This window comes from Diceros bicornis, chromosome 19, assembly GCF_020826845.1.
Source record: "Diceros bicornis minor isolate mBicDic1 chromosome 19, mDicBic1.mat.cur, whole genome shotgun sequence".
NCBI lineage: Eukaryota > Metazoa > Chordata > Mammalia > Perissodactyla > Rhinocerotidae > Diceros > Diceros bicornis.
Window position 1 is genome coordinate 22,212,429 of NC_080758.1, and position 62,096 is coordinate 22,274,524.

The following is a 62,096-nucleotide window of genomic DNA, read 5'->3' on the forward strand; positions in this document are numbered from 1 at the left end:
GAGCCTTCAGGACAGGGCCTGGGTACCCCCTGTAGGAACTACCCCCTCCAGGTCTCATGTTTCTCAACCAACCCCCAGCCCTACCCCCGAGGCTGCCACCACCAGCTGTGCCCTGAGGTCAGCACAGCTTGGCTTTGGCTTCCATGTAAAAATCACAGCAATATTAATAGGAGCCAGAATTTCCTAAGTGCCTCCCGTGTGCCTGGTGTGGGCGCTGTGCCGTAGTCGGGAGATCCCATTCTTTCAACAGCTTTATTGAGATGCAATTCACATACCATACAATTCACTCATGTAAAGGGTACAATACTGAAAATTCGATGGTTTCTAGTATATTTAGAGTTGTGTATCCATCACCACAATCAATTTTAGAGCATTTTCATCCCACCAAAGAGAACCCCGTACCCATCAGCAGTCACCCCCACCTCCTCTCCCCCAGCCCTGGCAACCACCAGTCTGCTTTCTGTCTGCATGGATTTTCCTATTCTGGACATTTCATATAAATAGAATCATACAATATGTGACCTTTTGTATCCGGCTGCTTTCACTTAGAATAATGTTTCCAAGGTTCATCCATGGTGTAGCATGTGTCAGTACTTCGTTCCTTTTTATTGCCAAACAATATTCCATTGCCTGGATTTTAGTCATCTATTCATCAGTTGATGGTTATTTGAGTCTTTTCCACTTTTTGGCTATTATAAATAATGCAGCTATGGGTATTCATGCACAAGTTTTTGTGTGGACATAGGTTTTCAGTTCTCTTGGGTATATACCTAGGAGTAGAATTGATGAGTCATATGGTAACTCTATGTTTGACATTCTGAGAAACTTTCAGACTGTTTTCCCAAGTGGCTGCATCATTTTATAATCCTACCAGCAGTGTATGAGGGTTCCAATTTCTCCACATCTTTGCCAATGCTTGTTATTCTCTGTCTTTTTGATTCTCGCCATCTTAGTGTGTGTGCAGTGGAATCTCATTATGATTTTGATTTGCATTTCCCTGGGAGCATCCCCATTTACAGAAAAGGAAACTGAGGCTCAGAGAGGTGAAGAGCCTTGTCCGAGGTCCTGAAGCAAAGATGAGCAGAGGCAGGATTCTAACCCAGGCACTGTCCTCTCCCCTGAGCTACATTCCCAATAGAGTGAGAAAAATCCCTCCAAGGAGGTGAGGACCCCTCTAAAGGGGGAGGGGACCGAAGATGGGACACAGGCCCTTGGGAGGGTGAAACGAGATCCTGTGGAAAACTCTTCACTAGTCCCTGGTGTGTGGTAGGTGCTCAGGACCTGGGAATATGGTTATCACTCTAGCACGAGCCAGACCTTCCCAGAGAGACCTGGGCTTTTCAGGGCCTGCCTTGCACTTGGGCATTTCTGGAAGGGACCATGTGCCTTGACTAAAGGCTGGCTGCTGGCCTGAGAGGACCACAGGTCATAGACCATCCAGCCCAGGGATACCTGGATTCTGCAACAGCGCCAGAGCCCTGCCTGCTTCATAGCCCGGTTTATTCACGTCCTCAGCCAACCAGCCATCCTCCAACCCACCCTTCTCTGGATTTGAGTTTCCTCATTTGAAGACTGAGGATACCTGCCTCCCTTTGGGGCTGCCGTGGCCTCAGCACAGGGCCTGGGGCACAATTAGTGCTCAACCAACATCGGTCATCATTTCAGCAGTTCCCAGTCCATGCCCTTGAGGGAGGCTCGTTCAGACCAGCTGGCAGGGGAGCTCAGGGACAGGCAGATGTCCCATGCTCAGTGTGGGTGGTGTCCATGGTTTCTGCAGGTGCACAGAGGAGGGACCAGCTGGCCACGCTGGCTATGAGGGCTTGTCCTGAGAGCCCCACACTGACATGCCCTCTGGCAGATTCTCAGCAGGACCGTGGTGGGTGGGACCCTTGGCTGCCATGAACCAAGGGAAGTCCAGAGCCCAGGGCATGATGAGAGAGGTGTGTGTGTGTGTTGGGAATGCAGGGGTCCAGGCCCAGCAAAGCAGAGTTCAACAACTGTGTGGGTAGCTACTTAACCTCTCTGAGCCTGTTTCCTCAACTGTAGTAAGGGGATGGCAATACCTCACTGGAGAAAATGAGGTCCCTAAAGCGCAGTGCCTGAACCTCTGACCTGGCAACTCCACCCCCGAGAACCTCGTGCTCATGTGCCCCGGGAGACGTGGACTAGAATGCTCATGGCAGTGCTGCTGGGAATAGCACCAGATGGGAACACAAATTCTTGTCAACAGTGGAGTGGATAAATGAGTTGATAAGTTGTAGGATATTCATGCAGCAATAAAAATGGACAAATTATAGACATGCAACAACATGGATGAATCTCACAAATATAGTGGTGCATGAAAGAATAGATATGGTATGATTCCACACATATAAAGTTCAAAAAGATAGAAAAACTCAACTATATTGCTTAAGATGACATACATATAGGTGGTAAAACCGTAAAAAGAACATAAAGAATGTGATTATTTTAAAAGTGAGGGTGGTGTTACCTAAGAGGGGGAGAGGGGTATGATCAGGAAGACACACAGGCTGGGCTGGGGAGTTCTGTTCTGGGGTGCTGTTTGGTAGGTGGTGGCTCACCCTTATTTGCTTTATAATTTATTTATTCACAAAACAGTGTGAACATGTTTTATGCACTCTGCTGTGCATGTGATTATTTCAAAATCTAAGAATAATTCAAGTGCCCAGTAATTGGATTGGAGCTGGACCAAGACTGGGTTTGCTTCGCCCTCTCCTTGTACCCTACCGCCAGCTCTTGTTCTGTGTTTTGGTGGCAGAGAGCAGGAGAGAGAAGATGCTGAGTGAGGCGTGGGTGCAGGCTGCCCAAGCCCTCCCCCACATCTCCCTCCCCCACCACACTGTTTCCAGACACAAATGCCCCAGAAAGACACTGCCCAGAGGTTTTTTTAAACCGCTTTATTCAGGTTGGCTGGTAGTCACGGATTGGATCATGTGTACAGGGTTACCCACACTCCCCTGGGCAAAGCCCTCGGCCTCTCCCACATCTCCCACTCCGTTGCTGAGGGGCGGCCAGAGGTTTGAGCCAGTTCTAAGGGGGTGCTGGGCCCAACAGAAATATTTACAAATCACCAGGGGTGGGTGTCCCCCTGATCAGGGATTGTGAGGGGGTTGGTATTGAGGGGCCCTTAGCTCCCAACAGCCCCAGGCCCTTGGGTGGGCTAGGCATGGGCCCCAGGTGGGGTCTGGGACATTGGGAGCTGGCAGAGGGGGGGCTCCTGGGAGAGCCTCAAAGACCCTGGAAGGGGTCCTGCTGGTGCAAAACTCTGCATGGGGCCATGGGGTCAGAGAGGAAAGGCCCTCCTTCAGACGTGCCATGTGAAGGGGCAGATTCCTGGTCCCCCTGCCTCCCCAGAAGGTGGATCAGGGAGCTGTTTCTTAGGTCTAAGGAGGCTGAACATGAACGACCCACCAGGAGGCAGTGGGGCATCTCCCTCTCCTCCCAGGGCCCCGGTGAGTGACCCTGGTAACAGCCCACCGCCCCAGAGCAATGCTCTCCTGGGGACTCTGTGCCCAGTTCGTCACCAGGGGAGAGGCCCCAGTTCTGCTCAGAAGATTCAAGTCCAAATTCGGGAAGAGGTCACTGTCCACGCCCCCAGGTCCACGCGGGGGATGGCAGGAAGGAGGGAGAGTAAGGCTGGGAGGCCCCGGCTCGGGACAGGGTGGGGACAAGCAAGCAAAGCGAAACACTGGACTCCACTGAAGCTGGTGACAGAAAGGGGGCAGCCCGGTCCCGGCAGGATGCCCCACCCCAGCGTTCGGGCGGTTGTCCCCTTGGTGCCCGGGCCCACCTCCTCCGAGGCAGGTCACCGCAGGGTCTGAAAAGGGAGGGCTGGGCGGGGCTTACATGCTGAGCGAGGGGGTGGTGTGCGGAGGGCCGGCTGGCCGCAGGCGGTCTCGGGGACGGGGAGGCTGGACCCAGGCAGTCGCGTCCCCAGCGGTCCAGCGGCTCCTCATGCACTCTGGACAGCCGGAGGGGCGCGGGGCGGGCGGGCGGCGGGTGGCCATCAGTCTAGAGGCTGCAGGCCTCCTCGTCCACCGAGCGCTTCCGCAGCTCCTTGCCCGGCTTGGGCGGCGGCGGCGCGGGCGCGGCGGGCGGGGCCTCGGGCAGGTGCAGGACCGAGTTCTCTCCCGGCTGCACCCGCAGGTAGGCTTTGACCTTGTGGTGCCGGGCCTTGCCGTCGCTGAAGTCGATGACGCGGCACTCGTAGGTGCCTTCATCCGTGGGCTTCACCCGCGACAGGCGCAGCTTGTGGGAGATGTTGCTGCCCACCACCTTGACCACCTGGGGGCGACAGAGAGACCGTGACCTGGCCATCGGGCGGCAGCTGGGAAGACCCAGGCGCTGGTCCCGGGAGGCCACTCCCAGGCTGGGGCCCTTGAGCTGCTCCCACGAGGGCGCATGGAGTTAAACAGCAAACAAGTAGAAGCAACTTCAATGTCCATCAAGAGGACGGATAAACAGGCCAGTAGTCAGGTCACTCAGGGGAATACTGCACAGCAGTTAAAAAGAACGTGCTAGAGCTAGACGTGTTAGAGCTCAGTGACATGCAGGAAGGGAGAAGATCTCATAGGAAAAACTCCTACAGTGTGATGGCATTTCTGTAAATAGACGCAGGAAAATACCCTATACAGTCGTCTCTCGGTATCCTCGGGGGATTGGTTCCAGGACCACCTGCGGATACCAAAATCCGCGGATGCGCAAGTCCCTTAGTTGTCTCTCGGTATCCGTGGTCCTGCATCCGCGGATACGGAGGACTGTCTGCACTGGTTTTAGAGACGTGTGTGCGCAGAAGTTTAAAATAGACTGGAGGGCACACAGTGGCCTCATAGCAATGGTTCTCTCTCGGGTGGAGCCCAGGGGAGGGCCGTGGACCTGGGATCGACTGCAAAGTGAAATTTTAGCTTAGTCCAAAATGTTTTGTTTCTTTAGAAAAAATAAAGGCTGATCACAAATATATCAGGATCCTAATAATTGTTCACTCCAGTCGGGGGGAGCAACAGTGTCTGTCTGTGATATTTGTCTTTGTACTTTGGCTTTTTGCTTGTTTATTTGATTGGGTTTTTAGATTTTTATTTTAAAATTGAAATTTGACTTATGTAAAGTGCATACAGCTTGATGAAATTTGACTCATGTGATGCCTGTGTGACCACCAGCCAGAGGAAGGCATGGGATGTTTATAACCCTGTAGAGCGCACCCTTGTGGCCTCTCCTGGTCAATACTCACCCCTAGGGGTTAACCACTACTCTGACTTCTCTCACCATTGATTAGTTTTGCTTGTTCTTGAACTTTCATGGGTGGCTTCTTTCACACAACATAATGCCAGCGAGATTCCTCCATGTTGTTGCATGGCTCAGTTCGTTCTTTTTCATAGTGGTGTAGTATTCCATCATATGAATATACCACCATTTGTTTATCCAGCCATCTGCTGATGGACATTTGGATAGTTTCCAGAATAGAACTCTTATGAATAAATCTGCCCTGAACATCAAGCTACTGTGAATTTTTTTCAATTAAAAGCGAAAAGGCAGGTGGATAGTTATATAAGGTATTTCAATTGGGAAAGTTGGGTGAAAGGTACAAGGGATTCTATGATCTATTTTTGCAACTTTCTGTGAATCTGCAATTCAAAATAAAAAGCTAAAAAAAGGGAGCAGGGAGTTGAGCCTATGGAGAGGGGCAGTGGGGAGGGGGCTTCCATCCATCCCTGGCCCCTTCTTACTTAGAGTCAAAAGGAGTCCACCCCACCCCCTGCAGCCCCCACCCCACCTCCTTCAGCCCCTGCCCCACCCAGACAGAACGGGAAGATCAGTCCCCAACTGCCAGCAGGGAACCCCCTTCCCAATGATCTTACCACCAGCTGGCATTACGGGCTGGCCAGGCCCAGGCGGAGCTGAGTGCACTTCACACCTGTGGCCCTGGCCCTGAGCCCTACCGGTCCCTCTCCCCTGGGGGGGCGATGGGGACGGACAACCAGCCTGCCTGTTCTTGCCCAGCCCCCACCCCTGGAGGGGAAGCCCCTGCTGATCACCCGTGTGGTGAGGAGGCCAGGATGAGAAAGAGGACAGTCTCTGAGGGGTGCATTCACCCCGCAGCTGGGCCCTCTCACACGTGACTTCTGATCATCCCCCGAATCTGCCCTGGCTTCCCGGGCCCCTTCTCATCTCCTCCCAGATGCCAAGCTCTTTCTGACCTCGCAGCCTTTGCACATGCTGGTCTCTCTTCCCCATCTCTCTTCACCTGCTTGACTCCCATTCATTCTCAAACATCACCTCCTCCAAGAACCTTCCATCACAACCCCCTATTTCCTTCCTGGCAGTCGTCACAATTTAAGAACCATGTAATTTATGTCTGTTGACTTGATTTTTGTTTCTCTCTCTGGCTAAACTATAAACTCCATGACGGCAGGGATGACGTCTATTTTGTTCATCTTAGTGACCATCAGAGGGCCTGGTACCCTGTAAATAATAATAATAAACACAGTTGTTGAAGGAATGGACTCACTCTAGTTCCTTCTTTCTCCAAATGAAGTGGTACCCAGATATCATGCTTTCTAATTGTAGGTCACAGACACATGATTACACCCATCTCATAGCTGGTGAAACTAAGGCTCTGATAGAAGTGACTTTCCCACAGGCACTGAGTCAGTGAGTGGCAGCGTGGGGAACTGAACCCAGGCCTGCCTCCATGCACTCTGACCCTCCAAATGGCATGACAGGTCCACAGAGGGTCACCCAGAGCTGGCAGGGCCACAGAAGGCTTCCCAGGCTCCAGAAGAGAAGAGCATGGGTGGGCAGCACCTGGGAGCCTGGCCCATCCTCCCTTATTCTGAGCCTTCCTGGCTGGTCATCATCCCCCATGAAGCAGGAAAACGTGGAATTATGGTGAGGCAGGAGGTGAGATACAGGCAGAACTTCCCAAGAGCAAGCGGTGGGAAACGCTTCCAGCCACCTCTGTTGCTGTGGGGCACCCCCTCCCCAGTACAGCCGGCTGGGTCCAGCTGGAGGCCATCAGCCCGGCTGACGCCATCACCTCTGACCAAGGGCACGGAGAGGTCCTGCGGCCCTGCCACACTCTCAGGCGAGTTAGGAGATGCTGTTGCAAATGCGCAGCAGGGAGCGAATTACCTCAACATCTGTTTCCCTCATGGATATTAATTATCCTTCATTTGTCAACCCTACAAGGCGCTAATGGAGTAATAATGCAGAGCGCTGGGAGCAGCCGCTCCTAGGGAGGGCGCACCAAGCGAGGCCCACCCTCCACCCACCTCTCCCATCCCCGGACCTGTCGCTGGGGCCCGGACCGCCTCTCCCCGGGAGCAGCCAGCTCCCTCCCCCGTCACCCCCTGCCAGCAAACACGGTGGCCTTCAGAAGTAGAGCTCCTCCCCTCTCAGGAGCGGGGCAGCGGGCACCACAGGGGGCACTGGGAGGCTGGCTTCTGATCACACAAGTCACAGCACCCTGGCCTCGGTTTGCTTGGCTCGATTCATCCATTCATTCGACAAACATTTAGCAAGCGCCCACCCCGAGTTGGACCCTGTATGCTGTGATCCAGCCAGACCCCAGCAAGGCCCGTGCGGGCTGGAGGTCTAAAGGGGAACCCAGACCTCACGCCCATAACCAAGCACCTCAGGGAGCTTGATTCCAACAGGACGAAGGGAGAGGACACACATCAGCCTCTGCTCCCTCCCCACCCCAGTGGTCCGCACCCGTGAGCACCATCTGGAGAAGGCAGATAATAAAAACACTAACAACAGTAACAGTAGTGCTGGCAGCTGGTGTTTATGGAGCCCCTGGTCACTGTGAGATGATGTGCTCAAGCTTCATACATCTTATTTAAACCTCACATAACCCCGTGATGTAGGCCCTGCTAGGATACACAGAGCATGGCCAGGAAACTGAGGCTCAGAGAGGTGGAGTGATTTGCCCAAGGCCACCCAGCTGGTGACAGAGACCAGGTCTTAACCACATCTCTGGGGAGCCTCCCACGACCAGTGAACCGCAGGTCTGTCTCTCCATCCCCTCCCACCTCATTCCCCAGGCCCCCAACCCTTCAGGTCTTGGGGGAGCTGGCCGTCCTCAGCAGCATATCCAGTGGAGGGGCCCATCATCCTGCCCCAGCTTCTCGGGGGTGGTGGGAGCAGCCTGTTGGATTTCATCATTCACAAATTGGGCAGAAAATCCTGCGGCCCAGCCCTCCCGCGACCGGAGAGGCCATGAGGAGAGAGACCCCCACGCAGCAGCCTGGCTGTAAATCATAATCACCGGGGCGCAGGCATCGACAGGCCTTAGCAATGCAATTAGGCACCTAATTACGCTGAAAGAGACAAGGCGAGTCCACGCTGTGACCAAGCTCAGCCTCCTCGCTGCTCGCCCACGGCCCAGGCCTTTCCGGACATGGCAGGGGCCCCTCAGCCATCAGGTGGGCAGGCTGGGATCTTCCTCCCCAGCTGTGCCAGGAAGAATGGGCGGTACCAATTTGCCTCCATGGTGCCAGATCTTTCCCATATGGGGCCTCCTGGCTGAGGCCTAAGAGTGACGTGGTGGCCCCAGGAAGGTGCTGGGGTCAGATGGTCCCTGCCCTAGGCTCGGCCCTGCTCTGAGCTCCGCCACTCCTGTGCCTCCATCAGCAACACCCGGCCACTTCACCAGCCCCTCGGCATCTTCAAAACCCAACTCAGGATCCCCTCAAATCTGGGCCCCAGAAGGCCTCACCCACTCCAGCCAGACCCTCTCCAGTTACAGCCCCATTGCTCCTCCCACACTCCAGCACAATCCATCCTTGAATCCCATTGATTTTCCCTCTAAATATCACTGGGCCCCCTCCCCTTCTCTCTCGAATCCAGATGCCCCTGCACTGGCCAGGGCAAGGTCCCAGCTTCTCTCATCTGGGTCATCACCCCAGCCTCCTCCCGGGTCTCCCCAAAGCCACTCTGGCACCTTCCAATCTGCTCTCCCATGATGAACAGATAGATTTTTTTAAAATGCCTCCAACTTAGAACCCTTCCTTCAATGACTCCCTGCAGTGGCCACCTGGGGTCGGGGGGAAGTTTCAGGGTCTCATCCCCACCTGCCCCTCGGCCACACCAGCCTCCACCAGTCCCTCCAACACACACACTCAGCGAACTTCCCCGTGCTTCTCGTTGACTCTTCTACACTTCCGTGCCCACTTCAAACAGCACCTCCTCCAGGAAGCCCTCCAGACCTCCTAGACTAGGTCAGGTCCTCCGTTATAGGCTTAGACCCCTGGGCAGCTCTCCTTTTCATTTTGATGGTTGCAGTTGTAATTTGCTTTTTATCGTATGTGATTATTGGATTAATGTCCATCACCCACACTGGTTGGGACACCCTGAGGGCAGGGACTGGGTGTATGTGACCGTGGCCTTCACAGAGGCATCTTCGTGACCCCCGACCACAAGCTGGCTGCTCTCTGGATATTTCAAAGGATTCCTAAGATGGATGGAGTGATTTTTGACTCCACATGAGTCTTGCCTCCTTGGCAGACTTCAGAACGTAATGCCCTGTGTATATTGCGGATCACTGCAGGAATTTCAAGAAAACATAGAAACGTCTGCAGCAGAAAATAAAATCATAGAGTAAACCGTGACCCACCGCTCGGCCTGTTAATCCTTTGTGAAGGATGCAGACCTCGTGTGCTGCTCCAGTGGCACCCGCCCTCCCAGAAACCATGCGGTATCCACACGTGTGCAGCACACGTGGGGGGCAGCCAGGTGGGGTAGTCGGGCGCTTGGGCGGCAGAGCCACTTGGTTGATCTGACAAATGTGCTGCCTTGTAACCATCCATGGGGACTCGGGACGGGGCCGCACGGTGCTTCCTGAGGGCTCTTCGGCTGTGGCTTTTAGGGCTGGAGAGGAGGCGGGGGTCAGGATGAGTGGGCCAGGGCACTGGGCCACACGTACATGGGGACCCAGGCTGCCCACGGCTGTTTCAGACTGAAGCAGGTTACATGAACTGAATCTACAGCACAAACAACTTCTGTTAGACCAAAGGAGGGACTTACAGTGATGAAGGCAGGAGAGGCCCCTGGAAAGAAGGTATGTGCGGAGAATTTCACCTTGTCTTAAAATTAGGAAGCTGGGGCACATGTCTACTTGCAAAATGAGTTAAGGAAAATTAACCTAAATTCTAAAACAAAGAACTTCAGTTAGATCAAAAGAAAAACACCAGAACTTGAAAATGGCCAATAAGCAGAATTCGCCTGAGCCATAGGACTGAGGCCCTCACAGTGGAATCCTCAGCATATGGAAGCTACCCGGGGAGATGTTTTAGGCCAGAGGCCTTCCCCAGGCCCAAGTTAAATGAGATAATTCATGCAAAGTACTCATCGTGTTCCTGACATATGGCAGACACTCAATAAATGTTAGTTGCTATATTATTATTATTATTATTTTATCACAGATGCCTGTGCCCCCACATAAACGATCCCCCTAAGAGATTCTGAGCTCTTTCCTTCCCTCGCCCAGTTCCTGCAGAGAAGCTGGGCCTTCTTTCATGGCACCAGCCCCCTGCATGCTTTGCAAACTCATGTTAAGTTTCTACTCGAGTAACCACTGTCATTTACACAGCCCAATCCCTAGGACTTTACAGTTTCTAAAGTGTTTTTGTATGAGCCTCAGACAACAGTGAGTGGGGAAAGGGAGGCATGGGAGGTGCAGAGCTGGAGCCAGGACTCAGCTCCCGGGATGCTCAGCGGTGGCCCCACTGCATCCTCACCATCCCAAGCGGGCACTCAGCACGGCAGACTCTGAACCTTCCCAGGGTTCCAAACCCTCTGAACCTTCCCATGGCGGCCCCGGCAGGTCACGGACCTCCCCACACCAGCTCCTGGAAGCTGACGGTACTTCCTCCCCAGAACCTGAGACCCACGGGCACTGACGCTGCCCAGCAGGTAGATCTGCTGTGCTGGTACCACGGTGTTTTCTGCAAATCAAATTAGGTCCCAACAGTTAAAAATCGGGACATACTCCAGCGAAATCGAGACATTCTTAGAAGACGTGGGACTGCTGGGCTGGAATTCCCGCCTGGCTCAGTTGGGTCCTGCAGATACGGGGTCTGGGCTCTCCAGGTCCCACGGTCCCCACACGAGCCCCTTCACACCTTCATGTCACCTGGACACGTACACGTACAGGCACGGACGTCCGTCATGTTGGCGTGTCTGCGCACCAAAATCTGTCTGGATTTACACCCCCGTTGGCCTGGGCGTGTGTTTGTGTGTGTGACAGTCATTCGGTAATTTTTTACTGGGCACCTCCCCCGTGCCAGGCTCTGTGCTAGGCTCTGGAAATGTAGCAGTCAGGCAGGCAGGCACAGTGTGCCCCACGGTCCCCAGGGGAGATGACAGGAAGCTCTCTGACCGTCTCACACACATGATAATTACAGATGGAAATGCAGCCAGGAGGGAAAAGTAAGGGGGGCCGGCTGAGTCACAGGGTCAAGGCAGGCTTCCTGAGCTGAGCTCTGAAGGAAGAGAGAGGAACAGTTTTCTCGGCAGAGGGACTGGCCTGTGCAAAGACCTGGAGGTGGGAAGGAATGGGAAGGCGGAAAGGCAGCCAGGTTGGGAGAGGATGGGGTGAAGCAAGATGAGATGAGCCCCGAGGGTGCACAGAGCGAGTTCCACAGAGCCTTGGAGGCCATGGAGATGATTCTGAGCCTTCTCCTAGACTGCAGGAAACTAGGGTGCGCATACTGTTTACAGGTGCCGGCCATCTCCACGTCTGTGTATCTAAGAACAGTCAAGCGTGTGACGCCGTCTGCACGAGGAGCCGGGTCTACGCCTGTCTCTGGGTTTCCTAACCAGACCCCGGAGCCCCAGCTGGTGCAGGAAATGCAGGGGCTGAGGGCTGGGGTAGGGGGGAGCTGGCGGGTTGGGGAGTGATTGTGCAATCACGCTGAGCGAGCACATTTATTTTATTTAACTAATTAGCATCTTCACATTCCCCTCACGTGGGGCCCAGCAGCTTTGAATTCTAATCCTCTAAGTCAATTAGATTATTCTCTCCTTTGCCTGAGATGCTCCTTAAACCCCAAACAAAATCATAGGAGAGAGAGGTGCGAGGAACGGGGTATATTAACATACACAGATCTCTACCTGCCCGGGCTCACCTGGTAGCTGTCTGGGCAAGAAACGGGGCATTACATATGGATGTGCCCTTGGCAGAGAGTGAAGGTGAGGGGCCAGGGGCATAGAGAGGGTGGACCAGCAGCTGCCCTAAACTGGAAATGGCTCCAATTTCCAGACCCCAACTTGGACAGGCCCTGGGCCAGATGGCACAAATGCTTTGAGGCCCTTGTTCTCTCATCTGCCCACTCTTGCCTGGGTGGCTTCGGGGCCTCCTCCTCGGCCTCTCTGCCTCCGCTCTGCCACCCCCAATGCCCAGCCCTGCACCCCCGTGCCTCCCGGTGCCCACTCTTTACACTGTGACTTCTCCATGGGGCGAGGCTCCTCTGTGTGTCTGTGTCTCATTCGCCTTGGGTCCTGAGCTCCCCTACAAGTCCTTGAAAAGTTGTGGAAGACACAGCAGGAAAGCGTGAACCTGGAGGTCACTCCCCACACACACACTCACACCCCTGCGGGTACCCACATTTTCTGAGTGTGTTGCTGGTGAACTTCTAGCCTCCCGCCAGGCTGACCTCATGCCCCATGCACAAACCCAGCTTGGTCCCATGGCCACACGTGTCCCCAGGCTGGTCCCCTCAGTCCTGCCTGCCTCTTCCAGGCCCCACTCTGGGTGCTCCTCCTCCAAAAAAACTGTCACTCCCTGAGCCACCAGGGTGCCCCTGCCTCCCTGGGCTCCAGCAAAGCCCGGAGACAAAGAGCTCGAGGCAGCCCAGCCACGCCATGACCTTCAGCAAATCTTTGACCCCTCGAAGCCTCAGTTGCCCCACATGTAAAAGGGGCGAATGCTTGCCCTTCCCCATAGAGGTACAGCAAGGATAAAACGGTCAATGCACAACGAGGCCGGCCTGTCTTGAAATTCCTAGTCTGTAGCTCCCCTGCCTGTCTTACTACCAGGAGCCAGGTGACCCAAGTGACCGTGAGAAGCGGCAGCAGTCAGTCACAGTGGGCCGAAAACCGCCGGCTCAGGCTCATTAGACCCTGCTGGTTCTCCAAGTAAAAAGTGCCGCTGAGCCCGACACGAAGCCTCAGGGACGCGCACAGCCTTGGCCCCGACAGGAGGGAGTGCGTCTTCTCTCCCCCTGTCATTTTTTGTGCCTGTCATTCAATGAACTTGAAAAATCTCTGGCTTTTAAAACACAGAGCAGGACCATTTTTCCCCTTCTCTTTCTCTCCTCCTCCATCTTCTTGCCCAAGCTCCCTGCTGAACCAGACCAAAAAAAATTTTTTTAAATGACAGCTGTGTCCTCCATTAGAGCCCTTGCGAGAAGTCATTATCAAAACTCACACTTATTTTGGTCGCGTCCTTCCCCGAGTCTTCCTGCTGCGATGCTTTTAGCTGTTGGGAGCGGGAGGGGCAGAGAGAGCAGAGACAAGGCGTTAGCATCACGGGGTGGGGTACGGACAACAGTGAAGATTCCAGCTAAGGCAGGTGACGCTCTGGGGCCGCAGGGTCTGGAGTGGGGGAGTCCCTCAGCTCTGTGTCCGCTCAGGGGATAAGGGTGAGTCAGAGCAAAGGAAGATACAGGAGGTGCCTGTAAACCGACTGAGCGTGTGCTATGCATGTAGATACTCGGGTATTTGAGGATATATGGGGTGGGTACATGTGAACAGGAAAAATGTGAGTCTGCTTGGTGTGTCTGTAGGAGTGTCTGTCTCTGCACAAGTGTTTGTGTTTTCAGGTGTGTCACACACATGGGTGTGTGTAACAGATGCTCCTGGAACCCTGACCACACGACATGCCCTGCTGCTGACCCCGGAGGCTTCCAACTGCAAATACCTACAACTCTGTCTACGGGCTCTTTCCGACCACTGGGTCCTCTAAGTCTGTGAGGCGGGCTGGAAGTGTTGGCGGGTTGACACCTCCAGGAGCCAGACAGAGTGTAATACGTATCTGTGAATATGTTAGAGGCTATTTCACCAACATGCGAGAATGTGTGAGCACACCCATGTGTGCAGATGAAGGTGTGTAAACACACTGTACACATGGGTGGGCAGATATGTGTCAGAGTTTGCATATTATTTGTGTCTGCACGAGTAGAAGAATGGAAGTGTCTTGGTTTGGGTTCCCCCAGAAGCAGACCTTGAGACAAAGCTTCAGGTGCAAGCAGTTTATCTGGGAGGTGGTCCCGGGAAACGTGGGTAGAGAGTGTGGGCGAGTGAGACCACAAAGCGAAGGAAGTCAATAACGGCTGTGTTATCAGGCCAGTTACCACTGTGGGCAGCAGGAACTTACTCCCGCTGGGCATCTCGGGGAGAGAGTGTAGAACATGCTTCAGTCATCCCAAGTGAGGGTCGAGGGAGCTGGGGCTTGACCCTCCAACGCCTGTCAGTCATTGGTGCAGCGCCCCTCCAGGCTGCCTTGCTGGCCAGCAGGCTCTGTTGTCCACGGAAAACCCTCAGGCAGCGTCGCAGGTGCCGAGGGCAGGGGGCGAGTGGCAGGGGATGATGCGTGCCCCCGCGTGTGGGAGGCACCTACAGCATCCACTCTAGCGGTGTGTGCATGTGAGCGTGTCCGTGCGTAGAGGCGAATGCGTGTGCAGTGGCTGGCTGCAGGAGTGTGCATGTGTGCTCGGGCGGGACTGAACGCGGCAGCAATGCCGCCTGGTGTTGGCAGCTTGAAGACGTGATAGAAGGTGAGTCAGGAGACCCACCTGGCCCGTAACCTGGAGCCAGCTGCTGTCCCTCTGGCCTCAGTTTCCTGACCTGTACACTGAAGGGAGAGACTCTGTGCTCTTTAGAGGGCCCTTCTTGCTGAGGTCGTCCCAGGTGCTCAGCCGACCTCTGCCTCCTGCTCCCAGGTGATGAGGGGCAGAGACACCCCTACCCTGGGGGCCAGGATTCTCCCAGCCCAACTCGTGTCTCCCCAGGGGCGGTACCTGGTTCGAGGCCCACGCCTGCTTGTCAGTCCAGTCCCTGTGGCTCCGCACGTACCACCACTGGATCTCCAGCGAGTAGGAGGGGGAGCCGCTGCCGCGGAAGGAGCAGGCCATCTCCACGTCCTCGCCCGTCCGCGCCGTCATGTCGTGGGGCGTCTCTGTGAACAGGGCTGTGCGGAGAAACGGGGAGGAGTGGACGGGGCTCAGGACGCAGCAGGGCCAGCAGGCACAGGGCTTGGGGGAGAGGTGGAGAGTGGGAGCAGCCAGGCCTGCAGGTGGGAACGGGCTGGCGTCAGGTGGGGCACCTGCCGGAGCTCGGCGAGGCTGGGTGTGCAGCAGCAGCTGGCAGGACGTGGGGATGAAGGAGTAGGTCTAGGGCCCTGGATGCCCCACTCGAGCTGGGCCTCTATCCCAGAGCCTGTGGGCACCATGGGAGTCTCACGCAGGGGAGCGATGGATCCGAGGAGGGCTTGGTTGCAAGGTGTGAGCAGGGAGCCCAGGAAGCGGGGAGGAAGCTGCTGTTTTCATCAATTCTTCAAGAGTTTTCCAGCCGCCCCACCCAGTTTCCCTCTCCAGTTATTCCCAACCCCAGTGCACAGCAGCCAGCACCGTCTGTGTAAAGCCAAATCAGACTTGGCCACCCCCTGCTCAGAGCCCTCCCTAGCTCCCCACTGCACAGAGGATAAAGCCCACCAGGCTAGGGGGTCAGGCCCTGCCCACTTCCCCCTGGTCTCCTCTCTGTCCCATGAACGTGCCTCGCTGTCCCACCTCGCTTTTGCCCTGGCTGCTCCCAATGCCCAGAATGTTCTTTCCTTGGCCCCTCTTTGCCTGGCAAGTCACTCAAAGCTCAGCTCAAACTTGGCCCCCTCACAGAGGCCTCCTTGACCACCCTAGGTAGGTTCCCTCACCCCTACGCCCTGCCTACCCTGGTCACGGTCACTCTCTGTTCACTGCATGCAGCGCCTGTCACACACAGGGACCCGGAGCTCCCGGCGGCTACAGGTTTCCGGGCACCTAGTAGGTGCCCCGAATGGGTGGAACATTCTCCATCCTCTCAGTACCCCCGGGGTGCAGTGGGAGGAGCCACACGTGTCTCCTGTCCCCGCAGGGCCCAGCTCCCCGACCAAATCCCAGGGCAGGCAGTTCCCCTGACCCAGTAGGAGACCCCCCACCCGCCACCCCTGCCATGCCGCCCGGTAAACGAGAAAACAGATCCCCACTCGACGCAGCCCAGCGCCCCTCCCCACCATATGTTCTGTCTCTCGTCTCTCCAAACAAATATTGTCCTGAGATGTAATTAGAATTCTTTCCTCTTCTCAGGAGAGATTATCTCGCCCTGGAAAGACGCCTGGCAACGTGCAGGTCACTCAGGGAATACTGTGCCTGTCAGGCCCCCACCCCGTGGCCTGCCTTGTTGCTGCAGCCAGCAGGCGCCCTCCACCCAGCGGGGCAGACACTCCTGCCTCCCACCCCCGTGGTCCCTCCCGGCCCCTCCTGGCCCCGCTCAGCTCAGGCAGGAGGAAGAGGGAGCCCTGGGCTGGGAGGGGGCTTCCTGCTGTGGGGCCACCTACTTCTCCCCCCCTGACACTGAGGGCTTCCCGAGGAGAGGGGTTGACGGAGGCCTCCATCCTGAAGCTTCTGCTTTTTCTGTTCTACACACAAGGTTTCCATGCCAGCTTGACTCTAGCAATGGGTTTCTGGGCTAAGAGAAAGTTCGCAACGTCCCTGACCCCCGAGGTCAAAGGTTCGGGCTTCCCAAGTTCTCTGAGGTCTGGCAGGGACTGGCCGCTGTTACATAAACAAAGCCTCTTTAATAAGGATGAGTGTTGTTTGAATGACTGAGCACACGCCAGGTGTGGTGCACGGTGTCACCTGAAAGCCGGGACTGTCCTTCCCACTGGGCAGGAGACGAGACCGGATGCTGGGGGGAAGATCCTCGCCCACCTTCGCCTTCCAGGTCCCCAGGCCCAAAGCTTAGAGCCGTCCCTGCCTCCCTCCCTCTTTCTTATGCCCCCTTCAGTCTTCAGGGGACCCTGTGCGTTCTGCCCCCAGAACATGTCCAGAATCCGGCCCCTTCTCCCCAGCTCCGCTGCCCCACGCTGGACCAGCCACCATCACCTCTCACCTCTAACAGTGCAGTAGCCTCCTCACTGGCTTCCCTGTTGCCACCTGTCCTCCCCAACGATCTATTTTCAACACAGCAGCCAGAGGTATTTTGGCAAAACACAAATCAATCCCTGTCCCTTCTTTCCTTGGAACTCTCCCACGGCGTCCTCTCACTAAGAGTCAAAGCCAAAGTCCTTACAATGGCAGACAAGGCCCTCCACGTTTGTGCCAGTCCCACTGGTGTCAGCTTCTGCCTTTCCCTTCACTCATTCTATTCCCGCCACAATATTTCCCTTGTTGTTCCCAAACATTCCAGCCGAGATGCGACCTCGGGACCTTTGCACTTGCCATTCCCTCTGCCTAGGACACTCTTCCCCTAGATTCCCACACAGCTCCCTCCCTTCCTACTTCAAGACTCTGCTCAAATGTCACCTCCTCAGTGAGCCCTGCCCTGACCACCTCACTTAAAATTGCATCTCCTGCCCCAGCCCAGTGCTTCAAATCACTCTGCCAACACACTATCAGTGCTGTCCATAGAATTTTCTGCAACGAGGAAAATGTTCTATATCTGAGCTAGTACAGTAGCCACCAGCACCATACGTCTCTTGAGCACTTGAAATGTGGCTAGTGTGAATGAGGAACTGGATTTTAAATTGTATTTCATTTTAATTCATTTAACTTAAATGTAAAACTTGTAGGTAACGTCTACTGTTTTAGACAACACAGCTAATATTATTCTACTCATGTTTATTGTCTGCTCTCCCTTCTAGGAGGCAAGGATTGTGTCTGTCTTGTCCATCAATCTATCCCAGGCTCCTACGACAGTGCCTGGCACACAGTAGGTGCTCAATAAATACTTTTTGAATGAATGAATGAGTGGACGTGGCTGGGCAGTGGTGGAACAGGGTCCAGAGCCAGGAGGGCCCCACTCTGAGAGTCTGGGGCCAGGCCCAGCCCTCCCCACCTTCCCTGATGCCGACCTGCCAACTCGAGCAGGACTGAAGGGGGCTGTCGAGGATCTGAGCCACCAGGAGGGGCTGGGGGGGATCAGAGTGAGCGGTCGGCCCCCTGCCCTGGGACAGCCGGGATGTGCCTTGATCCAGGCCCCTCCCCGCCCCACACCCTTTGCAAACAGAGGAAGGAGGAGAGTGGCAAGACCCCTCGCTGGATCCGAGGTGACCAGCAGTGTGACCCTGGCTGTCCAAGAGATAGTGGGAGGGACAGCTGTGACCTCCTCCAGGTGCTGTTGCCTGAGCCATGGGAATCAGAAGGTACCTACCATCTTCCCTCCTGCAAATGGGGAAAAGGGGTCCAGAGCTGTCAGAGGGTTTCTCATGGCAGGATCACAGACCAGGAAGGAGCCAGCCCTGGAACCCGGGCCTGTGTGACGCAGCCACCACGCTTCTCCTCCCAGAGACGGGTGCGTGGGGCGGGGGGGCATGTCTGGCTGGCAGGAGGATGGGAAATGGCTTGTGTGGGTCTCATGGGCCGTCCTTGGGCAGGGGGTGGGGTTCCATGGGGGTGACCTGGGGAGGGGCCGGGCCTCCATCCACCCTCACTCAGCCTCCCTCTGCCCACAGGCCCCCCAAACTGATGGGAAACCCTGACGTTGGCCCACCAGCTCTTTCTACTGATGCGGGAAGGAAGGCTCTGAGACAGCGGCGTCTGGCCTGGGGCTACTCAGCGGCCAGGGGTCAGCAAGGTCAGGCCCCAGGCCCGAGTCCTTGGCCAGGCCTTCTCACCCCCACACAGCCTCGGCGGAGGGCCCCACCACACAGCCACTTGCCCCCCGAATCCTAGAAACAGTCTTCTAGAGGGCGCCGTCCAACAGAAACAGAAAGCGAGCTACACGCACGAGGCACATATAGAATTTTCAATTTTCTAGTAGCCACGTTAAAAAAAGTAAAACAAAAAGATTCTTAAACAGGAGAAATTAATTTTAATAATGTATTTTATTTAACCCAAGATATCAAAAAATTATCATTTCAACATGTAATAAAAATTATTAATGAGGTATTTTACATCCTTTTTTGTGCTAAGTCTTGGAAATCCACATGTATTTTACACGATTACAGCACATCTCCATTTAGACCAGCCAATTCCCAGTGATCGGCTGTCACGTGTGGGGGCGTCCTAGCAGATGACTCTGGGCAGCCTCAGTTCCCCTCCCCCTCACACGTCCCCACAGCTCAGGGGAGGCAGCCAAAGCCCCTGGCCTTTCAAAGCCACACGGCAGAGCCTGGATTGGAACACAGGCCTGTCTGACTCCAAGGCCATGTTCTTCTCAGAGTATTCAAACTCTTTTTGGCTGTAGAGCTCTTTCTTAAGAAGGAACAGTCCACGATGGCCAACCTTCAGGGTCCTGTGAGACAGGGTGGGGAGTCTCTTTTGTTCCGAGTGCAAAGGCTTGGGCACAGAGGAGGCAGTTCACCCAGCCTGAAGCAATCAGGGGAGGCCTCCCAGAGGAAGTGTTGCCCATCCCCTCAAGCCCCAGGTGGGGCAGGTGGTCCTGAGCCAGGAGTGGGGAGGGGCTTTGGGTGGGAGGCTGGATTGAAATCTGGCTCCGAGAACTCATGGAGCCAGGTGAGTTAGCTATCGGTGCAGCCACCAGCTCTCCCGCCCACAGTGGACTCTAGTCCCAGGATCTCTCTGATCCCCTCAGTCCCTGCCGGGAGCTGCCTAGGTGAGGTAGGGGAGGGAAGGCCCCTCTAACATCCCATTGGTTCCGACCTCAGTGGTGAAGGGGGCAGTGTGTCTGCAAGACAAGTAGGGAAATCGAGGCTCTGGACATCTGATGGCATATCTGAGTCTCCGTATTCACAGGCAGCAACATAAAGAAGGCCTGTCCCAGGCCCCATCACAAGAAGCCCCCTTGAGCGAGAAGCCATGTGTGCAGGTAGGCACCAGGTGCACAGGACTGGGAGCCTGGGATGGGGGACTGAGCCTGTTTCTGCCAACAGACTTGCTACTTGCTGTGTGAACTTGGGAGAATCTCTCCCCCTCTCTGAGCCTCACTTTGGTCCTCTGTACAATGGGGGTTAGAACTCATGGACTGAGAGCCCCACCAGCTCAGACAATGTGAGGGAGAAAGTGATGTATGTCCTAAGGCCCATGCCCTGGGCACTTCCACTTAGGACAGAAAGGGAATCTGGGAAAGCTCCAGAGAGGAGGAACATGTAAGCCAGGCCCTGAAGGATGGGGGGAAGCTGACAAGCAGAGGCGAGGAGAAAAGGACCAGTGTGAGCCAAGGCAGGGAGGAGGGAAACCCAGAGAGCTTTGTTTAAAAAAAAAAAAGTCCACACCATTTATTGAGCACCTACTGCATGCCTAGCACTATGCAGACATTGCCTCTAATACTCTCGAACCCACTCACTCCCATTTGATGGATTAGGAAAATGAGGCTCAGACCTGCCCAAGACTCACACAGAGTTGGGTTTTGAACCAGGACGCAGGGGTCCCTCAGCCCGTCAGGATTTGGTCTGAATGATCAGGTGAAGTTCAGCCATCAGGCTCCACACTTCTGCATCCCACTCGCACACCTCCGGAGATGGGGTGCTCAGTCCCTCCTCCCTCCACTGAGGGTGGGCAGCTCTAATCAGTGAGAGGTTTTTGCTCCCTCGCCCAACTCTGTGAGAGAGGACTCTGCATCAGGACCAGAAACTGGAAGGTGACCCACACTAATTTTGATGACAATGATGATGACTCAATAATAACCTCTAAGAAACAGACAGCACTTGCTTTGTAGCAAGCACAATGCCAAGCCCTCTACATAGTTTCTCATGCTCCCACCATGATGCTGTGGGGTAGGTGTGAGCATGATTATGCCCATTTTTCAGATGGGGAAGCTGAGGCTCAGAGAGGTTAAGCGAGTTGCCCAAGGCCACAGAGTAAGTGGTTGCATTTGAGCCCAGGTCTGGACTCTAGAGTGGGAGCCCGTAGCTTCTAGAGCTTGCTCCTGCAGCGCCTCTTCCCAGCCCCCACCCCACTCCTTCCCTCCAGCCACCCAGACCCCTGTCTCCACATTAGCATCGCTGTGGAGTTTGGGACCTAACATCCATTTCTCCTCTTTGACTCCCCATCCCTGAGCCCTCTCCCTGCTCAGGAAACTCCTCCCAGCAGGCCCCGGGAGGCCGGTATGATTATAGATTTTTGAGAAGGATGCAACTGTGTCCTCCAGCCCCAGGGCCCGAGAAGGGCTGGGCTTGCTGGGAAGACAATGAAAACCGCCGTCCACAAATCAGGATTCTGCAAGAGAAGGAGAAACGGGCTTGACTGAATGCAACAGCTCCTTCCTTTCTGCTTTTAATTGGGGGCGTGATGTATTAATTAACCCCAGGCCCGGTTATTGGGCGTCGCCTGCAGGAATCAGCTCTGTGGCCCTGGCCGAGTCACGGGGTTTGGCTTCTGGTTAAGGCCGAGGATGACCTGGAAGATCTTGCCGGCCCTTCAAGACGAGGGCCTGACCTCCTTCCTAACCTTCCAGGCCCTGTTCAGCACAAACATCTAGGGCTTTGCCTCAGGCCTGGGTTCGAATCCTGTTTCCTCCACTCCCTAGCTGTGTGACCTGGACAAGCCCCTTTGCCTCTCTGAACCTCAGTTTCTTTATCTGAAAAGAAGGGAGAATGAGAGGATGGAGGGAAGGATAACACACGGCAACATATGCCTCATGCCCGGCACTTAGTAGGTGCTCAACCAAGAGCACTCCTTTCCCTCACCTTCCAGCTCGAAAATTCTATCGTCTCCAGAAAGGTTTTTAAAGAGGCCTCGTTGGAGCCTCCTCAGACCAGGCAGTGGATGCAACATCTGTATTTCATGCACGCCTGGGCCCCGAGACCTCTCATCCATCAGTCCTGTACTCTTCTCCTTCCTCATTTGCTCCCGACACCACCCCTCCCTCCACCTGGCAGCCAGTGGGACTCACACAGGCCACAGGGGCTTGTCCCCAAAGGCAGCCCCAGCCCAGCCCCCAGCTCCCTCCATCTCTGAGCTCAGATTCCCCTCTGGTCCAGCCCCAAATCTCCTTTCTCCCTCTGCACAGTCTTCCTTGCCCATCCAGTCTTCAAATCTCTGGTTTGAGGCTGCCTCCTCCAGGAAGCTTGCAGGGACTGGACCCCAGCCCACCCATCAGTCTCTGCCGGAACAAGAGCAGGGCTCCCCTTGGGGACAGGTGGCAGGGGCAGCTCGTAGTCAGGGGACCCAAGGCAGAGCTTCAGCTCGACAGAGGGAAAGGGGGCAGAGCCCTTGGTCACCCCTCAGCCCAGGCACCATCTCTTGCCAGGACATCCTGAGTCACTGTCTGCTCAAAATCCTCCACTGATGAATGGAGAAACAGAATGTGGTCTCTCCATACAATGGGATATTACTCAGCCTTAAAAAGGAAGGACATTCTGACACATGCTACAACGTGGATGAACCTTGAGGACGGTATGCTGAGTGGAATAAGCCAGTCATAAAAGGACAAATACTGTGTGATTCCACTCATATGAGGTCCCTGGAGTAGTCCAGTTCAGAGAGACAGAAGGCAGAATGGTGGGGGGCAGGGGCAGGGGGAGGGGAGTATGGGGGGAGGTTAGTGTTTAATGAGAACAGAGTTTCATTTTGGGATGATGAAAAATTTCTGGAAATAGATAGCAGTGATGGTTGCACAACAACCTGAATGTATTTGATGCTGCTGAACTGTACACTTAAAAATGGTTAAAGTGGGGGCCGGCCCGGTGGTGCAAGCGGTTAAGTGTGCACGCTCCGCTGCGGCGGCCCGGGGTTCGAAGGTTCGGATCCCGGGTGCACACTGACGCACTGCTTGGTAGGCTATGCTGTGGTGGCGTCCCATATAAAGCAGAGGAAGATGGGCACGGATGTCAGCCCAGGGCCAATCTTCCTCAAGAAAAAAGGGGAGGATTGGCATCGGATGTTAGCTCAGGGCTAGTCCTCCTCACCAAAAAAAAAAAAAAGGTTAAAATGGTAAATTTTACGTTAGGTATATTTTACCACAATTAAAAAAAAATGCCCCCCATGGCGTCCCAGACCTGCCACAGTGGTTTCCATGCAACAAAAACTCCCCTGGCCTCGTGCCTGGACTGCGCCTCACCCCTACGTCCACAGGCTCCTTGCTTCTTTCAAGTCCTTGCTCACAGGTCACCGCCTGAGTCTTCCCTGCCCCCCAGTCCCCCTTGTCTCTGCTTCACGTTTTTCCCCACCACTGATCACTAACATATACATTCTCACTTATTTATCTCACTTATGCCCATCTTCCACTTTGCGGAAGCCTCTCAAAAGCAGGAGGTTGGAGTCTGTTTTGTTACTGCTGCATCCTGGCAGCTAGAAGGACACCAGGCACGTAGTGGGTGTCGGTTGAACGCTTTGCTGTGTAGACAAGACACACAGCAGCTCTGGCGGAGGCAGAGAAAGGACCCCCTCCTCCCTGCTCGGGCCGCCTGGGCACTCCAGGGAGCGCTCTCCCTGGGGGCGCCCCACTGGGAAGCTGCCAGCTCTCAGGATCAGTCAGGCTCCGGGTTGGGCATCCGCCTGCGGCTCTGGCTCTGCCGGACCCCAACTGCGGCCCCTCCTGCACCCCCACGGCCACTTACATGTGTCCCCCTTGGGCACAGCCTGCACATGGTTCCTGGAATCTCAGCTCACGGCTGGCCCTCTGCCTGGAGACACACTCCCTCCGGGGCCAGGGTGGAGGCCATCCTTGGCGCCCTTGATGGTCTCCGAGTGCCCCTCTCACTGCCCCACTGGAGTGTGTCAGATGACAGATACTGAGGGGTCTGTGTCTCCCCCCAGCCTGAGGACCCCCCAGGGCAGGGCCCCTGCATTGCCCAGCGTGGAGCAGGCACACAGGGGGTGCTGTTAGGCATGTGCTGAATGAATGAATGAATGAATGAATGAATGAATGGAGTGAGAAAGGAAGTTCAGACAAAAACCCAGAGGACTTAAGTCAAAAACTGTAAGACAAAAACAAGAGAGATTGACATCATTCCTTCATTCCTGCACTCACACATTCATTGGGCACCGACTAGGTGCCAGACTGCAGCTGGGGGAGGACTGAGTCCACAAGAGCGGGGATGGGCACAGACATAGGGACAGCATGCCACAGGCAACCGGCAGGCCCTGAGTCAGGCCCCAGCCGGCCAGCCCCTCCCGCCCCTCCTTCTGGCCCTCCTCACCACCAGCCCCCAAGCCCAGCCTGGCCCATGTGGGCCCAGCCGAGGGGGCTCCCAGCCACGCTGACAGGCCAGCTGGAGGGTCCCCGAGAGGACCCATAAAGTTGTCATGTGAAGGCAACCAAGAATGAGACGGCAATAAATAAATAAAGGCCGACAGTGCCAGGAAGGGGTGGCTTCACTGGCAGCTCTCCCACCCTTGAGGCCTCGGCGCAGCCCTATCAGCCCTGCGGGATCATCTTTCTGATGGAAGGACCACACTAGCCAGAAAGTTGATGTGCCTGATGCCACATAATCCTCATAGCAACACTGCAGGGCAGGGATCATTGTTCTTGTATCACAGGCACGGAAACCAAGGCTCCAGAGAACCTGGGGGCCACTGGGGCCAGTCCCCTGTCCTGGTGTTAAAGAAAGGAAACCCCTCCTATGTGCCAGGCACTGTATACAGGACCCCAACTTCATCCTCCCAAAGACTTGATGAGGTGGTACTATTTATTATCAGCCCATTTCACAGAGGGAGGTACCAAGGCTCAGAGAGGGAGTCTCAGTGCTTGAGGCCACACAGCATCAAGAGACAAAGTCAGATTTCAGTCCCAAGGCTGACTGCATTATTTCCCAACCAAAACCTGAGTCTTCTCTAAGCCCCTTCTCCCCTTTCGACTCTAAAAAGTGTGACGCTCTGGGGGCCATTTCCAGAAAGGCTGCCCTGTGCCCAGCTCAGCTGGGTGCTGGGACTGCGAGGGTATGTGGCACAGGGTCAGGGGGGCAGAAGGGGGCAAGGCTGCAGAGGGGTGTTTCATGAAGCCCCAGCTCGCCTGTGGATCTCGCCGCGCTCCTGAAATCAGGATAAAGAAACCGTCCGTAGAGGAAAACGGGAGAAACGGGAGGGAAAGGCCCCCGAGACAGAGAAGGCTGGCTGCGTGGAGGGAGCCCTCTCCTCCAGGGCTGGGTGCAGAGTGTCTGCCCCGGGGTGGGCCCAGGGGAGGCAGCCGAGGGATCTCTCTATTTGCTCCTGGGCAGCCCCAGCCTCTGGCAGGCTGCCTGCAGCAAGAGGGATCGAGATGTGAGTCGATGAGGGCTGTTTCATCTTGGAGTGGACAAGCTTTCCTCTTCTCAAGAAGTGGAGAGGAAGGCACTTTGTACAACAGCTTAAGGAACGGCAGTGTGTCTCAGTGGGAAGATGGCGGCCTGGGCATGGAATAGGAGCTCAAATCCTCCCCGCCAGAAGGAACCAAAGATCAACCTTCACGGACCCCTACCCCGGGGCCAGGCCCCGTGCTGGGCTTTCCAAGATGGTCAGACCAGGCCCTGGCCCTCAAGGGCCTGGCCACAGTCCACAGGAGGGCCAGACACACAGACCAGTGACTGTTGTATGGACAATGGCTGGGACTGAGCCTGGATTGCCATGTACAGTTGTTCAGGGTGTGCACCATTCACATAGCTGCGAACCGTAATGCTCCCCAGAGTTGTGCAGGGCACAGCAGGATGCAGAAGCTCTGGATGGAGGTGCAAGTGCTGGGAGAGGAAAAGGCAGGTGCACGTCTGCCCGGAGAGTCAGGGAAGGCTTCTAGGAGGAGGAGGCACACTTGGACTTGAATGCTGAGTGAACAGGACAGGGACTACCAGAGAGAGAGTTCCCCAAGTCCACCCTCTCGGGGGACCACCTTTATCTTTTCTGCAGGATCCCTCTACCACCTGCACTCTTACTTACTTAATATTTATTTTCAAAGCATCTTTCCCTTTTTACTTAAATAAATTCAGCTTAAAAGGAGATTTTATTACTGCCATAAACAGAAAATCAGCATCACTTGCCATAAATAGAGGGTAACTGTAAAAATAAACAGTATGAAAACCAAGCAGCCTTCATAAATTCTAACCAGGGAAGTTTGCTTGCTGAAGGCTACGAGCCTCGGTCTCCATTTGCTCTCATTAACGAGGGAGATGGGTGGGAGTTAGGCGTTACATTCAGAGCAGCACCAAGCAGAGACTTTCTTCTTGATCAAAAGGGGCTTGGGATGTTGGCCCCACCGAGTGTGGACACCAGGGGCAGCCTCCCCCACCACCATCACGGTGGGGCTCTGGCTTCCTCAGCCACTGGCGCAATCCCACCATTCGTCTCTGGTCCCACCGCCAAGACTTCGCCTGCGCTGGCCCATCTACCTGGACGCCCTCCCTGCCGCCCGCCTGGCAGAATCCCACTGACTCTTGTGGTCTTGCTGCTGGGCCGCCTCCTGTCTGCCTACCGTGAGGTTCCCTGTGCCTGCACCTGGTGAGGACCGACACCCCTTCCTGGACCCAGGAGGCCCGAGTGCGCCCATAGAATGAATGAATGAATACAGAGATGAATGGAGATGGTCTGTGCTGTTCAAACTGGGGGAGGACCTTCCTGAGGCATCGATATTCCTCCCCCAAATGAGGAAAGAACATTATTTTTGTATTAAAATAAACATGAATATATTATGGCATAGGATACAGAATTCATGAATTTTGAATGAACTAGGAGACATCAAAGAAACGCTGGCCCTGGTGGGGAGCTGTTTACTCTCCGGCACGGGGCGAACCCCTAGTCAGGGGCCTCCTGTCGGACCCATCCGAGGCCTCGTTAGTCTGCAGCCTCAGGCTCCTTCCTCAGAGGTGCTCTGCGCAGGGAGTGGGAATGTGTCACCTAAAGGGGGAAGGGGACCGGGAGGAAGGAGAGGGACTGGGGGAGGGGGGAGCCCAGGACTTGCAGGCCAGTATGCTGCAAGTTGCAGCTCTGCCTTGGCTTGCTGTGTGGCTTTGTGGAAGCTGCGTCACTTCTCTGAGCTTCCGTGCCCACATGTGTAGTGGCTGAAAGGCTTACTGTGAGGATGAAATGAACTAATGCAGGCGGAGAGCCTGTTTCTGGGTGTGGGACACAGTAGAGCCCCAACACCTGCTCTTACCTGGTGCCCCCACCTGCTGCTGAGTTTTACACACACACATTCACCTGGGCCGGGGCGGGGGGAGGTCCCTGCCCAGCCCCAGCTGACTGGGGAAGAGGGCTGCCCCACCCAGTAAAAATTAGAATAGCTAATGTTTTTGAGCACTTACTCCGTGCTAAGTGCCTGCTGACTCTGTGCCTCAGTTTTCTCAGCTATAAAATGGGGATAAAACACACAACCCCCCCTCATAGGGTTGTTGTGAGGACTAAAGGCATTGATATTTATAAAGTGGACTGCCTGGCATGAATATGTGCCATGGAGGCGTCTCCTTTTTATTTATTCATTTAGTTAGTTTTAATTGAAGTGAAATTCACATAACATAAAATCAACCATTTTAAAGTGAACAAGTCAGTGGCATTTAGTGCATTCACAATGCTGTGCAACCACCCCCTTTATCGAGTCCCCAAGCATTTCCATCACCCCAAAGGAAACCCTGTACCCAGTAAGCCGTCACACTCCACTCCCCCAGCCCCTGGCAACCACCATTCTGCCTTCTGTCCCTATGGATTTGCCTATTTCACATAAGTGGAATAAAATAATGTGGCCTTTCGGGACTGGCTTTTTTCACTCAGCATAATGTTTTCGAGGTTCATCCACACTGTAGCATATATCAGCTCTCATTCCTTTTTATAGAGCTGTTTCTTTAATAAAATAAAATATCTCACCGAATACCCAAAACAACCTGGGGAGCAGCCACTATCGTTCTCCTCCTCTTAAAGGTGAGGAAACTGAGGCACGGGGGGGGGGACTGGCCCAGGGCCCCTGCCAGCAGCCCGATACAGCAGGGCCGGCTGTGGGCAGTGCCGCGCCGGCGGCCGGGGGCGGGGCGCCTCCCAAGGCCACCGGCACCTATTGAGGGAGACAGCAGGGGAATTACCATCTAGGGAGATTTAAGGAGCGGGGAAAATATGCTGGCACCTGCAGGACAGTGGGACTTGAGCAGGTTTCCCCAGCGGAACTCCCGCCTCCTCTTCCCACACGCCTGGGCCACAGGGAGTGAAAGGCTCTGGGAGGGAGAGAGGTAAGGGTGGGAAGGTGCAGGGAGCCCGGGACGGGGCAGGGAGCGGGGTCGGGGAGCAGGGACAGGAGAAGGCATCCTGACGTGATGGCTGGTGAGGCTCAGAGCGGTGGCGTGGGAGCCGGGACTCGAGCCCGAGAGTGTCTGACCCCAAAGCCCAGGCGTGTACCCATCCCTGCTGCCTGCGGGGGCCAGAGGGGGCGAACGGAGGAAGCAAAGGGAGGCTGCTGAGTCACAGGGATGAGCGGCTGCCCAGATCCCCAGAAAGGAGCAGCCCCAGATCCACCGAGACGGAGAAAGAGGAGCGAGGAGTGTGGGGAGGCACCGAGGGCACAGCCGGGAGGGCCTGGCCCATGAAGAGAAGAGCAGAAGAGGGGAGGCCGAGACGAGGGCACCCGAAAGCCGGGTGCAGAGACGAACAGGAGGGGAGAGATTGAGGCAGACCCCAAGGATGCTCCAGACAGAGCTTCCGGGGTGCCCAGCAGGCGGGGGCAGAGGGCAGAGTGGCCATGCTGCCGCGCCCCCCCAGGACCTGGCCTGGGTCACACCCAGCCCCACTTGGGACCTAGTGTCCCCTCCCACTCCTGCCCAACTGTGTTTGGGAAATCCAGGGTTGCAGCAGTAAACAGGTGGGCTCCGGAATCAGGCTGACCTGGATTTGAACACCCACTGCACATCTCTGAGCCTCAGTTTCCTCCCCTGTAAAATGGGTATTGTGGGGCCTCCAGGGGATCATACATACCTGTAAATGTCTGGCACATAATGGGCTCCACGGAGCATCATATGATGGAGAGGATCAGGCTGCTATTCACGCTGCCTCTCTCAGGGTGGTCGTGCTCCACCTCCTCCCTCCCCAAGGCTCCCACTGCCCTTTTCCCCACCTAGAGGACTAGCTTAGCCTGGCCTTTTCAAACATAAGGACTATTCTAGAACCGGAGAATCCCTAGCTGAAAGGATTCTGCCCCACCGCAGGGCCTTTGCACTTACTGCTCCCTCTGCCTGGGAGGGGATTTAACAGAAAGCAGCAGAGCCAGGATGGGGCTGGGGCACCCAGTGCCTGGCTGGAGTTCAAGGACCACTGCCAAGGTCTCTGGGGGGCATAAGGAGACAGCTGGTGAGTCTCGGGGCCCGGCCCAGAGGCCTCCCCATCAGCTGTCAGCCAGCAGCCCTCCCCCTCCCTCTCCTCTGCCTGCCAGGAGACCATTAGCGCGGCTTTGTTTTGAGCGCTATTTCCACTACCACGCGCTCTGGCCGCCGGGCCTCCATTAGGGACCCTTTCCCGGGCCGGTGACAGGCGGCAAACAGCTCCCCAGCGAGCTGGCCGTAATTGCTGCCGCCTCCGAAGCCAGAAATGATTTTTTTAAAACCTCACAAAGCAAAACAGACACCCTGCCGTCTGCTCTTGCCTTCCCTGCCCTCAGCTGGGAACCAGGCCTGAGGGTTCTGAGAAAGGGGGTTCAGTCAAGAACCCCAACCCCAAGAGACACCTTTCACACGCCAGGCTGGGGGAAAACAAAGTCTGGGCTCTGCTCCCTTGCTGTGAACTCAGTGTGGGGCCAGGCCCATGGCACCTCTCCAGGCCTCAGTTTCCTCCTCCGCAAGATGGGTGTGTTGATGGGTGCCTGGGGGGCCTGTTGGTAACCGTGACGAGGTTCTGACAGGGGGTCCTGGGCCTCTCTGAGCAGGTATGTGAAGCATGAAGGAGAGAGCCAGAAGGCAGGAGAGGTCGGAAGGGAGCCTTCCAGGTAGAGGAAACCGCTCGGGAAAAGGCCCTGAGGAGGAAGGAGCTTGGTGTGTTCCGGCACTAGAAGGGAAGCCAGTGCACTTACACGCACGCACGCACGCACGTGCACACACACTAGTTCCCATCTCCTCCCGAGCCCACGCTGCCACCACCCCTGGACTCTGCACCCAGCCCCAGCCAACTCAGCTCCTTCCGGAAAGCAGCCTCCTCCTCTGTTAGCCCCTCCAGCCTCCAGCTCCTGTTTGACCCCCACTTCACTGACACGGCCATATCCCCCCAAACAGCAGCCACCCCCTGTGCCTTTCCCACCTAGAAACCCTCCAGGGCTGCCCCTGCCCTGGGGTCAAGAACAGCCTGTCCTTAGTGACTCTAGCTGCAGCCTGCTTCTCCGGATACGCACGCACGACTCTCCAAATGAAGCCCTGCCAGACCCAGGCAGTCAGGCGAGGCTCCGTACTGGCCTCTGACGTCTCCTCTCAGTCCTGGCGGTCCCTGGATACAGGCCGAGGAGGAGCCCACCTCCCCCAGGAAGTCTTCCCTGACTGCACCAGGACACAGCGACCACTCTCACTGGGAACCAGAGACCTCCCTCCGGATGGCTCACCTGTCCGTGTTCTGTTCCTGGGCTCTCATCTCAGATTTACTGTCCTCCATCATCTCTCCCCAGTACCCACCCCCTGAAGACACTCACAAAGGACTTGCTGGGGAAAGTCACTGAAGCTTCGTTCCAGAGGCCGCCCCAGGTCCCCGGGGCTGCAGTGGAGGGAAGGACTCCAGATCCGTGCCTGGCTCTGCCGCACACTGGGGCACACTTGGTCCTGGGGCAGCCCTGGCTCCGCTCTGGGCCTCCGTTTCCTCCCCAGTGAAATGAAGGCTCTTCCCCCGAGAACCAGAGGTGGGCTTCTGGGGCCTCAACAAACCCTCTGAAACTGGGCAACACAGAGTGGCATTTTCCTGAGGAAATGATCCAGTTTTCATCAGATTCTCAAGAGGATTGTGAGAACAAAAAATGAGGAGCCACTAGTCTAGACAAGCTCCTGTGCCCCTTGTAGCCTCACCATTCGGTCACTCATTCATTTATTCACTTCATTCATTCAGCTGGCATTTCTTGAGTGTCTGCTCTGTGTGAGTGTCATCATGAAACACAGATACATATGTGTAATCCTGAGTCATCATCTGAAGAGAGGAGTGTGTATGTGTGCACGTGTGTGTGTGTGTGTACAGAGAGACAGAAAGGGAGGACCGAGGTGGGGGAGATGAGAAGGGGAGGGAGATGGATCCAGCAGACAGATAAAGAGACAAAGATGGAGAGAGATTGAAAGACAGAGATAGAGAGCAAAAGAGGAAGAGACAGAGGGAGAGACTCACAGAGAGAGACAAACCCGGGGAGAGAAAGATCCGGGGTGGGGGGGGGGGCAGGCAGAGCATTGCCACAGATGGGCACTGCCAGCCCCTAATTGATAGCTCTGAGCAAGGCCCCCTCCAGGCTCCAGCCCTAACCTTCCAGATGCTCCCAGAGCCTCTATGCCTCAGGTCCCGAAGGCCCCAGCTTGGAGGGGGCGGGGAGGCTGGTATTGAAGCAAAGGCTATGGGCAGGGACCGCCAGCCTGGCCCTTAGGCCAGGACACTCAAGGACCACCCAGGCTCCTTCCCACCCTGCCAGAGCTCCTCAGACCCCAAACATACTCAGTCCAGACATGCGCTCAGACAAAAACACCAGCCCCTCAGAGATCACCCAGGCAGCACACCCAGGGTCACACGCACACCCAGGTCCCACCACCCCCACTGACAGCGCTGGACTCGGATCCAGGGGCCGAGACTCTCAGACCGGCGTTCCTGCAGCCAGACCCGGGCCTTCCCAGCATTTTGGCCTCACGGACCCTGAGAGAATCCCATGAAGCCAGGGCGCAGCTCCAGACAAAGCACCTGCCCTGCCCCCCCACCCCCACTCACACCTGGTTTGGCAGCCAAGAGCAGGACAGAGAAGCAGGTTAAGAACTCCAGCTCTGCAGTCCCACAAGCTGGACGCCAGCCTGCCTTTGCCGTTCAACATCTGTGCGTCCTCAGGCAGGTCACCTCACCCTCCTAAGCCTCAGCGTCCTCATCTGTACAATGGGAGCGCCCTCCTCACAGGGGGGGTGAGGATGAAGTGAGAGGAGGCAGGGAAGCGATAGGCACAGGGGAAATGCACTGAGGGCTAAGACCACACGCAGGAGGGACTTCCACGCCACCATCGCCTCCATCCTCACCTGGTCACTGGAGGACAAACGAGAGGGTTTGGGAGGATACAGACGGAAGAATTCTAGAGACTCAGAGCTTAGGCGAACTCAGCATTGTTCAGGTGGGAGAACAGGCCCAGAGAGGGGCGGGGAACTGCCAAGCCACCCAGCAAGGCAAAGGCAGGGTGAGGGTGGGTAGAAAACCAGGGTCCCCTTCCCCTGCCCCAACTCTGGCGCTTTACCTCGGAGCTGAAGTGAAGTCACCAAGGAGCCACTGGCCCCACTCCTCAACACAGAGGACAGAGAAGGACCCCACCCCTGCCACGTCCCCCTGTGAAGCCAGGCATCCTCCGAGTCGGGAGCTCTGCCCACCTGGGCCCTCGTCCCTGCACCAGCACGAAACTGCTGTGTGACAGATCTTTATTAAGCCCTCTCTGTGTTCTGGCCTCTCTGCCCACTTCACCAGTCTTTGCTCCTTTGGGGAATAAGGCAGGAATCCCCTCTATAACATCCCCAGCTAATACCCGGTCAGGTACAGCTTGCATACCTTCTGTGACAGGGAGCTCACTACTGGACACCTTCACTGCCCCAGAGGTGAGTGCCCTTCTCCAGGATGAATGTCATCCCTGCTTCTTAACTCTTATCACAATTTATACATATATATAATGTAGGTTTAGTTGTCTGAGCAAGAACCTTATCTGTCTTCTTCACTGATATGTCCTAGTGGCTAAATTAGAGCCTGGCACATGGCATGTACTCCATCGATATTTGTTGAATGAATGAAAGAACGAATGAATGATCAAGCTTCCAGTATGGGGCAGCAGCCCCTGTGAGGCCAGCAGTTCCCAGTATGAGGAGTACGGAGTCCGAGGTGGAGGGGCTCCCTGTGGCCAGCACGCCCCCAGGCTGCTCATTCCCACACTCGGACGTGCCCGGGTGCCACCCGGACGATTACGTCTGTAATGTTTTCTATAAACTAACCCACTATTTTTTAATATCCCTGTTAGTCTCATCCTAAGCAATCACATCTGTGAAATCACAGTTTTGATATGCTGGCTATATTTTTTCTAATCCACATTAAAATAAATGCATAACTATTAAAATGTAAGAGGTTTGTCTGGGTTTTGCCTACCATCATCTCTCAGGTAGGACCCAGTCTTGCTGAGGGCCCTGGGGGTCTTGAAGAAGACTTTCACCTGGGGATGGTGGAATTGAGTCCAGAGAGTCCTCTGCCGGCTCTGAGGAAGGGGAGGGGGCCCCTCTGCGTCTCCATCCCCACCTCCCTTCTCCACAGCAGCGGGTGCCAGAGGCATCCCAGGCTCTCTAGCTGGTAGAGGGGTGGATTTCTTCCCTAGTGAGACCCTTGCCCCTTATTCTGACGGAAGAGTCTCCTCAGGGGCTGGGAGAGGGGGACACTCTCTGGAACCCCATTACCCTCAGGGCTGCAGCATCTCACGTGCACCCCAAGGGGCCGGACCTGGGTCTGCCCACTGCACGGTGAAATCAGCCTTACCCACCCTAGGATGTCCTTGCCATGGTCAGTAGGGATGAGGAGGGGCTCCAATTTTGTCATTTTTCTACTAAAAACATGGGTTCCTTATGAAATTAAAATTATGTGAATGTTTAAAACTACATTAACTTGGAATTAGCAAAAGCTTAAGAACTCGGACCTCAGACCTCTGCCTTGTCCTCCTCCCCATCCATTCGTTCATTCCCGGCCAGCTCCTTGGGCTGGGCGTTGTGTGGGTGCCAGGTCAAAAGGGAATCTGCCCCGTCCCTGTCCTGGAGCCCCCCCATTACAGCAGGGGTGGCAAGGGGGCCCGGAAGCCGGCGGGGAATGAACGAATGGATGGGCCCCTGTGTGCCCAGCTGGCCCCAAACTCCCTTCGGGGCTGAGAGACTCTTCCCACAACCCCATCAACAGCTGGTTCCGTCCCTAAGGTCCAAGGTCATGGCCAAGCACGAGGAGGTGGGCTTGCTTCCTGCCACCACCTTCCCCTTCTTTCTGACACCTACCCCTCACGTGGGTCACTGTTCACACCACATCCCCCTCTCCCCACCCATGTGATTTTCTCAACCTCCCAGGGAAGTTGGAAGGTCACTGAGGCACAGTTCTGCTCGAGGGGTTGTCACTTCCGCTGCTGCAGACCCCAGGCCTGGAATGTGGTCACCACACTCCTTCCACCATGGGGCTGATCTCGTGACCACGGGCCTCTCCATCCTCCCCTCGGGGACTCAAGAGCATTGAGAGCATGGGCCCTAGAGCCACATTCCTGGGTTCAAATCCGGGCTCCGACACTTGCTGGGTGTGCAACCTGGGCCAGCCTCTTAACTTCCCTGAGTTTCAGTTTCCTCATAAATACTTGGTCTAGGGAAACTCCCCTCCTCTGAGGGCTCTTGTGAGGATCAAATGAGACGATGCCACTTAAGGCCCTGGTGTGACACTCAATACACATTTGCTTCCATATATTTCTCTATTTGTACAGACTTGGATAAGGTGATACCAAAAGCCAAGTGCTAACCTCCCAGGCAATTTGGGGCAAATGCTCCCTTGCCTGTGGCCTCAGTCTTCTCCTCTGTGAAAGAGGTTGAGGAGGATGCTCCGAGGGGCCTCGCCGGCTCCGCCTGAGCCTCGGTGATTTGTGCCAAGTACTCTATCTCCTGCCCCAGCAGCCGGTGGGTTGGAACGGACCAGTCTCCCAGCACCTCTGACCCTGCTGGCTTGTGTGCAAGGAGACTTCCCTGACACCCCTGCTGTCACCGTGGCGATGAGCTGAATCCCCATCCTGCCGGCGGCCCTCAGCTCCTTGCCTGGAGAAAAGGCTGCAGGAGCCGCTGATAGGCAAGGTGTCAAAACCAATTGGTGTGAAGGACTTGGGGAAAACCGCTTGTGAGGGCCAATTCCCCACAGGAGGCCAGGAAACCCTCAGCTCAAGGAGGAGTGTTTACGGGCGTAATTGATAGAACAATCACCAACGCCCGAGACAACGGCGAACATATTTTTAACATCATAACCTTCGGAAGACAGCACTCAATTTTCTCCATCTCCCAGCCACCAAACTCACCAGCTTATTGATGGTGAGATACCAACAGTCCGGTAAGGAACGGAAGAAAGCCAGTCATTCCTCAGTGCACAGGAGGTTTGCCAAATGGCCCAGTGGCCCCACCCCTCCCCCAGCACCCCGCTGCTCCCTCCTGGCAACAGAGAGAAGCTCAGGACGGTGAATCACTCAATGGACAAAGCGCCAGGCCAAGCCAGGATCTTTGTCTGCACTGGGGTGTATTAATAATTGAAGGTGCTGGCCGTGTGTGTGTGTGTGTGTGTGTGTGTGTGTGTGTAGCTGGGCATGGGTGGGAGGATGGATGTTTGCTGCAGTGTAAGACTCCTCTCCGGGTCTACATACCTGGTCCAGCCTGGACCTCCCCTTCCCTTGCAAAACCAAATGAATCCAGCAGCCCCCGGCACCAGGCATTTCCCATCCCTACATGTCTCATCAGATGTGGGTGAACACTTCAGGCAGCGGCTCCCAAACTCCAGGCCGCACGAGAATCATCTGGGGAGCTTATTAAAATGCAGATTCCAGGATCCCATCAACAATCATGTTGGCTAATGGGTCGGGGGGGGGCACCCATTTTAACAAACTCCCTGGGTGATTCCAAGGCAGGGGTTCTGCAAAGATCCTCACGAAGATCCTGCCTTCTGGACCCCCGGCCTGGACAAGATCTGGAAAGAGTCCTGGAGAAGGAGCCCAGCCCAGCTGCCTTTTTCTAACTTGCATGTGGCCTCAGCAAGATCCTGTCACCTTTCTGAGCAGCTGGTTCCTCTTGGTGGAACCCATTGCTTTCCCAGTTCTCCGGGGAGCTGGAAGGGAGTGCGCTTGGAAGGGGCTGTGCAGAGGAATAAGTCTCATCACATGACCAGCCAAGCCAGCCTCAGGCTGCCCTGGAGGAGGCAGGCCCAGAACTTCGAAACACGCCTTCATTCCAGGCACAGCTCTCCAGCTCTCTGTACAGACTCAGTGACCTTGGGCAAGTCACTGGCCCTCTCCGAACCTCAGTTTCCTCTTAGGTGCAACACCAGCCTTGCAGGAATAACATCAGCCTTAGTGAGTTAAGGGGTTTGTAGCTCCTAGTACCCAGCAGGCGTTTCGTAAATGTCAGTTCCCTTTCCTCCCATCCCTGCTGTGCTCATGGCAATGAACTAACCCTTTCCCATAAGGAAAAATCACAATAGCTGCCATGTATTGAGTACCTACTAGGTGCGATGCTGACCATCACCACCCAGCCCCCCAAATCCTGATGCCTCCCTAAGAGTCGTGCACCTTTCACTCCCCACTCAGTCCTCAGGCCGTTAAAGAGACCTCTTTGGCATGGGCTGAGTGAGACAGCAGGGAGATGGGACGTGAGACAGATGTCCTTGTGGACCCATCTGACCGCGGGCTCTCCCTGTGACAAGCCCAGGGTGGGCGGGCGGGTGGGTGGAAGGCATTAGCCTGGCGGCCAGGCTGGGCTCAGATCGAAATGGAGAGCTGAGCCACCAGCAAGCAGCTGGGGTCAATGAGGCCCTCCCCAGGAGCCCGATTCCAGCCCCCAACCCCAGACATAGAGACACCTCCTTAGCCCAGCCACATTTCCTGAATCAGCTGAGGACACGAGGAGCCCAGGAATAATGAAACGATCAGGCTCCAATCTGCTAAACAGCAATTTCTGGGCTTTTTCAGCACACACAGCTTTTATCAAATTGGTATTCTCCTCCTGAACACAAATGGCTTATTAGACATGACCCACTTATTTGCCGCGTCTCACTATCATTAATAACAGTTTCTTTTTGTGATTAAGTGAGTGGCTCCCAACCCTTCCCATGGTGGCGGGAAAGGGGCAGCCGCGGGGACTCCTCCGCATCCACTACTTGGTGACTTTGAACCTGGCAACGTTGACGGAAGGCAGTCTTGCCCCTGCAGAGCAGCCCAGCCTCCTCGTTCTTGAGCGATAGAAGGAGCCCTGGAGGGGTGACTCACTTGCCCAGAGCCACGCAGGGCGTCGGTGAGAGAAGCCAGGTTCCCCAGCAGTCAGGGCTGTGTCCTTTCTCTTTAGCCCCTCCTTTGGGCCTTAGCTGGACCTTTCTAGGGTTCAGAGGATACATTACAGCTGGCGGGGCAGAGCTGTGCCCCTAAGCACGCCTGGCACCAGCAGGAGGAGACTGCCACACAAAAGCAAACCCTGCTTCCCTCTGGGGGGCCTCCTCGGGGCCTCAGGAATGACAGAGTAGCACCCGAATCCTTGGGTCTGGTGCTCCAGGGACGGGATGACCATAAACCTCAGAGCCCCAGTCCTCGGATCTCTCGGGACTGCAAACTCAGGAAAGCCCTTCTTGGAAAACCCTCGTAGTGTAAGTTCCAACCGTGCCAAGGAACTGAGCGGAGCGAGGAGGGGAGTGGAAGGAGGAATTCCCAGTCTCCCTTAATGGGAGGGAATCTGACAGGGAGATGAATGTCCTGGAAAAAGCGCTGTCTTTGCCCGACAGACCCTGGGGCCGGTCTCAGCTCAGCCACTCTCGCACTGTGTGACCTTGGGCAAATCCCTGCACCTCTCTGAGCCTTGGTTTCTCCACCTATAAATTGAGGATCAAAATAACCCTTCTCCTATGTACCACCGCTCCAGCCAGGCCGGAAGAAATTAGATGAGGGATATGAAGGGTGCATAAATGATACACAGAGTGGTTACTACCAAACATGGTAAGGCAGAAGGATCCAGGGAGTTGTGGTTCCCAAAAAGCAGAGACCCTGAGAAGGGCTTTGAAAGCCCCCCTACCCCGTGGAGAAATCCCACTCATGCATGACGCCCCAGCAAAGCCTTCTTTGATTATCTACACCCCACACACACAGCCCTCGCTGTTTCCCATTAGAATAAATCACCCAGTTCTCTGCCCTTTGTGCGAACCTCCCCCTAGCCCTGGGCATTCAGTGCCCAGCACTGGTGCTGCCGCACCCCTGCCAAACTGGGAGCCCCTGCAGGGAAGGGGTGGCTGGAGGAAGGGTCTCCATTTTCATCTATGCCCTAGCCCCCATATTGGAGCCTGGCTTACAGGGGCAGGGGGAGCCCCCACAGCTGCCAGCCTCCGACAATCCAACTCTACTGCCAACTTGGTCTCCTCTGGGGCTAGAAGGAGCTTCTGACACTCAGGCCATCAATACTGGGAATGCTGGCTTGCTCCCTGGCTCCCACGTCGGCTGAGTTGAGATTTTCCACCTTTTAGTCCAGGCCGAGGATGAGGATGGGTACCCTATAGAAGGATGGCAGGGGCTTCCTGCCCACCCCAGAGGCAAACAAAAGCACCTGGCATCCCTCTTCCCCTTCCACGACTGACTGGAAGCAGCAATCCCAACTATTCCAGGCTGTTCGAGGGGCTCTCACCAAGCCTTCATCCCTGAGACGCCACCCACCCAAGAGCGGCGGCTGCAGCCCCAGGCTACCAGTTCTCAAGAGGCCGGGTTTTCTGGCCTCCAGGAATTTCCCAGTGGTATAAGGGACAGGTGGGGAGAGGGAGGGGACAAGGGTGGCTGTGGGGATACACCCACAAAGGGGAAAGCCAGATGGGCAGAGAAGGGTGGGTGAGCAAAGTGTGTTCACAAGTGTGTGTATATTTGCCAGCGTGTCCCCAGGCAGGCGGGCAGGCAAGAGTTGTGCAGAGTGTGTGAGCCTGGGTGCCAGCTGGCAGGGTGTGTGCCCACCAGCATGGTGCCTGATGTGTGTGTGTAGTGGGCATAAGGGTGAGTGCTTATGAGTGAAGAGGGGGATCTGAGAAGGTGTCTGGAGACGTGTGACAGTAGGAGTTGTGAGTGCGAGAAAGCAGTGAGTGTGGCTCTGAGTGTGCCCGTGGCTGTTAATATCTCTGTGGTCGTGGAGGTGTGTGTATTGGCGCGAGTGTGTGTGTGGTGAGGAGGCGGCTTCCCGTGAGAGCGGGATCCGGGGTGCGCACGGGGTGCCCCCTCCTCCGCAGGGGTGGCCAGGGTGCCAGGGCGAGTCCACGGCCCCGGCAGGGGGCGCCACGGGATTCCCCCCACGGCCAGTGCGGGTTTGAGCCTGGAGACCGCCAAGTCGGAGCGGCGCAGCCGGGGGTGGGGTTTGGTGGGGAAGTCCGCGGGGGCGGTGACCCAACTCACCGTGGCCGGAGACGTGGTTGTCCCAGGGCGCGTGGCTGGCGGGCCGCGTGGCGCCGCCGAGTTGCAGGAAAAGTGCCAAGTAGTGGAGGGCGCCCAGCGCCACGGCGAGCGGGGCCCCCATGGTGCGCGCTCGGGCCGGGGCGCCGCCGCCTCACATCGGGGCTCAGGAGACCGCAGACCCCGCGCCCGCCGTCCTCTGCCCGGCGCGGCCTGGCTGCCCGGCTCCGGCCGCTGCCCCTCGCCGGCTGAACCCGGCCCGGCCCCGGCCCCAGCCCTCGCCCGGCTCCGGCCCAGCCCCGGCTGCGGGTAGCGAGCGCACGCCCAGCCGGCCGCCTCTGACTGCGGGACTCTTCCCTTCCGCGGAAGGCCACTCCGCTCGGCGCTGCCGCCGCACCCCCTCCTCCCGCTGCCTCCCGCCCGCCCGGAGGAGGCGGCGGCGGAGGGATCTGCCGCTGGATTTATCATCAAAGTTTTGCCCAGGCTGGGATTTTTAAAGCGGTATCCGCGACTTACCCCCTCGAGAGTGCAGGTGGAGGGCGGGATGGGATGGAGGGTGCCGCCCCAGGGATCCAGCAAAGCATAACACAACGGCTTCAGGAACGGAAACACTATCCAGCGGGATAAGGTGGAAAACCAATCCACCTGCCGCCAGACCCAGTGCGCTGAGAAAGACTCCTCAACTTTGCTAGTAGGGCGGTGCCGGGGTTAGGGGGCAGGTGGAGGTGGAGGTGAAGGTGAGATAGGGTAGGAACCTGGGCTGAGGCACAGGAGACCTGCTTAGAGCCCTGCGCAGCCTTTGGCTCCCCGTGTGATCGTGCCTGGGTGTCTACCCCTGTCTGAACCTCAAGATCTTCATCTAAGAATTGGGAATAATAGCTACCTCCAGAGTTCGTGGTGAGGATTTACGAAATCATGTATGCGGAGCGCTTAGCATAATACCGCCCTCATGGTAGGAGCTCAATAGTTATTACTGTTGTTGTTCCCTTCCCTGGGACTCGGTTTTCGTGTCTGTATAATGGGAGTGAGGCAGGCCAGTTGCTGGGGAGCCTTCTAGCTTAGAGATGCTGGGTCCTGCGCCTTGGATTGGATCGCCCCCTTCTGGACTGTAGGGCTCCCTTCCTCGGACCGATGGGTCTAGATGGAATGTCGTGGGGGGTGGGGGGCGGATAACGAAGCCACTCCCATTCCCAAGAGCAGGAATCCTCCAGTTCCTTCCCTGACCGGTTTACTGGGGCTGTTGGGACAGACTTTCGGGACAGACACAAGAAAGGACCTGTGGCCCCATTTAAAAGATGAGGAAGCACATTAAATCAGAGAGGTAGCTTCTCCGAGGTCCCACAGCGAGTCTGGGGCGAAGTCCCTGTCTCCCGAGCAGGGTCCCTCCTGCTCTCATCCTTGTCCTCCCGCAGGCCTTGCTCCCAACACGGCCCTGTCCGCCGCTGTTTCAGCACCACGGAGGAGGACAGCGCCAGCCCCGCCGCCGATCTTTCCGGCCTCGCGGATCGCGCCTCCGCCGGCTCCTAGATGCGAGGATTCAGCACCCTGGACAGACCTCCTAATCTCCTCCCCCGGCCCTGCCGAATGGGAGTCAGCACCGCGGACGGCCCACTCTCTGCTCCAGACCACAGGTGGTTCCAGCATTGTGGACAGCGCCCCAAGTTTGAAAATGAGGTTAGAGCCCGAGGGTCAGCCCCCAACTCCGCTGTCCTTACTCTGTCCTCGCATCTCCCCTTCCAATATTATGGCGGGCAGCACCCCGGATGTGGCCTGTGGTCACCAGCAACAATTAAGTTCATTCAAAACTGGACAGCCCCCCAAAGTGTCACGCACTTACAAACGTGTGCTGTGTGTTTCAGCACAACTGACAGCACCCCCAGAACTGGCGCCCCCGCGCTGCCTTCAGCACCGCGGACAGATCCCCGCCGTCACCCCCGCTCCGCCCGGCCCAAAATCACTGGAGGAAGGGGCCGGTTTTGCCGGATTAACTGACTTCTCACTTCCTTCCCACACAGAGGTGTTATTTAGACTATCCAGGGATGACCAGGCGTCTTGGACTCTACAAAAGAGTTTTCTCATTCATTAATTCACTCGAGCCTCGCTCCCAATGAAGTGGGCTCCATGTCCCATTATAAAGATGAAGAAACAGAATCTTCGAGATCGCATGGGAGCGCCAAGAATGTGACCCAGGACTCAGTCCCAGCCTAAAGCCTCCCCAGTAGAATGTGGTGGCAGAACTGGGGCTCAAACCCAGGGCTTTCTCCTCAAACCACCTATTGGAGGGAGGGGGCACAGGCAAAGGGACAGGGAGAGACAGATTAGAAGAGAGAAAACGAGAGACTCTGCCCCGGGGGCCGCAGAGGAAGGAGGCCTGGGGACAACCGCACACTGCTGCTCTGCCACTAACCCACTGGCTGACCTTCAGGAATCCTTTCTCCTCAGACTCCGGGACAGGGTTAAACTCAGTGACCTCTAAGGCTCCTTCCAGGACAGACCTCCAGGGATTTCGTGACTTTGAAAATGCTCATGCTGTAATGGCTCTGCTCAGAACCCTCCAACGGCCTGTGTGTTAGAGAAATCCCCACGTCTTCAGTTTGCATTCAAGGTCCCAGCCTCACGTCCTGCACATCCCTTCTGCAGCAGGCACCATTGCCTCCATGTTCCCTCCCGGACCATGCCCTCACTTCGTCGTGTCCTTCCCCTTCCCCTCTGTCTAGCTGAGTCCCTCGTTGGCCATGGTCCAGTCTGAGCCCCCACGGGAAGAAATGCCTGCTGCCTTCTCTTGGTCCATGAGCCTCTGTTGGCCCATCACTGTCTACCCAGCACTGTGCTAAGAACTTTATCCCACTTAATCCTCAGAACGATCAGACCCTATAGGGTAGAATAGTGTGGTTATAAGTGTGACCTTTAGTTTTCAGTCATGCCACTTGCTAGCTATGTGACCTTAGACAAGTTACTTAGCCTTTCTGTGCCTGAGCTGTCTCATCTGTAAAATAATGATAATAATACCTCCATCACAAGATTACTGTGAGGATTAAATGACTCGCTACATGGAAAGAACTTAGAACAGTTCCTGGCACATAGTAAATACATGATACCTGTTGGCTATTATTATTAATTACAGATAAGGAAACAGATGCTCAGAGAGGTTAAGTATCATGACCAATGTCACACAGCAAGATAGTTGTAGAGCTGTGATATGTTTGACTCCAGAACTCATGCTCTTAGGCATAATACCTGAGCACATCTAGTTCAACCTGTCCTCTTCGAAGCTTAGGAAACTAAGATCCAGAGAGGATGAGTGAATTCCTCAGAGTCACACAGCCAACCATGACAGAGCTAGATCCAGGTCCCCTGTCTCCCGGCTCAGGGCTCTCCCGCTATACCATACTGTCCATCTGTATTTCCTGCAGCACCTAAACCGTGCTTTACAGTTTATAAATCACATTTACATCCATGATCTCATATAATTTATGCAACAACCCCTGAGGCCACTATAGTTACGTTCCCTCTTTTACAGGTAAGCAAACTGAAGCTCGGAGAGATGAAGTAACCTGTACAAGGTTGCACAGTGAGGCAGGGCAGAGGCTAGATGTGAAAGGACGAATCCTCAGCCCGTATCCTCCCCTGTGTAATTCTGTCTCTTTCCTGCTTCAGTGATCCAAGTGCAAACTGCAGGCACCGTGGAAGCTCACAGCCTAGTGGAGGCAGGAGGTAAACAAAGACTATCCTGGGAAACAGTCTCTGGGAATTCACCAGGGTGGGTGACTCGTCACTCCTTCACTCTGGGAAGGCTCCAGGAGATAGTAAGCTTCCCATCCCCAGAGGCAATTAAACAAGCATCTGGTGGTCACGTGGATGCCATGAGGCAAATATCACTGCTATTTCCATTACCCAAACGAGGCTCAGAAGGTGAACATCCTGTCAAGTATTTCAGTCAGGAAAGATGATCTTTCTAAAGTTCCCTCCAAGCAGGGGATCTCGCACTGTCCCCTACCTGTGACCCAAGCTCCCTAGAGACTCTCCACCCTCCCCTCAACTCAGGGAGGCCACCCTCCCTCCCCCTCTTGAGAGGTGTCACTTGAGCACCATGGCTCTGTCAGTGTAATAGCCGTAAGATTTGTCCTTTTAATCCAGAATCAATAACAAATTTCATTTAAAAATAAATTAAACCAGGCATTGGAAATCATTCACTGTGTGGGCCAGGGCCCTATATAGCGCCGTCTAAATGGCTTCCTTTTGCTCATCTATCACTGCCAAGAGGGGGGAAATACCTAACCTGCCTGATTCATGGAGAAACTACTTAAATGTATCAGCTCCTAACAATGAGCAATGTAAGCCCAGAGTTGCACCTTTTAACACACCAATAACATGTGGAATGCAGCTTCACGAGAGCTTATCAGAGACCCCACCGTCACTGGCTTCGAGGGAGCCCATTTGTAAGGGGGAACAATGGCTTCAGTATGTAGCCGCCTAATTTCCAGAATGCATTACTGAGCTCAGAGGAGCAATGGAATTCTATTAAACTCTTATCTGCCATGGGAGGGTATGAAACCGGCGGGGAAATCCAGACTTGGCGTAGACATGCCCAGAAAGCACCAGGGCTGACCCTAGGAGGTTGGTGAACAAACCCGGGGGCAGAGGGGGAACAGGCAGGGCCCGGATGTGTGAAAATATGTGTGTTAATAGAGCTCCGCTTTCCAGCGATTACGTTTACATCAGCGAATAAAACTTGGCAATAAAACATCGGGGCTGCGTCTCAGACAGCATTTCCTTTTACAGCTGGTGTATTTCACTCATTATAACAGGAGGCAAGGAGCTCGAGGTGTCCCCGTTTCTCCCCCTTTAATTAAATTTCCTAAATTACTGCCCAAGATTTGGATAAAGTGAAAGACGGCTCCGCTAATCGCCATCGAGGCTCCTGCCCCATCGCTGTGGTGGCCCTGCCTGTACCAGGTTCCAACATTATTAAGGGGAAATACTGTGGGCACTGCCTGCCTGGACTCTGGTTTGTAAAAGGAGATAAAATCCTCAGGAGGGAAATTGGCCCAGGCTCAGGAAATAGGTTTGGGTTCCAGGACTGGCTTTGCCATCACCTCGCTGTGTGACCTTGGGCAAGTACTTCCCCTCTCTGAGCCTCACAAATCCCCCTTTTCCCCAAACATCTATCTCTTGGAATTGATTTGGAGCTGGGGTAGCCCTTGAATGCGCACTGAGATGACTTGGGGAGCTTTAAAAAAATATTAATGCTCAGGCCACACCCAGAGATTCAGACACGATTGGTCTGGGCTGAGGCCTAGGTATCAGGCTTTTAAGAAATGCCCCAGGTGGTCCTAGTACACAGCTGGGGTTGAGCACCACTGGCCTAGACACAGAGTTATGAGATAATAGTGGACTTCAGAATCTCAGAGGAGGCTGGTTGTGCCTGCAGAGGCACAGGCCCCACCCCTGGGGATTCTCTTTCACTCTGGCTGGGGGAGGCATCTGGAATCTGCCAGCTCACCAGCACCCCAGGTGTATCTCCTGCAGAGATCCAGTGGGCCACAGTGAGCCTTCCAATGGGGTGAGAGAATGGGGCATCCTCCGCTTCCGTTCCTTGAATTGGGTCCAGCCAGCCTCCCGGGACAAGGGAGCCACCTGCCCGGCTCTCATCTGGAGGGCACTGCGGTGGGCCGAGCTGTGACCTCCACCCAGTCTGACGGCTGATTTCCTTATCCATTCCCCCAGAAGCTAGGAAGGAGCCTTGAGTGGCCTGTACAGTCAGACCGTGGCCGTGTCACATGAGCTTCCAGATTCTGACCCTTCTGCCCAAGTGGCCCACCTTTGGTCAGACCCAGGTCCTCCCATCTGCCTGGATTCTGAGGCTTCATCTGCACTCTGCCTCCTCCAGAGCTCAGGGGCCACCTAGGAAGCTCCTGTCCAGGCTGAGGGCCATGCCTGGGCCAGAGGCCAGGGAGAGGTCAGCCTGCCTGGCCCCTGGGGCCACTTTGAGGTTTTTCTTCTGGATTCCAGCCTGCGTGGACCACACAGAGTGAAGACATAATCTAAAACCTAGAATTTAAAATATCTCCATTTTTTAACAGAGAAGGGTCATCGAGGATCAACCAGCATTGCTCCCATTGTATAGACAGGCAAACTGAGGCCCAGAGAGGCGTGATGACAAGCCTAGGATCTCACGGGGAGGAATCAGCAGAGCCAGGCCAAGGATCTAGGTCTCCTAACTCCAGGTGGGGTCTTTCCTCCACGTGTCACTGCCTGAGGAGGGCAGACAGGATCTGTCGTCACCTCTGCAGCCACGTAGCTGCTCCAAACACATCCCACCCTGTGGCTTCCCGGAGGGGGCACCTCTCCCAGGTCCGAACCCCTCTAGGCCTTGGCCTTCAAATCTGAACCCAGGCCCATAAATTGCACTGGACCAAGGCCAGTAAGACATACACGTGGCATGTATCTGTGTTGTCCCAGCAAGGAGCCTGATGACAATCCCCATCAAAGGCAATTAACTGCATCAGAGAGACAGGTTCCTAGGGCCCTTCACCCTGCAAACCAGGGGCTTATTAAACACGATGAGATAGCAGGGTCTCTGCCAAATTCAAGGCTCTGTTTGTGGGAGTGTTTTTAAAATCCTGAAATGACTTTAATGGCGTGGTTAATGCCAGTCTAAATATTCCACGGCTGTGAGTAATTAGCTAGACCAATACCGTCCAATAGAAATCAAATGTGAGCCGCATGTGTAATTTTAAATTTTTCTAGTAGACGCATTAAAAAAAAGTAAAAAGAAACAAGTAAAATTACTTTAACAATATATTTCATGTAACCCAATATATCAAAAATATTGTCATTTCAACACGTAATCAATATAGAACATTATTCACAAGCTATTTTACATTCCTTTTCGTGTCTTCAGAATCTGGTGTGTACTTCACACTGATGACACATTTCAGTTTGGACCAGCCACATTTCCAGTGCTCAATAGCCACACGTGGTTCACGACCGCCCTAGTAGACAGTGCAGAGCTAGACCACTCCAGAGGGAGGCCTGGGGCTAGAATCTCCATGGATCCCACTCAGGGGGAGGGAATGGGCATCTATTGAGCACTTGCTGTGTACCAGACACCAGGATTTATCTCATTAAATCCTCACGACAAGGCTGGGAGGTAGGTGGCGTTCACCCCATCTTACAGCTGAGACGGCTGAGGCTCAGAGAGGTGAAGTGACTGGGGTGAAGTCGCACAGTGGCTGGGACCAAGATCCACTGCCCCAGGCTTCTGCTGTTGGAGCCCCCGGGTGGAGGCTCAGGCCTCGGGAGGACCACCGAGGTGGCAGTGAGCTGGCCTGTCCACCTGAGGCCACAACCTCAGGACTTCTTTCCCTCTGCTTTTCCCCTGTGGGTCACAATGTCTTTTTGAGCAGGAAGGGATTTGCCCAGCCTCCTCCTGAGTTTCGAAGAGGGAGCAGGGCCCCAGCACTGGAGTGGCAGCAACCACAGAACACGTATCACAGTTTTAATTAAATCATTAGTTGTATGACTAGTGGTTTAGTGTCTGTCGCCCCTACTCGACTGTAAGCTCTTTTTTTTTTCCCCTGGGGAAGATTCGCTCTGAGCTAACATCTGTTGCCAATCTTCCTCTATTTTGCATGTGGGTTGCCGCCACAGCACGGCTGCCAATGAGTGGGGTAGGTCCATGTCCAGAAACTGAACCTGGGCCGCCAAAGCGAAGCGTGCAGAACTTAACCACCAGGCCACAGGGCCAGCCCCTGTAAGCTCTTATAAGGGCAAAACGATGTCAACCTTGTTGCCCGCTGCATCCTCAAGGCCAGACAGAGAGCCTGCCCCAGCCAGCTGCACCCTGCAGGCTCTGGGTTTGCTTCTTCTGGAACGCCCCCAATCGCAGGGAACCCCCTACCTCCAGAAGCAGCTCCTTCCATCCCTGAAGGGCACTGTCTGTTAGAAAGGGCAGCCCCAGGCCTGGGCTCCAAATCCAGCTCTGCCATTTACTTATGTGTGGCTTTGGGCAAGTCACTTAAGCCTTCTGAATCTCAGTTTCCTCATCTGTCAAATGGGGCTAAAAGAGCCCATCTCATGGGGCAGTTTGAGGCCCTGAGGGGAAGGCACAGGGGCTGCATTTGTTCTCTGCTGTGTGTGTCAGTTACCACCCTGTTACTACTGTGTTATTATCATCAGGCTTATGTCCATATCACATCCACAGGCCCACCCTCATGGACCCTCTGGGCCGGAGAAGAGGGCTCCACGCTTCTCAGATATTTGAAGACAGAGACTAGGCTCCATGTTTTCTTGCCTGCGCCCCAGGTGTCCCCCACCCCCTCCGCCACCAGAGCACCTTGCTGGTTCTCTTTCCTTCCAAGTGTGTCTGGAGCACCTGCCCTGTGCTCCACTCTGGAGCTGGACCCCAGGGACCCTGAGGCCGGCTCTCATCCCGGGGACTCTCTTTGCAGTGCTCATCTCCTCACTCAGGCCGACACCAGGGTGCTCACACCTCACAAGGCCCATCGTGACCTGGGCCTGTCACCTGTCACCTCTCTGCCCTCATCTCCCTCGCTCCCCCTGCTCCGCCCACACTGGCCTCCTTGCTGCTCCTCCAACACTCCAGGAACGCTCCTCCAGGGCCTTTGCAGTTCCCTTCCTGTTCCCTGCAACATGGTTCTTTCAGATCTTCTGGCCTCTGCTCAAAAGTCCCCCTGATCATCTTCTCTAAAATCGCAGTCCCCGTCCCTCTGAAGCCCCTTACTCTTCTCTATTTTTCTTAACACTTACCATTGTCTGCCACATTACATGTCTATCTCTTGCCTCTCTGTCCCCCTCGCTACAATGTGAACCCCCTGAGAACAAGGGCTACAGCGGTCCTGTTCTCCAGCCTAGCTCCTGGCGCATAGCGGGGGCCCAGTTAAGGATTGTTGAATGAACACACGTATGTGATTTTGAGGCTTTTTGTGCTGGCCTCACCCTTGGGCTGGGAGGACCTTGAGGGAGGCTCTGAGTTGGTTCTGCTCATCACTTTGCTACCGCTGGGCCCAGCACAAAGTGGACACCCTGCAACCACTGACTGAGTGACGCTGGACACACCACAGCCTGGGAAGGGTCATTACTTCCGTGTCACCGTGTCTGGCAGCCACCATTTGCTGAGGGCCTAGAATGTGTCAGGTCATATGCCAAGTGTTTACTATGTTTTTTCATTAAATCCTCACAATACTAAAAGGTAGATGTTTTGTCCCCATTTTGCAGATGAGGAAACTGAAGCCCAAGAGGTGTCCAAGGTCTTATAGCTGCAAGTGCAGATCCAGGGTCCACTTTGGGTTTTCCTGAGTCCAAATAGCAAATGACACTCACTGCATTGTCCCCTGCCATCACTGAGCTGAGCACTCGACGTTCCTTGTCCTCCTGGCCGCCCATTGTGACCCCGAGGTTGCACCATGGGATTTGGTCCCCCCTTCAGGGGGACCTGGGAGCCGGGCATGCCCGACCCTAATCAGGCCCTCTTCCTCTGAGTTCAAGGCCACCTCTGCAGCCATCCTCTCTGCACCGCAGCTTTTCCCATCTCTAAACTGGGAGGATACACTTTGATCATCGCTGAAGAGCCTTCCCAGCTCAATATTCTAGCAGGAAATGAGGGATAGTGACTTGACCAAAGCACACAAGGTTTCCAAGACAGATCTTCAGAGACCCAGGCTAATCTTCTCCCCACTGAAGCAAATGCCCTCTAAAACCAGAGCTGGAGCATGACACCAAAGGAATGACATTCTAATGGTGAAATTTCAGGCAAGGTTGGGGGTGGGGACAAGGCTTGATCAACTTGAGCCAGACTGCTGGGCCTGAGTCAGGGCAGAGTTATCTTTCCAGGGGTCCCTGCTGGAGTGGAAGCATCATTGGGCATCCGGGCTCTCGTATTAATGATCTATTGGCTGAATCCGGATGGAGGAGCCAGGTAATTACATTTAAACGGCTGGAACCTGCTGCATTCTTTCATGGCACTCGCCAAGGCCTGTGAATCATGCCACAGCAGCTCAAGGAGGGGATAAATTCCCCTCGAATCCGGGAGCACCTCCAGCTGTGATGCCGAACACACTGCAGCATCTCGGGGCTTTCAGGGCCTCCCCACTCCCCAGGGGAAAGCAGCTTTTGGGGGGGCAGAAGAGGGCGTGGGGCTGCAGCAGGCTGAGCAGAGCCCATGACCTGGAGCTGAAGCCCTCTCGCCCCCTGTGAGGACCAGGTGAAGAACAACAAGGCCGCTCTGGAGGGACAAGTTTCCAGGACTGTGCTCACGTTCTCAGTTTTCTGTCCATCCGTTCATCCCTCCAATAGCTGCTCTTTGTTGGCAGGGTGCAGTGGTGGGAGCTCACCCAAGGGGTTCAAATCCTAATCCATGTGACCTTGGGCGAGTCTCTTCACCTCTGTGAACCTCAGTTTCTGCATCTGAGAGATGCGCACCTCCCCTGTAACATGTAACCCTAGGGCTGTTGCAAGAGCAGGCGAGACAGAACCTCTGCGCCCACTGAACCAATAGGCACTGTGCCCGTGGCCGTAAACATACCGTCTCATTTAAACCGCCCTGGGAGGGGCTATGATTAGCCCCATCTTACTGATGGAGGATAACAAACTTGGCTGGAGTTGCACATGTGCTAATTCTTGCTAACTTCCATCCACATTCACTGCACTTTTCTTCCCATACTCCCATCCACACCCTTCCCCAAACCCCACCTGCTCACACACCCTTGCGAGGTGTGGATCTGATTGGCACACACACTCACACATGTGTGCAGTGAGCCATGTGCAAAGAACACTGGCCTCATTTGAAGCCAGACACAGGCAGGCTTGAATCCGTCTCACCCCATCCCAGCTGTGTGATCCTTGGAAAGCTACTCAACCTTTCTGAGCCTCAGTTTCCAGATCTTAAAAGTGGAGATTATGATACCTATCTTACTGGGTTTTGTGAAGATTAAGTGAGACACGCATGAGAAACCCTTCTTCAGCCCCTGGCACACATTAGAGGCTCAATAAATGCTGGCTAATGACTTGTTTGTCCTTGCTCTCTCTATGATAGTCTACAGCTGCCGGGGACTCTAGATGCCATCTTATGGCACTAGCTCATTGTACGGGTGGGGAAACCGAGGCCTGGGGAAGGGCAGAGACTTCTGAGGCCACACATCCCATGGGCAGGCAGAGACAGGCCTGGATCCAGGGCGGCACCCCCTCCATCACAGTTCTCCACTCTTGGCCGGAGGAACTAGAAGCCCCAGCCCTGACCGGGGCGGAGGCTGGAAAGCCCCCAAGGAGGCCCCCTCTGGCCCAAGGTCAGGCGCGTGTCCTATGAGCCCACTTCAGCCTCGGCCTCAGCATCTCCTGCATCCAATATTCAGCTGCTGTTGCTGCTTTCCCGGTCCCTGGAGTCCGAAGGCAGGAACGGGGCAGCTAGTTTCTCAGGATCACCACTCCTTCCTTCCGTGCTCCTGTCCCTCAACTGGGTAGGCTGTGTGAGGCCCCACTGTCCTCTGAACAGGGGCTCTCCCCCAACCCCACCCTGCCCCAGTGAGGTGGGAAGGCCCAGTTGATCACTCAAGAGGCAGCTGGCGGACGGCCCTGAGTGCACGCTGCGGTCTGGGTTTGGATCCCAACTCTGCCCTTTCCAGCCTGTGTGAGCTTGGGCGCTTTCCCTCTCTGAGCTTCTGTTTCCTCCTCTGTAAAATGGGAATAAAAACAGAGCTTATTGCAAAGGGTCGTTATGTGAATTAAACACCCATCACTGACTACAGCACCTGGGGGACAAGCACAGCTCAGTAAGGGTCGCAGAGAATCATCTGCCGCCCTCTGGCCAAGGCCCATCGGGGCCCAACTTCCTGTGTCAGTGGTCTGACTCATGGACGTTCTCCAGGTGGGCTCCAGCTCAGGTCTGGAGAAGCCTGAGCAGTGAGGGAAGTGGACAGTCAGGCTGGGCCTCAGGCCCTCAGGAGGCTGCCAGCCCCACTGACAACAACAGGGACGAGGCCGTTGACCAGGCCGTGTGGCCACTGGTGGCATCGCCAGGAGCATACAGCCTAGAACAAGGGAGGGGATGCTCTGCTCTGCTCTGTCCAGCCCTGGTCTCCCACTCCCCCACCCCGGACTCTTCTGCCCCTTTTAGGAAGGACACTGACTTGCTGATCAGGGGAGGGGGCATCAGGATGGGGTGGGCCTGCAGACCACAGATTTTCACCCTGGTGAGTTCGTCAGCGCCTGGAGGACTCACAAGTCTGGCCCTGGCTCTCATCAGCCCTGACCCAGGCATCACCCTGTCTATGGCACATCTCCTCTTGAATGGCTCCTCAAACCCAACACGCCCCCGCCCGAAGTTCTGATCGTCCCCTCAGGTCTTGCCCTCCTCTAGGTTACCCAGTCTCAGGAGTGGCCCCCCATCCATCCACATATCCTGCAACCCGAGATCTAATCCCTCCCTCAGCCCTGCCCATGGAACGTCTCTCTCATCCCTCCACTTCTCTCCGTGCTTGCCCTGGCCCACAGCCCCATCTCTCACAGCTGCAGGCACCTCCTGCTTCCCCTCTGCCCACCCACACCCCGCATCCCGCACCCCACGGTCAGTTCTCCCACAACAGCCAGCGGATGCACTGTCACAGGTGCAAATCCAATCCTCCTCCCCTACTTAAAGCGCTAACCGGTTCCTGCTGCTTAGAATAAAATCCCAGCGGCTTCCTTTGTGACCTCACCTCCCACTAGCTCCCCCTCACTCTCACTTCCACCCACTTAGCCTTCTGGTGGTTTCTAGAATGTACCATGCTCCCTCCCACCACAGTTCCCTCTGCCTGGAACACCATGCACCTCTTCCAGAGCTTGGCTCCAGGGCCCCTTCCTGGAGGAGCCACCTCTCCCTCTCACGGGCTCGCCTAGCCCATCACCCCGCTCCTTTGCAGCCCTGTCTCCCCCGACCCGGCTCGAGGGGTCGGTCTGCTTTTCCTCACTCTCATATTCTCTGAGCCGAGCACATAGTCGGGCCTCAGTCATCTCACTGAATGAGCAAGTGAGGGGAGCAAAGGATGAATGAATGAAGAGTCGTAACTCAGCCTGGGGAGCGGAAGATGTGGGACACCGCAGGGCCCGATCGCTGCATCTCAGCCACAGGGGAGTCCGGGCCCTGCAGTGACACGAGCTCCCTGGGTCACTCTGGTGTTTTGGTCCCTCTCTGGGCCTCAGTTTCCCCGAGAGAATGAGGGGGTTGTGTGAGACCTTTAAGGTTCCTCCCTTCCCTGGGGGTCCATGCTCTGGGATGTGAAGGAGGCGGGTAAGCGGCAGAGCTGGGCCCCGGAGCGGGGGCTGGAGGCAGTTAGACTAGGTCTACACAAGGACGAACGTTCCCACAGTCACAGCTGCCCTGCTGCTGGATGGGCCGCCGCAGGAGGACGTGGGCTCGTCATTGCTGGAGGTATGGAAGCAGGGGTGCTGTAGGGAGGACCCCCACGCCGCCTGGGCAGTCGGACTCGTGACACAGCCTGGAATTCAGAAAGACACGGGCTCTAGAGGTCAGTGTCAGCTCCGTCCTTATTAGCTGTGTGACCGGGGGCAAGTTGGTTCAGCTCTCTGAATCTCGCAGAGCGCCGAATCTACAAAACAGAGGTACGGAGTCGACCTGGTGAAGATTGACAAGAGGCACAGGGCCTGGAGCAGTATAAATGTTTGATACGCTCAGCGTCTCCCCCAGCCCAGCCTGCACATCCAGGATCAAAGTTCTGGCCATACCCAGGGCAGGTTGGCGGCCTCATCCCCGGAGTCCAGCAGGGGCCTGGCCCCCACTTACAGGGTCTTGTGGAGTGCTCGCCTGGGGCCTCGCGCCTGGGGTCCCTGGCCTTGACCCTGGAGCCTGGGAGAAACGGCAGGCTTGAGCGGGCCCCTCGCCATGTGGGGTGCCCCTCCAGATCCACGGGCTGTGAGTTTTCCTCCTGCTTCCCTTCCCCCTCACCTCCACACAGGGAGCCCCATCCTTTCCACACCTCCCAATCACGGCAAACTGCCTCATCAATCATGTTCTCTCTAATTAACTTCTAATTTACCTCTTTAGTCAAATCTGTTTACAATCAGAGACAAGAAAACACGCAGCAGCTTGAGGTGTGGACGTGGGGACCGGCTCCGGGGACCGTGGAGGATCAGCCGGCCCTTGACCGGGGTGGGAGCCTCTGTGACGGCTGAGGGCTCTAAAGGGCAGGGGTGGGGGTACCACTGGCGCAGCGGCCTGGCCCCCAGCATCCTGGCATCCAGCACCCACAGCCCCAGAGGCCCTTCCTGCCAGGCCACCCGGCCGCAGGTCCACCCAGCTGCGGGTCACTGGTCCCCTGCCCTCTGCAGCCCCCTGCAGCCCCCTGCAGGTTCCCGTCTCTCTGGTCTTTCCACCTCACTATGGGGGAGCTCCTCAGGGCGGGCATCCTGTCGCTTACTGGTTGTGTGGCCTCAGAAAATAACCCGACAACTCTGAGCTTCCCCGTTTGCAGAGCGAGGGGTACAATGCTGTCAGGCGCCTTGTGGGCGGCAGTGAGGACAGACGGAGTCCCGTCCGCGGCCGGCCCAGCTGGGCCTGGCCTGGGCACTGAGCCCCGTGTGGAAGGAGCACAGGCCCTGTCCGTTTGGTTTTTGTTTGTGTATTTTGGATGTTTTACATTTTTAAAATTTTGAACTAATCTTCCAACTTACAGAAAAGTTGCGAGCACTGTATGTGCTACACCACCACCCCTGAATATTTTAGCGCGCATTTTCTAAAACAAAGACATGTTCTTACAAAACCACAATACAACCACCGGAACCAGGAAATTGGTTTTGAAACATCACTACTGTCTCATCTCAGATGGGGCCTGAGTTTTTTTTTTGTTTGTTTGTTTGTTTGTTTTTTTTGTGAGGAGGACCAGCCCTGAGCTAACATCCAATGCCAATCCTCCCCTTTTTTGCTGAGGAAGACTGGCCCTGGGCTAACATCCACGCCCATCTTCCTCTACTTTATATGGGACGCCGCCACAGCATGGCTTAACAAGCGGTGCGTGGGTGCGCACCCGGGATCCGAACTGGCGAACCCCAGGCCGCCGCAGCGGAACGTGCGCACTTAACCGCTTGCGCCACCGGGCTGGCCCCGGGGCCTGAGTTTTAATCCCACTGCTTCACTTGCCGGCCGTGCGACCTTGGCCAGGCCATGTTGGCCCCCCAGGCCCAGTTCCCGCACCTGTGAAGGGGGTGGTTGAGGTAACAATCCTGTCTCATCTTGCAGGGTTGCTGTGTGAAATCAACAAGCCACTGAGTGGGAAGCCACATGGTGGAGGGGATGAAGGTGCTGTCACTACCTCTGTGTTAGAAGCGGAAAGGGGGCTCGAGGAGACCAGTGACTCGTTCCAGGTCACATAACTCGAAGGCCAGAGTCAGATCCCGCAGCCTTGAGGAGGCAGGACCCCAGGTCATGGGTGGGTCTCGAGTTGTCCGCTCAGAGATGGAGACCCTGGGACTCAGAAAGCCCGTGACATCTTTCCTAGGCCCCTTGACCTGCGTTGAGGTGAAAAGTGAAGAGCAGGGAGGAAGGTGCGGGGTAACGATGATTAATGGTGCACCAGTAATCCTAACAATAATGGATGAGCAAGTCACCTGGAGGAGGCCACGCCTGGGGGTGGCGTGGGGCTGTGGGGGAGGGGAGGGTGGACGAGGAAAGCGAAGGACGTCCGAGGGAGGACGCCCTGCCGCTGGGTGCACAGTTGGGACGTGGGACTCTCAGAGGGGCCTGTGAGCCATCGAGGGTGCAGACAGCAGGGGACACCGCCTTGGCCTGGCTCCAGGCTCTCTCCCCACAGCAGACCCCCTTCTGCTCCCCCCTCCTTCTCCCACCCACTCGCTTATCTATCTACCAGTGTTTCACTCAGTTTGCTCTGGCTGTCCCATCTGCCCGGAACATTCCTCCAGCTACGCCCCTGACTGCTCCTGCTCATCAGTCAGGTCTCAGCTCACACATCTCCTCAGAGAGGCCTTCTAGAACTACCTTATCTCAAGTAGACCCCCCCCCACATACACACACACCCACCCCCACACACCCACCCATACACTCTAATTTGCTCTTTATGTCATTACCTTATTTTCTTCATCTCAGTTCTGTCTGAAACTATATCATTTAGTCCTCTTCCTCTGGTTGGTTTAGCTTGCTTAGTCTGTCTCCCCAACTCGTGAGCTCCTTGAGAGCAGACGTCTTTGTCGTGTTCGTTTCCGTCTCCCCAGAGCTCAGCGTGGACACACTGAGACGCTCCATAAATACGGTAGAAGGAATTTTGAGTTCACCCATTCGTTAGTGTCTGTCCTGGTGCCCGTCCTTGAGGGGGACACGGAAACGGATCAGTGAGGGCTTCTCCCGATGTTTGATCCCAGAATCTCATGGCGGAAGGACAGCAAAGCCCAGCCTAACACTGCCAACGGGAGAAAACCCGGGACGGCCCTCCACGGCGCTGGGCAGAGGAGAGGCAGCACCCGCGGGCAGCGCCCAGACAGAGCCCTGGCTCCGGCCCAGCCCCGCCTGATCTCCTGGGCCCCCACTTGTCCCGGCTGGAGACCCAACATGACGCCTGTCTTCCCCGGGGTCTGGAGAAGGCTCCGAGCCCCAGTCTGTCCCTTGGGCCCTGGCTGGTGGCAGCGGGGTGGGGATGGGGGGCGTGAGGCTCTGCAGGGCTCCCCCTTCCTGGGGAGCGGGGCTCTCGTTCAAGGACCAGGAGACCCATCCTGTCCGGAGGCCTCAGGGAGACAACAGCTTCTGGCGACGGGGGCGCCTCTGCTGTCTCACCGTTTGTTCATATTTCTATCTCCCTGACCGTGTTCCCGTTCCAGACTGTGTGATTAGGTGTCCAGGGGTTCTCCAATTCTGTTCCGATAGAGTTTGCCTTGTTTCATCGGCAACAGGGTGGCTGCCTCTGACAGCTGTTTGTCCTGGGAAAGGCTGTTGGGGTGGGGTCAGTGGGGAGGCAGCCAGGAATTGGGCTTCCTGGCTTGAGTTTGCCTTCGCCCCAGACTTGCAGGCAACCCTGGTGACTGTCACTTCCCCGTCCTGGGCCTCAGGTGGCCCATCTGTAAACAGGGGGGAGTCCGACCTCGTGGTCCCTCAGCTGGACTCTGAAACACAAGGGCTGGCCGTGCGCCTACTGTGCTCATGGCACCGCAGTGGGGGGTGGGCTGAACTCAGGGAAAATCACTCACTCAGGTGCCAGAGGAGAAGAGGCATTTAAATCCAAGGTGGCATTTTTACCACTGTGTTCCTAATTGTAATTGCCATTTAATTAGATTAATGATAATTAATAACACTAATAATGTACTGTCCTTTGTCTGGGACGATGACATTGCAGACCCGCCATCCCGAGGCGGAGCTGGGCTGGGCTGGGCTGAGCCCCCTCCCTCCTCTCATCTCCCCCCACTCCCTCCTCCCAACTTTGTCTCCCTTTCCACACGTGCTCCGCACACTGGGTTGTGATCACCTCTTGTCACGATGGTCTCCCCATTGGACCATGAAGTGCTCCACAGAGCTAGGGACCCGTCCAGGTGTTCCCGTGCCCTCCCTCCTGAAACAGAGAGGGACTGGCCCAGGGAGGGGACCAATACATGCTGGATGGAAGGAAGGGTAAGTGGATGGGTGGGTGGGTGGGTGGATGGATGGAGAGATGGGTGAACGCATTAACGAATGGCTTTAGTCTCTGGCGGGGGGAGATGACCAAGCTAACTGACCCTCTGGGGCATGCACCTCTGCTCTCAGCCCATTCTAACTCCATAATAGCTCTCGACTCTGTCTCTTCTCTCCATCCTCAGGGTCACAGCCCTGCTTGAAGCCACCTCCATGCTCGCTAAGACAAGAGCACCAGCCCCTTCCCTGCTCTTCTGGCCTCCTGACCTCCCCCGTCATCCGTTACGCACAAAGCAGGAGAGTCTTGCAGACTCCTTTATGTGACCGCCTCGCTCTGGCTCAGAACCCTTCCAGGGCCCCCGCAGGCCTTCTGAAAACAGTACCAACGCTAGGCCTCGGCATTCGAGCATCCCTCATCTGGCTCCTGCCACCTCCCTGTCACCTTTTATATTACCTCCCTTCCCTTCTTTCTGCCCCGTGCCCTCTACTTACCCGGGTTCTGGCCGCCCTGGAGCAGTCACGCGTCCTCCAACATGGGACATGCTCCCTCCCTCTAGGCCTTTGCTGTGCTTTTCCCTCTGAAACCTCTTTCCACCCCGCCTTCCTCCTCTCTGCTCAATTCTCTACCTGTCAAAAGCTCATCACCCTTCATGGTTGAGTTCAAATGCCACCTCCTCCGTGCTGCCCCAGGAAGAATGAGCCACTCTGCATGCCCGCATGTGTCTTTGTGTGTCTTTGACAGTATCCTCTGCCTTACCCCCACCCCCCCATCTGCCAGGGAGAGTTCCCATTTCCCACAAGAATGTTGGGATATATTTTATTGACCACCTTGGGCTTTGAGTTCAGGTCGCAGCTCTCACCTGGAATAGCTAGCTATGGGGCTGCCCAGCCACTTCCTTTTTCTGAGCCTTGGTTTTCCCATCCATAAAATGGAGACAGCAGCTTGCCCTTCACAGGGTGTGGTGACAATTAATTGGACTGGGGTCTGTAAGGCCCCGGCTCAGAGCTGGACTCTCTCCTGCCTCCCTGCCTCTGCCTGGAAGCCCCTCCTGTCTTCTCACCTGGTGAAGTTCCCCTCGCCCCTCCATCCCCGGGCTGTGCCGCCTCCTCCAGGAAGCATCAGGGACCTCCCAGACATAACTCAGCTCAGGCGTCCCCAGAACCTCTGCTTCCCACCCTGCCTCCAGCTGCTCCAGCTGCCGCGCTGACAGCTGGGAACCAGTCAGGGCGATGGCCACTCCAGACAGTGGACCAGAAGGGACACAGAGGAGAGGAGGGACCCAGGTCCTGCCCCGTCCGTGGTGGCACTTCCTCCATGCCGGCAGCCAGTCTGGCTCTGCACTTTATTCCATCATTCATCCTCTCATCCTCCCTTCGTTCTCCCATCCCCTCCCTCCCTCCTTGACTCCGTCATTATGGTCCACACATACTCCCTGTGATCATTTCCCTTCTCTGCTTAAAACCTTCCAATGGTTTAAAATCCACATTGCTTGTGGGAGAAAATCCAAACTCCTTGCTGTGGCTAACAAGGCCCTGTGTGGTCTGCTCCCTGCCCACCTCTGCAAACTCATCTCCTCCCCTTCACATGGTACATCTGGCTGTTCCTCAAATATGTAAATCACACTCCTGACCCAGGGCCTTTGCACTTGCTATTTCTTCTGCCTAGAATCTTATTCCCAACTTCCCCTGGCAGCTGCTCTGCTCATCAATCCTGTCCCAACTCCGACATTACCTCCTCAGCAAGGCCTTCCCTGACCATCCAGAGGAGCCGCCTCCTTCCAGTCACTCTCTTATTTTCTCTATAGCTCCAGCGCCATCTCAAGCTGCCTTGCTGGCTTATCTCTTGCTTGTTTACCTCTTTCTCCCCCTGCTTGGAAAGCAGCAGGCAAGGAGCATGTCTGCCCTGTTTGCTCTCTATCCCCACAGCCCAGCACAGGCCCTGGCACACAGTAGGTGGTCAGAAAATATTTGCTGAAGAAACGTTGTGGGAGCACCTCCAGGTGGCAGGCCGCGTGCTGGGCGCTGCAATGCAGAAATGGATAAAATGCAGCCCCGCCCTCAGGCAGCTCGCAGGTCCTGTGGGGAGAAGCAGACTCAGGGAAGGCTCACTGGGGGCTGGAGGAATGCAGGGGGTGGTGGAAGAGGAGCTGGGGGGCTTCAGGGCTGAGGGCAGAGTGTGCGGGGTTCTTGGGACCTCTGCTCATCATGCTTGGGCTGATGGGGGTCATATCTGCATCTGTCTCCCCCATGAGGCTGGGAGCCCCCTGAGGGCGGGGCTTGTGCTCCAGCTTCCGAGAGGGGGCAGCGTGGGGGGAGCTGGTCTTGGGCAATGAGTAGAACCACTGGGGGGACAATGGGAAGTGGAGCAGGTCACAGAGAAGGAAGGCATGACAAAGGCACAGGCTGAGGGAGCATCAGTGAGGGCTGTGGGCAGTGGCTGGACAGTTGCCCAGGCCCAGGGCACTTTGGTTCAACCCCCAAACCCTTAAAGAGCACTTGCTGTATAGAGGCACACGGCTCACTCTTTGCTCCTAGAGGCCCACGGTTGGGTGTTTGCTGATGGATGGACTGATGCCTCGTGGGTTTGTTCACTCACCCTGGAAGGTATAAATACAGAAGAACCAGCTCACAGCCCAGTGAGGAAAGTGAGCAAGAAAACACAGTAAGATAAGGGCATCGGCAAAGATGACACGACCATCGATCCCGTATGCACGCCCTGTGCTCACTGCCCAGCTGGGTCCGCGGGGCCGGCCCGGGGAAGCTCAGCTCGTGCATCTTTTAACCTTCCTCAGTTACAGAGAAACTTCTGCTTGCAGCTGCTCAGAGCAGGACCTGTCCTCAGGCCTTGCTCCCGAGAGGGCAGGAGTGAGATGAGCAGGGACGGCAGCTGGCCCAGGCCATGTCCTGTCACGGCCACTTAATGAGCTTAACTGATAACCATGGGCTCAGGCAGGTTGCCAGCAGGGCCTGCCCATTTGGCTAACCTTCCTGGCCTTACACTCACTGGCTGAGGGACGGGGGCAGTGGGGCCAAGGGAGGGGCCTGCGGATCCCCGTCATTTGAGTGCTGGCAGCCATGGCCAGCGTAGGTGACACACCTGTGTGACCGTGGGCAAATTCCTTGATCTCTCTGTGCTTCTTTTTCTTATTTGTAAAATGCAGGTGAGCATACCAACCTTGGAAGACGCTACAGGGATGTAGCAAGGTGCTGGGGACAGCAGCCTTCAGTTCAGAGACTGCCTGGCACATAGCAGGCACTCAGAGAATTTTCCATCCCAGTCCTTCAAAGGACTCGCACTTTGATGATTTATCGGCTCGAGAAAACAATCCTAGTCTTACCCCACTTGAAAAAAACAGAAGAAGGCTGGTGGTAGGCTGGAGACCTGGACCCTCATTTGGCCCTGTCACTAACTGATGGGGTAACCTGGATCCTAGTTCTCTCTGGGCCTCAGCGTTCTCATCTGCACCTCACAGGAATGCAGGGAGGACTCAGTGAGATGGTGCACGGCCAGTGCTCAGCATAGAGCCGGGCTTCAAGTTGGTGTTAATAATGTAGCTGACACCATGGCAGTTTTTCAGGGCTGGATCTGCTGATCCTGTGTATCAGGACAGTTGCCTACTTCCTTGGGGCCTCTGTTTTTTCATTTGTAAAACTGGATGAGCCCAAGGTATGCTTTCCCCCAGCTCTGTTGTTCCAGGAATTCAGCAGTGTGGATTACCGCTTCCTCTGAAACTTGTCTAACCTGCATTAGGCGGGGAGAGGGTCAAGTTCTGGGGAGAGGGTGAAGTGGGGCCAGGAATTGTGACCCAGCTAAGGGGAGGGAGGCCCCGGTTTTCAGTGGCAAGCCGTACCTCCCTGCCCACGCTGCCTCTCGCCTGTTCAAGTTGTGGGGATGGGGCGGGAAGGACCAGACTGCTCTGGTTCCTGGAAGGCCTGGGAAGAAGGGCCTGGGTCTGTCTTCTCTAGGGATGGGGCTGAGCTGGCTCAGAGTGGAGGCAGGGCCTGAGGGTGGGCGGGCAGATTTATTGCTGCCATTCCTCTCCCCCTGCAGCGCCTGCTTCTAATGAAATTTTACGGCAGGTGGAAATGATACGACTCCGCCAGCCCTAAAAGCACTTCTATTTATTCATTAAAGATATTTATATACTGAGCAGCTCTCTCTGCAGGCCCCACTAACTCCTGCTGGGCCCGTGAAGTTGTTCCCAGCCCTCAGTGCTGGGGGAAGGCTTCCAGGGTCAGGAGCCCCTCCCTGCACAGTGACCAGTTGGCTCTGCCTCAATGCTTCCCAAATCCTCTTGTCTGGAACCCACTATCTCCTCCCAGTCCAAAGCACTGGTATCTGCTCCGTGGACAAGTGCACCAGCCTCCTGTCGGGTCTACTGCTTCCATGCTGGTCTCCACAGTGTTGTCCTCTGTTGAACAGTCAAAGGGATCTTTTCAAAATCAGATCGCATCCCTTCCATGCTCAAAACTCCTCTGTGGTCCTCAAGGCCCTGCAAGATCTGGCCCCTGCCCACCTCTCTGGCCTTATCCTCCACCAGCTCCTGCCTAACTCTTGGGTCCAGCCACAGTGGCTTCTTTTGGCTTTTTGCTGGAGAATGATGATGCTCTCTCTGTCTCAGGACCTTTGCACCTGTGCCTCTTAGAATCCTCTTCCCCCAGCTCTTGGGCTGCCCTGGTCCTTGACATCATTCAGCGCTTAGCTCAAAGGCACCTCATCCATGAGGACTTCCCAGACCACCCAACCTCAAGTTGGTTCCCTGTTAACTAGTCTCCATCACTTTGCTCCTTTATAACACTCAGTAATCATTCTATGTATTTGTTTACATGTTTGTCGTCTTCCGGTCTGTCTCATGAGGATGTGAGCTTCTTGAGGGCAGGGACAGTTTGCTTTGTTTCCCACACGGCTTATGGTGGGTGTTCAATAAATGATGGGGGGTGGGGGTCGGTGGATGATTACCTGAGTACCATGAGCTGGTCACAGATACTGGTCTGTGCGGGATTCCCCGGGCTGAACCCTCAGAGGCCCTCTCCTCAGGCCCCTGTTGAAGGAGAACAG

The 62,096-nt window shown here is 55.7% G+C and overlaps 1 protein-coding gene across 1 annotated transcript; it reads right to left on the minus strand.

Annotated features, from left to right (window-relative positions):
- Positions 1-2,918: 2,918 nt before the first annotated feature.
- On the minus strand, positions 2,919-39,563 carry VSTM2L (V-set and transmembrane domain containing 2 like). Its single transcript, XM_058562126.1, has 4 exons — positions 39,418-39,563; positions 15,039-15,208; positions 13,448-13,498; positions 2,919-4,305 (listed from the first exon to the last, which is right to left on the minus strand). Exons 1-4 carry the CDS (start codon positions 39,536-39,538, stop codon positions 4,033-4,035), a joined length of 615 nt encoding a protein of 204 aa, XP_058418109.1. The 5' UTR covers positions 39,539-39,563; the 3' UTR covers positions 2,919-4,032.
- Positions 39,564-62,096: the final 22,533 nt, after the last annotated feature.

What these genes read in the sequence shown, in the direction of transcription:
- VSTM2L (XM_058562126.1), bottom strand. Translation starts at nt 39,538, where the DNA reads ATGGGGGCCCCGCTCGCCGTGGCGCTGGGCGCCCTCCACTACTTGGCA. An exon ending in CAACCACGTCTCCGGCCACG is followed by an intron (nt 15,209 to 39,417) that starts GTGAGTTGGGTC and finishes TTCTCCGCACAG; the next exon opens with CCCTGTTCACAGAGACGCCC. An exon ending in AGGACGCGACCAAAATAAGT is followed by an intron (nt 4,306 to 13,447) that starts GTGAGTTTTGAT and finishes TGTCGCCCCCAG; the next exon opens with GTGGTCAAGGTGGTGGGCAG.